The 72,089-nt window shown below is 35.7% G+C and overlaps 1 protein-coding gene across 4 annotated transcripts; it reads left to right on the forward strand.

The window, feature by feature from the left end:
- Positions 1 to 16,456: 16,456 nt before the first annotated feature.
- LOC140163003 (uncharacterized) lies at positions 16,457 to 37,767 on the forward strand. 4 transcript variants are annotated; one of them, XM_072186338.1, is made up of 12 exons: positions 16,457 to 16,717; positions 20,076 to 21,173; positions 22,556 to 22,813; positions 23,130 to 24,227; positions 25,612 to 25,869; positions 26,185 to 27,282; positions 28,657 to 28,896; positions 30,038 to 30,159; positions 31,193 to 31,377; positions 31,708 to 31,816; positions 32,784 to 32,967; positions 33,205 to 37,767. In XM_072186338.1, the coding sequence occupies exons 1-12, from the start codon at positions 16,654 to 16,656 to the stop codon at positions 33,243 to 33,245; spliced, it is 4,755 nt and encodes a 1,584-aa protein (XP_072042439.1). In that variant the 5' UTR covers positions 16,457 to 16,653; the 3' UTR covers positions 33,246 to 37,767. The 4 variants fall into 4 exon arrangements, with proteins under 4 accessions (XP_072042439.1, XP_072042440.1, XP_072042442.1 ...); XM_072186339.1 differs by having other exon boundaries at positions 30,041 to 30,159; XM_072186341.1 differs by having other exon boundaries at positions 25,612 to 25,851.
- The last annotated feature ends 34,322 nt before the right edge of the window (positions 37,768 to 72,089 follow it).

The raw sequence follows: 72,089 nt of genomic DNA on the forward strand, positions 1-72,089 counted from the left end.
TCGTCGTGGCACGTATATTTATTGGACGTGCAATACTTTTTGACGTCACGAAAAATATTGTACATACAATATTGCACGTACAATAAGGAGTCTGAAGCGCACCTAATTGTTTGATATCTCTACACCCCGTATTGATGTATTGATGTGTGACTCAAACTCCAAAAAATCATGCACGAAATGAAACGACGATAAGCTTTGAGTGTCATAAGCCGTAATGTTTTTAATACCTCTGTACATCTGTTGACACCTTTCTAACCAAACATTTAAATTACGTGTATGGTGATAAAGCTATAGTTATGAATACCACTCTTTGCTCCAACGGTTGTTAACTAACTGGCCATACACTTCTAGTGCCCGTTTCTATTCATCGTTATGTATTCTTCTCCCGTGCATTATTTTTGCGAACTACCCTTCATAGTCCAAATTATATAAACCTGAACGCTAAACAATGCATTATCTAAAACCCGCACGCTAAACAATATATTCTAGATAATACGTGCACGCTCAAATACTAGAAATACTACTTTCACATAATTATATAGTAGAGTTAGGTGGCGCTTTCGACACAGAGGTCACTGTATAATTGTCTGTTTGATATATATATATATATATATATATATATATACCATCAAAAAAGTACGAATATACATTCTGTGGTGTTAAAATGGTATAGTTACAAACGGTGTTTTGCAAATATCATTGTCAAACATCAAATGAGAATAATCGAGCTTCTATTAATTAAAAAGTGCCAAAAACAGGTGGATCATAATTATACAAGATGACACCATTGCAAAATATTCAGCATTTTACAAATGAAATACATGTAGGCCTATATCTAAAATTCACTCGACTCTCGAGCTAAATGCAATAACTCCACGGCGCGTGCGATTATCTTGACGAATGCATTGCACTCACTTCATTATCCTTATCGTAAAGCTAAGTTGTTTTATCCTCAGATTCCAAAAGTAAAATAAAAAAGAAACAAATCAACATAATCGATTAATCTCATAATAGACACTACCTCATTTTTGAATAAACTATATGAATACCTTGGCGAAATAAATTTACAGGTGGTTTTGAAGTTATTGGATAAAGACATTTGGCCCCTCGATTATTTTGACATTTGAGCTCGGTTAATGAGTTAGAGTGTCACTTCCGGTTAAAGGTCAACTGAGGTCATATTTTAAAACAGCCTTCGAATTCAAACACGGTGTCAAATTGCTCGTCTTTGCATGGTTAAATGTTTTCAATATCTGCATTCAGTTTTGAGTTATAAGCTTTTGTTTCAATCCGAGCACAAGAAGACCGTTAAGTCCGAAAATGATAAATCGATCAATATTACAGATATTTCGTGGGGTGTATTTCATAGTGACGTATGTTGATTTTTGTCATTTTTTATGAAAATTGGCCAATGTATTTTAAATACTGAGTAGTATAATATTACCAAGATTTGAAGCACAAGTTTGCATAATTAATTAGTTAATTAATTATGCAAATGACAGATGTTGCTATATTACATTACCCGACGTTTTACATAGTGGCGTATCTAAACATCCGTCACTATGTAAAACGCTGTTTACTCGGAAAAACAACTAAATTGTATGGCGTATCTGTCACATCCGTCACTATGTAAAAACATTATTTTTCAATTTGAACGTACGTAATTCAATTTTGTTCATTGAAACCTACATGATTTCTTGACGGATGTTGATAACTGGGTATAAACCAAAAACTTTTACGTAGAGCAGATATTCAATGGATCATTATTTTAGTAAAATATCACTTTCAATAAATTTTTAATGGTTCGAGTTGATTCGACAATTATTTAGAGACATTATTTCAAAGCTTTACAATATAAAAGGGATGATTAAGTAATAAAAAATGAAAATATGATCCTTTTTAATGAGTAGGTTATTGAAAGATGATCAAAATATGTTCAGAGGCGTTTAGAGGCGGCTCCAAATCTACAGATAATACAGTGTAAATTGGTAAAAACTGAATATAATCATTGGCGTTTTGTAAAAAGAAGTTACAGCTTGTGTGATTAGCTATATCATGAGAGTGAGTACTAGTAAGATCAGGAGTAAATACTCAAATACAATATGCCATGTATGTCGTGGGCACTTGTGACGAGTCGGTTTTATCATGAAAAAAGCGTTTAATAATAAGCGTAACGAACCGACGGATGCTTCGATTATGCGCAAGACATAGTGACGGATGTGTGACGGATGTGTAACTGATGTTAGGGTGCAACGTTTTCACGTTTTTACATACTGACGTATAACTTTGTAATCATTTTACTGATTTAATAGCGTATAATTCTTCATGTGATAGATGTTTCAAGATACTTTAGTTTCAAGATACTATTTTTTTTTTAATACAGCAACTTTTGGAGGATTTTACTTAACAGTGTTCTGCGTTCTGCTATCATAGTGGTTGATCACAAATCGGCGTACTCTTTGATCGCGTCTAACTCAAAAACTTTTTTTTCTGGCGAAGTTTAACATCCGTCACTATGTAATACACCCGACGATTTACTTGATTGATATACAAACATTTTTCTTTCGTATATACTATTTTATTTATTTATAACATTCGGCCGAAGCCAGGCTAATCCCGGGTATGACGGGACTGGGATATGGAAAGAAGTCCGATTTTAGATGCAGGAGGAAAACCGGAGCACGGAAAAAAAAAAAAAACCTGCGAAGACGAGCATGGATCGGCAACCAAACTCACATGTGGCGCCGCAGGGAATTGAACCCCGGCCACAGCGGTGAGAAGCGAGTGAGAAGACCACTACACTAACCCGCCCTTCTATGTACCTGAGAAGTATCAATAGTATGGCTTTTTTGGTTTCCAAATTATCTTATTTTAAAAAGTTGAAACGATCATATCTCAAAATGCCAAATATGGTCTTACCATGCTTACGGTCTTCTTGCACTCAGGTCTTCATATACTCAATCCATGATTATATTCGGACATTCGTTGAAATTAAAGACTCCCCATATCAAAATATAATAGGTAGCGGGATAGTCTCTGATACTAATACCGGAATAGTACCCGCTACTATAGTGGGATATTACTAGTATCGGTATAGTATCCGGATATGTTTCACATGCAAATTTTTTGTCCATATATGGACATATAGTATCGGGATAGTATCCGATACTGTTACTGGGAGACACTGATAAATAGTATCGGAATAGTGCCCGATACTAGTATCGGGATAGTACCTGATACTAGTATCGGGATAGTGTCTGATACTATTTGTTGCGCATGTAAATTGTTTTGCCCAAATATGGTCATAGAGATATGTCCAGAGATTTACATGGTATATGGACAAGGTCACTGGAAAATTTCAAATGATTATAGTTGTACATACATTAAATGTGAAATGTGTAGCAATTGATTATTGTACATACATGTAGCATTGAAATTTGTGGCAAAAAGCAATTGAAAATGTACATTATGAATGCTCAATTGCATGCTAAAACATATAATATACACATTCACATTTATTGCATGCATTGAGCACCATTTTGTCTTGGGTGCAGAATTCAACATACTATGTTTGATACAGCCTACATTGTATGATGTTCTTAAGCTTATACTAAATTTAGATAAAATATAAAGTTCTGTTCAAAAACTGTTACCCAATACAACCATACCTGTAATGTGAAGCCCAGAAATAGAACACACTGTACAATTCCTTGTACAACAGTATATATTATCCTTTGAATCAGAGGAACTCATTCCTTGCCTGTGATAGCAATTTGGCTCCAACCGATATGGCAGTTATTCTAATTAGTCATGTGACATGGATTGGCGCCAGCTGAAAGCGGATACTATTCCGATACTATATAGTATCAGATACTAGTATCGGAATAGTATCGGAATAGTACCACTATACCGATACTAGTATCCAACTAGTATCTGCTAGCAGATACTTTCGGATAGCTCCAGAATACCTACCGGATACTATCCCGTATAGTAGCCGCAACTATACCGATACCTTTTCTTTTTGCTATGGGTCATTTTGTCACTGTTGTGGCTTTTATTGCTTTTTGATTTTCAAAGCGACCATTTGTTTGATTTATGAGATTCGATTAAGTTAAATTTCATTCTAAAATTGAATGATTGATTTGGACATACAAATACTTGACGTGTTTGATATGGTTTGTTTGATACATTATGTATAGTTTATATTTTGTTATAGCCTCTCTTTATTTGTTGGCATTACCTTATTCCGTAATTGTATCTGCAATTAATTGGAAAACATATATATTTAGACAACTTTTAGTGACAGTAATGACATTGACATTTTTCAGACAACACTTAACACCGAATTAATGTGGAATGACTTATTAATGGTATTATTTCATGCCCACAGAAACACGTGCACACGGTATTTCTGTAACAGTCCGTGCGTTGTGGAGTGGACACCTACATTTGCACAACTCTATTGAAATATAAATTGGTCTGTATTTGAAGAGTTTGTTTCCAAAAGGCATTAATTCCAAAAGCTGCCTTGTATCACGTTTTCTGGTATATTTTAACATTTTAAAGTTTAAATGACATTTAACGATTGAAATGGATATGTTTGTAACTCTACCTAATTTGTTAAAACTATTTTCAATATCATTTTTCCCCTAACATTCTCCAAAGGTTTTAAAATGGCTGCTATTGGATTGAATGCCCTTTGCAACAACAACATTATATTTTTTTTTTCTTCTTCGCATGTGGGAGGTTAAAGATATTTGCATTTTTTTAAGAAGACCAAAGCATTGTTATAACCTCTCTAATTGGTCCAATGTTATTAGATTGGCATGGTTACTGCTACTCTTAGGAATATCCTCAAATAAAAAAAATCCAGAAAGCAGCCGTTGGACTTAATGCCTTTTGAAACCAAACTCTTCATTTGAAACTTTAAATCTCTATATCAAACACACACCCCACGCTTACAAAAGCGAAAACACTGTGATAATTGATGGACATAATATAGTTATAAGAAACACACAACTTTATTTTGCAACTTCTCCAAATATTTGTCATAATAGCCTATCTGTTAAAGTTGGATTAATCTCGTGGAGTTGTGGATGACGTTCGCAAATTAATTAATTAATTAATTAGTTAATTTTAGTTTAAAAAAACACACAACTTTATTTTGCAACTTCTCCAAATATTTGTCATAATAGTTAAGTGAAAAAGTTCAATTTGGTGAACACCCCAGATAGGGCGGAAATGACACACTTATGCTTCTGCTCTCATACAAAAATCACTGCCACATTTACGCTCTACCAAATAGGGGCCATCTTGGATTTCTGGGCAAAAATTATGTTATAACGTCAAATTAATGTCAGATTCGGATTCCTTGGGGTCGACTTACCAGAAAAAGTGTCTTTGTACACGATTTTAGGTAATCTGGTTCAAAATTTATTTTTTTCAAGATGGCGCCGGCGGCCACCATCTTGGATTTCTGGGTAAATATGAGTTCGTAATGTCAAAGTAATGTCAAATTGGAAATCCTTGTGGTCGACTTATCCAAAAAAGTGTCTTTGTACATGATTTTTTCAAGATGGTGCCGGCCACCATCTTGGATTTCTGGGTGAAAATGATGCCGTAATGTCAAACTAATGTCAGAATCGGAATCCTTGTCCTCGACATATCCGAAAAAGTGTCTTTGTGCATGATTATAGGTGCTCTGGTTCAAAACTTAAATTTTCAAAATGGTGGCCAGGGTCATGGTGGCTATTTTTTTTCTAAATGGTCCATAGAAGTTGAATCAATCGTCAAACATTACTAACCAGAGAGTGGTCACCAAATTGAACTTTATCACCTAACTATAATAGCCTATCTGTTAAAGTTGGATTAGTCTCGAGGAGTTGTGGATCACGTTCGCAAATTAATTAATCAATTAATTAGTTAATTTTAGTATATATCCGGAATCGTACAATTTAGTGAGTTAGTATTACATAAACTACATTGAGTGATTTCGAATACATCGAGTATTCCATAAGAATGAATGTATTTTTGTGTTATTCAATGTCAGTTTGCATTTAAGAAATACTCTCATCGCTAAAACCCAAATCCACGAGATTACAAACAGTTGTCAATATTAGTCCTATTAGTCCTCCTTGACTTTTCAAAAAATGAAAGTGTCAAACAACAGTAATATTCCACTTTGTATAAGCTCTCTTTGCACTTAGAATATTAACGATGCCAACAATAATAATTCATATTGCATTATGCATTTTGTGTTTTAGTATCAAAGTGTTAGAAAGACTGAACTATTCTGAATATTACGCTTCTACCATTCTAACATATTTTTTAACATAATTTTCTATGATCGATGTTTTTTTGTCATATGCAGTAAAGATATATCAGGCTGTATATGTAGAAGTCTTTTAAGGGAAAATTTATATATATCTTCAATACGTAAAAGAAAAATGTTCAAACGATGGACGGCTTTTACATACATTAAGTGCATTATCATTAGATTTATTAGACTGTTTGAACATTTAAAAATGTGAAAAACATAATTTTTTTTTACCATTTACCATAATTTTTTTATTATATCACGAATTTCAAAAAAAAAAAAAATATATAATAAATAAATAGATAAATAAATAAATAAATAAATAAATAAATAAATAAATAAATAAATAAATAAATAAATAAATAAATAAATAAATAAATAAATAAATATATGAATAAACAAATAAACAAATAAACAAATAAAAAATATAAATAAATAAAGGAAAAAAATAAAAAATAATAAAAAAATAAAAAATAAATAAATAAATTAATTAATAAATTAATAAATTAATAAATTAATAAATTAATAAATTAATAAATTAATAAATTAATAAATTAATAAATAAATAAATAAATAAATAAATAAATAAATAAATAAATAAATAAATAAATAAATAAATAAATAAATGGTCAATTCCAGCCAAAGGGACAAAATTTCTCTGGGGCCATTTTGAAAATGTTTTCCTTTTCAATTCTAGACTTATCAAATGAGACGATCATATCTAGTGAATCATCAGGTGGAAGTGCCATCGGATTGAAAAATGACTTTTCTTGCTAGACCAAATAAAGTGTTAAATGCGCATATGCATGTTACCCACGAATTCAAGCCTTTTTCACCTGTTGTACGCCATAAAATTTCACTTTCTTTAATATCTTTCAATATTTTATGTGTGACTCATATACACTAGAAATCGGTGAAGACTTTGAACGTAAAATAGAATTTTATTACATATATCTACAAAGAAATATTTTGGTTATAACAAATTTTAAGAAAGAACCAGGTGTACAGTTAAGATTGTGTCAATTCTTCGAACTCTTTCCAAAGTGGCTGTCATTTAACATTACTGTATTATTTCGAAAGATTAGAATAAATGCTTCATATAAATATAAAGTTAGATTTTGTATCTCGTCGCAGGATGAGGATCTTGGATGGATTCGTGGGTAACAGCGTCTGGAAAATAGCAATTCCTATTAATTTTTTAAATAAAATAAAAAATACCTTTCCGTATGTCAATAATTCAGGCTGCAATGGCACTAAAATGAATTTTAATCAAAATACAAACTACATGGAATATTTAGAATGGATCATTATGGCATTTTGGGTATAAAAATGTTGAGAATAATGAAGTTGTCAAATTCAAATAGACAGAGCAAACAGTTTTATATTATTATTTTAGTAAAATCATTCCATATTTTCATGCAGCAATATTCTATTAAATCGTGTTTGACGGTTCCTATGTACTAAAACACTATCAATACATTGTTAACTATATTTTAAGTAGGGATTCGTGGGTAACCAAAATGTTCGTGGGTAACACATATTTGAAGGTATGTATTGGTATTCGGCACAATAGAAAATATTACAGAAGGTTGGAAACCATCATGCGGTTATTCCTCCATTGTGTTTCAATGATTCCCGTTTCTCTAACCAATTGCATTTACCCAAAAAATGGTAATTTAGGATAATCAATCAAAACTTCATGATACAGCTTCAGTATACCATCAAGAGGACGCTATTAAACAGGACTGTTTTGGAACCTATTTCGCATGTTTTCGAAATGTTAAGATGCATAAGAAACATATAATTTACGAGTAAATCCTTGGATTCGTGGGTAACGCCGAATTCGTGGGTAAAGCTATAAGTACTATAGTACCGTTTGGGGTTTGCGTTTCTTAGGTGCATAAACTGTAAGTACTGTAAAAATTATAGCATACCCATGGCTTGAATATGTGCTGATTTAAACTTAAAATAAACAATCTCCTTGTTTTTCAAGGTTAACATCTATTCGGGATTCGTGGGTAACAAAAGTTTAAACCGTCGTAGATTCTTTTTTAAAGCGGTGAACGTATTTTTACGATTTACAATTTTAAGCGCTTGTCAAACTAAATTCAGTGTCCAAAGTCATTAAATGTTAATTTAAGTTATGGCAATTATATTTGCTGGACTCGTGGGTAACAGTTGATACGTGGGTAACGTCAAATTTGATTTTATGGAATTTTATGGGTAAAACGTGTTTGCATAAAATAATCACTTGGACCTCAGAATTATAGAACGAAACTTCATTTCATGATATAGTCATTTATTGCATATTCACTTAACATTTTTCAGAACGATCATTTTATTTTTGATACGCGGGTAACAAAATTATTAGTCAAATTGACTTAATGGCCTCTAGAGTCCACAAACTTTGGTGGAATTCAATCGTTTTACATATGATGAGAGATCATGCAAACGTCTTTCTAACGGTAATAATTTCATTTTGATTGAAGGACATTCAATGACATATATGGTGCTTTATCTTTGGATTCGTGGGTAACGCCAATTCATTTAAGCCATCATAACTTGTCCCCTGGTATGACTTGCTAGTAAAGGCCTATATGCACAAAGAGAGCACATTGGACGTGACATGATATGCTCCATCAATAACGTGATTTCCTTTATTAATGACATTTTAAAGTGGAAAGTTAACATAGAGAGAATTTGTCCCGGTTTCGCTGGAATTGACCAAATACATACATAAATAAATGAACATTATTTCATACTAGAGGGACACTCTTCGTATTCAGAATTAAATTTGATGTGTCTGATGTGTTCCCATGTCCCACATATCCCACTTTACGAAATCAGCACTAATACCAACAACCAAAAGGATCATTTTAAAAAACGCCAAAAGTTATTATGATGTAAGGAAAATGCTGTCAATTAACACATTGATTACATCTAGATCTGACAAGGGAAAAGAAGTTTGACGAACGTATCTGTGTCGCAGGTATGTTATTGAGTTCGACAAAACAACTAAATGTAACACAATAGGGCTTAGTTTGCATTCCTATCTTTTCATTCCTGTGACAGCTTTTCATTAGTTTGTTACCTACTTTCTTAGTTCTATTCTTGGCCTAGTTCTCATAACCTTTATCTAATTACCTTTTATGTTCTTTTTTGCAAGCTTAAGTACCTTTGGCATGTCGTCTGCAAGGATATTGCGTCTCATTTAGAGAGACATTGTAAGGCTCGCTTGCTTCATTTTTAAGATGAATTATTCATAAACCTTCTCGTCCTAGAGTTGGATGAACAGGTGTTATCACAATACACTTTATACTGGTATTGCTTTTCGAGTTTTTCAAAATCCGTAAATGATTTTCTCACACTAATGATCAAATTGTTGAACATAATATACGACTTCATTGTTAAGCTTTTAAACAATGTTAGTAATTAACACATGGCAAAATAAACATTTATTACATAATATCAAATAATACTGTCATATATGAGAGATATATCACTGCTTTTTATTTAACACGGTAGGCACATGAGAGAGCAATGTGACTAAAGCATCATTATTTAGATTGCATAACCTTTTCTGGTTTTCCTTCGACATTTGCGAAAATCTTTCATTATTGCAGACTATTTTGACTCAAACTGAAGGTCCGTTTTGATATTTGAAAGGGGTAATCCGCGCGATGCGCGCAAAAGTTTGCAAGCTTGCAATATGTTGGCCCAAAACACTGTTTTTTTTCTGGCTAAATAGGAAGATGCATCAGACATTATTGCTTTATTATAGCTCTGCCTCATATCTAGCATGGACCTTTTGTCAGTCTTTTTTTCTTTTGGGGAGCCTAAAATTCTGACTTCTGAACATTTGTTGTTTAAAGTTATATCATGCTGTTATGATAATAATGCTTTATGTCATTGTAGTTTTAAGCTTTTATTTTGTGTACAATTATCTCTTTGTAGTTTTTGCTTATAATTATTTTGAATATAATGTAATTCGGCCTCCAGCCCCCGAATTTGTGCGAATAATATCATGATATCATATATCTCGTATATTTTTCATTCTAATCTTGTCATATCTATGACAACATTTCATTAGTTTGTTAGCCTACTTCTCTTGTTCTATTCATGGCTGAGTTCTCGTAACCTTTATCCAATTAGCTTTTATGTTCTCTTCTTACAAGCTCAAGGCAATGATCTACATGTGTCTCGAAGTACCGTAGGCATTTTAGAGAAACATCATGAGGTTCGCTGGCCTAATTTCTTTTATGATTTATTTACTAACTGTTTACTTTATATGGCATATTAAGACGCATCGTAGCAGGAATAGAAGAGTGTCGTTAAAAGAGCTGTACATGCCTCTAATAAAATCATATTATCTAACCCTTTGCAAATTATTAATGGCCCGTAACCCGATAGACAGCCTCATCCCCCAATGTTTCTCATCCAGCAATTTGACGCTCCAAATCGATGTACAGGTTGTATGAAAATGATTGGTACCCATCAGTTTCCAGTGAATATGGACAGGACAGGAAAATGCAACATAGAAACTACCTTATTTATAGATGAATGTTATGAAAGGTCAAAAAACTATACATCCTGGCCATATCGATAGGATCTAATGTTGCACATTGAAGAAGCGGGCTTTGCAACCAGCCCCAAAGGTGATGGGTACCGAACATTTTGATACAACCTGTATTTCCGAAGAAAACGTGAAAATAGATCAGCATAAACATGGCGTTCTAATGTTATGCACTTAAAACATAAATAAAGAAAATAGGGCGAAAATTATATAAAAAGCATGATATAGCTTGTCAAGCAGAAACATGTAAAAGATATAAGTGAGCACGTGCCCCATTTCTTCAATACGAAAGGTCAAACGTTTTTAAATTATTTATATACACTTTAAGTAAATAACGTTTAATTCGAGGACTTCATATTTTTTTTTAATTCAACTTTTAATAATTTGTCATAATTTTTTTATAATATTGGGGATTTGCGAATTTCAAAAAAATCTAAATTATTTGATATAAAAAGGACATTCATCATGTTAAGAATGCAATTTAGGGTGTCAGATTTTGTTCTGATTGTTCTTGTTTCATTTATAATTTTTCACATGTGCCTCACATCTCAATTATGCGGTTGGTCCAATTTTTTAAATTTTCCGTGAATATCATTCTTTATTCTGAGAAAGGAAGACAATACATGTACACATGCTTCTAATTAACCACTTGCGAACATAAACTGAACATGCAGGAGTTGTGGGATGATCAGTGTATTGTTTTTGTGCATTTATATAGAAAAGGAATATCTGTTTTATTGTTAAAGCAACAGAACGGACAGACATAGCGAAGAGAAGTAACCAGAGCAGTGTAATCAAAGAATATCGGCGAATGTTTATAGTGAAGCCGGAGAGTATTAGATCAAGATGGAAGGAGTATAAGAGTTTATAGCAAGTAGTGTAAACCAACATAATAATATTGCAATAATAAAGCGCAGTTGATGATGACAAATACTTAAGTAACATAACTAGATAACAGTTAACATATAAATCATGCCTATCTAGTTATCTAGTCCTAAAAAGTTAAACAATCAACTCTGTTTAGCTTTAAACCAACCATGATGCAGTCATGTCTACAGTAGAATTCATCTCGACCTTTGCAGGACTTAACCCCATTAAAAGCTATTAAACCAAGATAACACTCATTGAAACAGCTCAACTGATTAAATCGGATCTTCTCTGGTTGTGCACAAGTGACTGTTTTCATGTGCGATATCGCAATAAAGCTGGTATTCATAGCTTCAGTTGGGTAACCGATTATAAAGGAAACGAAAGGAAACAATGTTATGTGTGGCTTTGTTCACGAAATCAGACAATGGCGTGCTTTTTGTAAACCAGCATTCTTGAAAATGAGCAACATAATGATTTTTGACTTAACACGGTTTGGAAATAATTTCATCATATTTTTGGTGTTATCTGTCGTTTACATGTCCTTCCTAAAACACAAAAGTACGACCCTCTCCAAACACCTAAATTAGCTAAAAATGTAGGACATGTTACAAAACTATATTGTCTAGAATTTTAGAAGAGTACTTTTAATATTGGCCGGTTATTTTTCACACAGCGACGTTAACTAGGCAATGTACTATTACCTATAACATTAACTAAAACACCAAAGTACGAATATTTCCAAACATCTAAATTAGCTAAAATTTAGGACATGTTAAAAACTATATTTTCTAGAACTTTAGAAGAGTACTTTTAATATTGGCCGGTTATTTTTCACACAGCGACGTTAACTAGTCATATCCCCATACTGTTAACGTAGGGCTATTTGTAAAGGTCACGCGTCAATGGGAAAGAGCACTGTGTATTGTGTATAGGAAAACGGACAGTAACTGCAGTATGCCACATCTGTCTGACAGGAAAACAATTAAGGTAATAAAATTACCCACACACGCCCACTAAATATAAACGGGTACACCGGCGCCACGCACACATACCATTCTCCATCACATCATCACATAATGCAATGGCATGGCCTAACTAAAACTATTGATTAACTGATTACACTCGCGATCATGCATGACTCAATTACAAATCTCTACATGTCTTCTTCTTGTCTATTGATATTTTGAATAGTGTTTATCTTTCCCTAATAGATAGCGCCCTGATCGATTCTTCCTGCATATCAATATGCTTCATTTACATTACATTACAGAGATCGGACACTAATCCCTACCATAACAAACCATGATCTATTTGCAAGTATTATATTGATTGAGCAGGTAAGATGTGATACTATTTTTTTGTATAGTAGTCTAGTTGCCGGCGTCAGGTATACATAGATTTTTTTTTAATGATGATGACATGTATGATGCAAACTCATATGTGTTGTGCGTTTGACAATTTGGGAGGGTGGGGGTTCAAAATGACCCCATAGGATTATAAAATCAAAATTTCGATTGCTCAAATACCTCTTTCAAATATATCAAATTATTTACATAAATAAACAAAAATAAATCAATCAATCAATAAATAAATAAATAAATGAATAAATAAATAAATAAATAAATAAATAAATAAATAAATAAATAAATAAATAAATAAATAAATAAATAAATAAATAAATAAATAAACGAAAAAAATTGAACAAATTGTAGCGTAGCATTAAAATCATAAATATAACCATTGCTGGCAGGAGGACTCGAACCAACGATATTGACATTAGCAGTCTGATGCTCTACCATTGAGCTATGACAGCATCTAATGATGAGGGTCCAGTTTTTAGCTTATACAGTGTTTGTCTGTGATAATGCCGCCTCGTGAAAGAAAGAAATATAAAATCTCAATTTTTTTATTTAAATTTATTTGATAATTTTCTAACCTATATTTTCTTTAGAACAGGGACAAATATTCCCCTTTTATCCAATTTGGCCGCTAAATAAGAATTTATATACTTCTTTCATTACTAATTTAATTCCGCGATTTGTTCCATTAAGCAATATCAAAGATTAATGTCAAGCATCTCACAACATATATGTAGTTGGCTTAGTTGTCTTGCACAGTGTTTTTTAACCGGGAGGTACCGAGATCGATTCCCACCTCTGCCTGCAATTTTTTTTTTAAAGACTGGGAAATAATAACCTGACATTCGCCGCTGACATTCGTACTGCAGAAGCGGAGTTTTTAACTTTGCTCCTTCCGTAAAAGGGTACATTATTTTGGCACTACATTATTTCTTTTTCCACATTGCTGGTATTAAATATCAAATGGTCATAATTGGCGGTCACTTCAAATCATCTCCAACTGAACGAGGTTCAGGAATGTCCTATCATTGTTAATTGTTGGTTAACCCACCAAATGAACAGGATTTAGACAAAGCAATCAAAGACTTAAGCTTTACACTAATGCTAAGCTTTATACTAATGCTAAGCTTATTATCCTCTTCAACAATAGGATTAAAGATTGGTGCTTGACTGGAATTACGTGCTAGTGTCATTGGTTATTGTTAAAAGGCAATAAAGTGTGTAATTGCAACATACATTTCCTCTGAATAGGAAAGACTCTCTACATCGAACCATGGATGCTGATGGTTCGCAATACTGTTATTAGCAGTTATTTAGGGGAAGGTATCTTCCAACCCCAATTTCAAATGGGTCGCGGATGGGTTCATCTCTTGGGGTTAATAATTTAGATTGACATTCGGTTATTTCAAATATTGAGTTTTAGTTTTGGTTTCAGTTTTGGTCACGTGGTTTCCTATTATTCTGGCTAAGCTCTTGGCTGACATCAGTATTGATATCTTTGTTTCCACCCTTTGTTGGAATTTGTAGAAAGCATTTTCGGTTTTCTTTTCAGTTTGTTACATAATCGAAAAACACGTCACTCGATAGTATCGACCATACGGCATATTCTAGCCAAATATTGGTCATAATGCCCATATTTGGCATTTGGCAAATACACAAACCTTAAACAAAGAAATATATACGGTAGAAATTCACATAAACAGACAAATCACTGTGGGTTTACTTCGAGTAGCGAGTTTACTTCGAGTACTGGTTACATCAGTTTTCCCATATCATGTATGTGGGTGCGAAACCTGAACGCTGAATGGAAAAACGAACGAACGGTTTTGAAATGAACTACGTGAGCAGCCTAATCCATGTCCATTCACACTTCTCGCACTTCCAACATGCATATATTATAGAGAACTGATGTTTAGCTATATCTGCAGGAAGACACATTCAACCATGGAGCTATTATAGATGGAGACGAAATAGATTACGCATTGAAACCTTGTGCCGATTTGAAATCTGACAAGCTATTCATCGAAAGGTACCTTTTGTTTGGGACAAAGGGCTTCCGCCATTAAATCGGTAAGCTGACCCGACAGTGTATTAACGCTTTACCTAGCAGGCTACTGTCAATAAGTGATCAAACGAAAGGTGCGTGAAAGCGACGTCTGGAACGAAAAGTACATTTTGTTACCATAACACACAAGGATGTGATTGAGTAGCCGTAAGCACAAAAGCACACATTAGCCGCTGAGTACAGTTCGTGATCACCCCACTGACTTCAGGTGCTTCATTTAGATAAATTGAATGCGCTTGCTGAATGATTACACATCAAGGCTGCCATGTCTATATGTCTATAGTACTGTATAATGGTAATAGCTATACGTATACATGTAACAAATAATAAGTATATCGGTATCCGTATAGGCCTATATAAAAGTTGTTTCACAAATTGACATTTTATTTTATTTTAAGAAGGAGAATGTCATAAACAGTGGCGTACTGAAGGGGGCAGCTCTTCTGTGAGAGGTCTTGGGAAGGGATGAGGGAGGAAGAGGTGAAAGAGGGGATATGAAGAATGAGAGGAGGATTGGAGGAAGAGAGAAAGAGAGACACTTCAAGGAAAGAATATGTACAGAGAAAAGAAAAAGGAATGACAAAATGTAGGCCTTATAATAATTATTATAGAAACTAAACACAGCCCCCACATAGGCCTAACGCTAACAGCACTATAGGCAGCCATTCGACGATGTCAATTTCTTTATGCGTTACATATTTAAAACGCCCAGTCAGATGTATTTTACACCTGCCAAGCACACGTCACCCAATTTCGAAAATTGGACTTTGAATGTACACTCTCATGAATATTGATTGGCAACATTTTACAATATGTCAGCGCTCAAATCGGACACAATAGAACAATAGACCATTCAGTGCGTTGCATTCAACTATAGAATAAGAGGAAGACCTGTATAAAAGACGTCGGTGAAAATGGAAGGCTGGCCATGACTTTTATCGGCTCATCAGAACTTTTGAAGACAAAGAGCTTTGGGGATCTTGTTTTAAAGTGATAATATATAGTATGTAGGTCCCACGGCCTTCAAGCTATGGGACATAGATAGCCTAGTTAGATAGATAGATAATGGTGTACAATACAAAGTTTACACAGCTCATGCTGCAATAAGGAGCGGCCATATTGGTATTTTCCTAATGTTTATCATGTTTTCTGTTTTGTTTTGTTATGTGTGACGTTTTAGCATTAAAAAAAAACCAAATTCTAATAAAATATCACTTTAAAGTTAATTGCAAAACCATGATATTAAATGCCGCAAATGTCATGTTTCCTTTCAGTAATCGTTTCAACGGATACACTTCAAGTGTCAGAGGTTTACCATTGGTAGCGTAACATCCTGAGTGATGGTAGGTTATGGTTTATATACACGCAATGTTCTATCACGTATGCATTCGTGTAGGCGTTGAAAAAAGACAGACAAGATCATTTTTTGGACGGTAGCTGACAGTGCTGTTCATTTCAAACGAATTCCATCATGGCATCCGTTGCTGAGTTGGGGTTAGTCGTTTTAGCTCTACTTCTCTGCAGCCTTGAACAAGGTAGGCCTATTTGTAATTTGATTTTATGTCCGCGGATTTATGTATGAAGTGCATTTCGTAGTTTTCGTTTAAAAGGGCATTTCGTGATCCACAGCCTCATCCCCCCACTTTTCTCAAAAAAAGTTGAGATTTTTATATCACTGGAATACCTCTGGCTACATAATGTTTATGTACACAATATTTCTTGCAGATTAATTCGTTTAGCAAAGATATCGTGAAATTTGAATTTCGTTCTGGTGCACCAGAACGAAATTACAACGTATTGTCTATGGAGCAGTGTAATACACATAATCATGCATAACTCGCAAACGCAAAATCGGAATCAACTGACATTTTGGGAATATGCTTTTTTCGTGGATATGTACTGAAAAATGTCATAAAAAGAGGATGCTAGGATCACGAAATAATCCTTTAAGTTCCACATTGTAAGTTAGTTGGTTAGTTAAATGGCTAAGTAATGGCAATTTAATTCAGTTCTCAAGTGCTCTCGTTATATTTTATTTTTGTTCGGTACAGCCGTAAGATCATCACAATTCAGATTTTGACACCCCTGTCATTGTCATAGGTGTGCTAACATAGGCTGCTAGTGGTTCAGCCGAAAGCCATGCATTAAAGACAAAATAGGGCATTGACATAAATCTATAATTTATATACTGACAGTATATGACAGGCAATACTACCGTTTTCTTTCGCTTAGTGCCAATCTTTTCATTTGAAAAATACCACTTGGCAATTAGAATGATTTTAAAGCAATTTATAAACATTTATTTTACACTTTCGCTGGGATCACTGAATGAGACTTTAATGGCAGTGGTGCACAATGTATTAAATTGTTATTGGAGATTATATCGTTTAAATGATTACACTAGTGACTATTTTTCTGGAGGATAAAAGGCCGACATTTTGGTCCGTTGTATGCGCTAGAGGAAAGCAGTCAGTCCTGTTATTTCCAGCGACAGAGGGTCTTGCGATCTAATAATTTAGTATGTTTTCAAGCCAGATATTACTCGTTTACTGGCGTTAATGTATATCGGTAGAGTTTAATATTTTTGAACTTGCCAAAAGCCAAAAGTGGGAGGGTGTAAGGTTGGTGAGAGATCATAAGGGCAATGTATGTCCAGGCAAGAGTTCAGTGGCTGCGGAAGCAGTAAAATGTCGGGGGACGAGCATAATTTGTTCGGGTTTCACTTTTTTGTCTACGCAATTTCATACTTTAAAGGCAAATGTACAGGGCAAGTATTACTTTATTGTTTTTTCTGTTATGATTTTTATGGGGGACATCACTCGTTGCAAACCCCCCGCCGCCGGACTCATTATGAGGTAGAAAACAGCATGCATTTATACAGTTAGACCCCGACCTTTTTGTTACGGTTTGTCCACTTTGTCCAAGTACGAAGTAAGTGCCCAGCAAATTACGCACTTTCTGCGCGCAGTAGTGTCAAAATGAATTAACGCTGCTATGCGCACAGAAATTCATGAGCGTCTTAATACGCGCCGCACGATATGCTTACACAAAATGTGCGTACCGTACTTTGTACTTCAATGCGCAAATAAAGCGGACACACTCTAGAACTACGAAGGGGGTTGTACCACCCCAAGATTATCCGTCATAAAAAAATGTGTACCCCACAATCTTACCGGACCAGCTGTCAAAGATTACCATAGATGGGGCTGGGGCATTCGGTGAAAATAACAGTTTGTAGAATTTATAGCCAAAAATCAATTGTGCCTATACTTTTGTACATTATTTACATGGGCTCCCTCACATTATGACGTCATAGCAGCATGTGGGGAATGTTTGTACTTTATCACTAGATAGAGGAGACCCATAGCTATACATAAGTACCAAATAATAACAGTATATGACGTTTATAATCGAAAATTAGGGGGTAACGGGTTGCATCCCCCTTCGTAGTCAGTGTTACGAAATATGGCTCGATCAGTAGTTAGGGATAAAGCAGATCCCAGTACTCGATAAAAGGGTGTCATTTCCTACCATGGGCTTGATATTTCCCGTGAGGGGAAGAGTCCAAAACGTTTGTTTTGATACGTTATTGGCATTACATCAAAAACCGCAAGACCCATGGGAATATAAATGCAATTATTGGCTTCCTTAATGCATTTCCTACAAGAGGTCAATGCATTAAAAATATAAAGAAGTACATGAACTCTGGCATTTTCATGAATCGGTATGCAATCATGCATTATGAAAAGAAAAAAGGCTAGACAGTTGAATAGGAGAAGTAGAGTATAAAACATAAATCTTAACATGTTATGTTTACATAAAAATAACACATTTTGTAGAGATTTAATGGTCATCATCAAACAAATAATATAGACAATAATACGATGATGACCTTGGAGGACAGAGCATCTCTGTGTCGTAACGTTTTGTGGATGAAAAATACACGAATCCATTTCAAAAATATATGACCACATTCTTTGGAGTGTCTGAAACATATATCAAACGGTCTTGACTATAAAAAGAGCATGGAAGGGTTTTTGAACCGTTTTGATATACTTTAAATTATAAATTGATTATACTTAAACGTAATCGGTGGGAATTATTAGGCTTTCATCACTACGCCAAAAAGTAGGCACACGTTAGGAGCATAGGTTTTTACTTTAGTAAAACTAGATACCCAGCTGAAATCCAGAAATGACGTCATTTGTTCTGGTGCTCTCACTTCCGGGTTTCGAGGAGAAATAACATGCCTTTTGCAAAAAAAAAGTGGCGGACAAGACTCGGCCCCTTTCCAGCGAAAGCACAACTTATTTAACCGATGTGAACATGGGGTCATCGGCACAAATGCTTTCCTATCATACGGCATTAACACGTCAGGTATATGGTATTCCACAATATAACAGTAATGGAAAGAAAAGTTCAACGAATCAGTATACGATTCTGGTATCCAATTCTATTCAAATGAGTTGAAGGTGGTTACGAGAACATGTTCAGTACTTTCTCTCTAGCTTATAAAGGAACTCTGTGGTTAAGAGTGATATAGTTGACCTGCCTGGTCTATATTTGGCGTGGTAAAGAAAGTAGACAAAGTACAGGACTTCAATTAATAATTTGTAATACTTCTACCGAAATGTCACAAGACAATTTTCCAAATGAAATATATTGATATTAATCCGTGGTTTTATAAGGCCCGCCAATTACGAGCTGAGCATTATGACGCTTATAATTGAAAATTAGGTGGTTGCAAAAACCCCCCCCCCCCCCGCCTTCGTAGTGCGTATCCTTAGCGGGCTAAAACTGGAAAAATATGACCTCTGACATCCTATATGTACTCACCTTAGCATCCAACATGAACTGTACATTATGTTGTTGTTTTTATTTCAATTTATCCAGGTCATGCTGGCTCAGTTGATACAGTTGGCCGCGAATTCGTGTTTGCTATTCCTACACCATACTACCCAACTTCTCCCTACACTTCTTATATACCAAAGATTTACCTAGTCTTAACCAATCCAACAAACGTAACAGCATCAGTTGATATCACTATAACGTCGAGTACTTCAACAACTTCAATTTCAGAACGAGTAGACAATCGCCCTGCAAACGTCACTATCTCGTTTACAGATTACTTCGGTAGAACGTATTATACTGGTGCCGATGATCCTAAAACCATCCGTCTAAGTTCCACGGGTGATATCTCTGTGGTTGCACATTACTCCTATAATCAAAGATACTCATCATGGTATTCTACTGGCATGATAATCTTACCCGTATCTGCACTTGGCACTGATCACTTTATAGTGTCATACAGGCCTTACGTTGGTTTCAAATCTGAATTTACCATTTCGGCAACTGGGGTGGTTACAAATGTATATATCCGTGGTGCTGATGGTTACCGCAACCAGATTATCTTGGAACCGTATGAAACATTCCAATATAGAAGTAGTCATGATCTTACCGGATCGCGAATCACATCAGATAAGCCGATTTCAGTCGTATCTGGAGTATCGTCAACCCGAATACCCGATGGAGTAAAATACAGCGCTTATGTTGCAGTTCAAATACCACGAGTAGATGGAATCGGAAAGGATTACATTCTTAGCCCTTTCAAAGACCGTTCGTCTGGTTACATCTTTCGCGTTGTTGGGACAGAAAATAACACACTGATAACTATAGTAGGTCTAGCAGAAAAACCTGTTGAGCTTCACGCAGGAGAATTTTACGAACGTGTTACCACTGCAGACAATGTAATAATGATTACTTCCAGCAAACCCGTATATGTATGCCAATACATGAAAGGCTACGCCTCTGAAAGCCCCTATGGGAACGCAGCCATGGTATTGGTACCAGCATTGGAGATGTTTCCGTCTTCTAGCTTGAGCTTCGCAGCCTCATCTTTACCATCAAAATCTACTAGAAACAGGTACTCTGTTAGTATTACTGTTCAATGCGATAATAAGGAAGGGTTACACATGGATGGTATTTCTTTAGGTAAGATCTACTGTTCTTAGAATCATATATAGTTTAGACAGCGTGTTCTGATGTTAACATCAATGCTCCTTCAAATCTGTAGAAGAACATTTCATGAAAGTACGATATTTATATCCTGATGTCCGAGACCAAGGCCAAAGCCTTGTTGTCCGAGGCCATACCAAGGACATGGTGTCCGAGGCCAAGGACAGACCATCCGAGGCCAAGGATCTTTATCTCCCAGATCCAGGCCAAGGACCAAGGACTTTCATAATAATGAACCGCTCATACGTTCGTACTCTAAGGTGATCATGTTTGCTTTGTTTTGGTATTTATCTCAATTTTTTACAATCATCGAACTTAAGAACACTAAATAAGAAAAGAATAATCAAAACTTGCTTGTTCTTGAGTTAGAGGCTACGTTAATTGTGCATTGTGAAAAATAAGAACAATGATCAGTATACAAATACCTCTCCTCAAACCTTGTTAACACAAGCACTCTTAACACAAACAACTGATAACACAGAGTGATTCACAGGTCGATGGCATTCTATTAGCTGTTAAATGTTCTAAATATAAACTTACGTGCTCCCCTATGCACAAAATGTTACATGACGCAAATTACATTTTAAAAGAAATTAGTACACTTACAACCCGACGATAAAATAATGCAGTTTTGATGATTTTGCTTGTCCTTGTCGGGTCCTTTATAAAGGACCAAGGACTTTGAGTTCCATGTCCAAGGTCAAGGACTACACGTCCGAGGACAAGGTCCGAAGACAAAGAAGTTCAAAAACTATGGTAAACTTTGTAACACTGGCAAAACGTGGGTTATCCTTCGTGTGAGAGATTAAGTGCACATAACTTGATGATCAGCTTTATTTTATGATCTTTTGTTAATCGTCTAATACTAAGGATGCATTCAAGACCTAAATACTTTCTGGTTGGAATTGATCTAAAATTAAAAACGTTAGTTATTGCCCATCGTTGTGCTAGCGCTGAGAATAGACTTTCAAAAAAAATGTTATCATCTCTGAACTGGACATTGTGCTACATGACCCGGCTACATTATTGTATATGATGTCCATATGCCAAGATATTTCATATACAAGATTTGTAAGCAGAACAAGTTAGTTACGCAATTAATTGAGTTACGTAATTAAGGCCGAAAATTTGTTTGATTGGCGTAACCCGACCGAACCTAAAAGTAGGCCAAACCCTAGACTTCGAAGTTCGAAGGCCTTTATCATGCGCATTATTTACAACATAAAATGTGTGTAAAAAATTGTTGACCGACATACCCTATATGTTTGTGTGTGTTACCCCAATCAAACAAATATTTTTATACCTAATTGAGTTAATCTAAAAAAAGGTTACTTTGAGTGTTTAATATTTTGCTTCAGCACATGTGTGGGACGAACTTTCTAGCCCAAACAACAGATTCTGCATTTTAAGAAAAGCAATTACCGTTGAGGATATCCATAAAATATCTCACACATCGCCATATGAGCCTTTCTCTGTTATGGTGTACGCTTCGGGATATAAAGTGGGCTACGCTTTCATGGCCGGGTATAATGTCAGGAATAGTACGCCACCTCGTGTGGAGAGTTCTAAGCTGGAATTGATGTCCGATTCTCAAAAAGGCAAGTATCAATCCAAAAGTAAGTTTTTAACTTTTAAAAAACGTTCGGCTTTTAAAGCAAGTTTTAACTTTTTAAAGCAAGTTTTAACTTTTAAAGCAAGTTTTAATTTCTTAAAACATATAAATAAACGCATATCTATACATCGGGACCAAATATAACAGTATTATGACGCTTATAATTGAAAATTAGGTGGTTGCAAAAACACCCCCCGCCTTCGTAGTGCGTATCCTTAGCGGGCTAAAACTGGAAAAATATGACCTCTGACATCCTATATGTACTCACCTTAGCCTCCAACATGAACTGTACGTTATGGTGTTTTTTTAAATTTATCCAGGTCATGCTGGTTCAGTTGATACAGTTGGCCGCGAATTCGTGTTTGCTATTCCTACACCATACTACCCAACTTCTCGCTACACTTCTTATATACCAAAGATTTACCTAGTCTTAACCAATCCAACAAACGTAACAGCATCAGTTGATATCACTATAACGTCGAGTACTTCAACAACTTCAATTTCAGAACGAGTAGACAATCGCCCTGCAAACGTCACCATCTCGTTTACAGATTACTTCGGTAGAACGTATTATACTGGTGCCGATGATCCTAAAACCATCCGTCTAAGTTCCACGGGTGATATCTCTGTGGTTGCACATTACTCCTATAATCAAAGATACTCATCATGGTATTCTACTGGCATGATAATCTTACCCGTATCTGCACTTGGCACTGATCACTTTATAGTGTCATACAGGCCTTACGTTGGTTTCAAATCTGAATTTACCATTTCGGCAACTGGGGTGGTTACAAATGTATATATCCGTGGTGCTGATGGTTACCGCAACCAGATTATCTTGGAACCGTATGAAACATTCCAATATAGAAGTAGTCATGATCTTACCGGATCGCGAATCACATCAGATAAGCCGATTTCAGTCGTATCTGGAGTATCGTCAACCCGAATACCCGATGGAGTAAAATACAGCGCTTATTTTGCAGTTCAAATACCACGAGTAGATGGAATCGGAAAGGATTACATTCTTAGCCCTTTCAAAGACCGTTCGTCTGGTTACATCTTTCGCGTTGTTGGGACAGAAAATAACACACTGATAACTATAGTAGGTCTAGCAGAAAAACCTGTTGAGCTTCACGCAGGAGAATTTTACGAACGTGTTACCACTGCAGACAATGTAATAATGATTACTTCCAGCAAACCCGTATATGTATGCCAATACATGAAAGGCTACGCCTCTGAAAGCCCCTATGGGAACGCAGCCATGGTATTGGTACCAGCATTGGAGATGTTTCCGTCTTCTAGCTTGAGCTTCGCAGCCTCATCTTTACCATCAAAATCTACTAGAAACAGGTACTCTGTTAGTATTACTGTTCAATGCGATAATAAGGAAGGGTTACACATGGATGGTATTTCTTTAGGTAAGATCTACTGTTCTTAGAATCATATATAGTTTAGACAGCGTGTTCTGATGTTAACATCAATGCTCCTTCAAATCTGTAGAAGAACATTTCATGAAAGTACGATATTTATATCCTGATGTCCGAGACCAAGGCCAAAGCCTTGTTGTCCGAGGCCATACCCAAGGACATGGTGTCCGAGGCCAAGGACAGACCATCCGAGGCCAAGGATCTTTATCTCCCAGATCCAGGCCAAGGACCAAGGACTTTCATAATAATGAACCGCTCATACGTTCGTACTCTAAGGTGATCATGTTTGCTTTGTTTTGGTATTTATCTCAATTTTTTACAATCATCGAACTTAAGAACACTAAATAAGAAAAGAATAATCAAAACTTGCTTGTTCTTGAGTTAGAGGCTACTTTAATTGTGCATTGTGAAAAATAAGAACAATGATCAGTATACAAATACCTCTCCTCAAACCTTGTTAACACAAACACTCTTAACACAAACAACTGATAACACAGAGTGATTCACAGGTCGATGGCATTCTATTAGCTGTTAAATGTTCTAAATATAAACTTACGTGCTCCCCTATGCACAAAATGTTACATGACGCAAATTACATTTTAAAAGAAATTAGTACACTTACAACCCGACGATAAAATAATGCAGTTTTGATGATTTTGCTTGTCCTTGTCGGGTCCTTATTATAAAGGACCAAGGACTTTGAGTTCCATGTCCAAGGTCAAGGACTACACGTCCGAGGACAAGGTCCGAAGGCAAAGAAGTTCAAAAACTATGGTAAACTTTGTAACACTGGCAAAACGTGGGTTATCCTTCGTGTGAGAGATTAAGTGCACATAACTTGATGATCAGCTTTATTTTATGATCTTTTGTTAATCGTCTAATACTAAGGATGCATTCAAGACCTAAATACTTTCTGGTTGGAATTGATCTAAAATTAAAAACGTTAGTTATTGCCCATCGTTGTGCTAGCGCTGAGAATAGACTTTCAAAAAAAATGTTATCATCTCTGAACTGGACATTGTGCTACATGACCCGGCTACATTATTGTATATGATGTCCATATGCCAAGATATTTCATATACAAGATTTGTAAGCAGAACAAGTTAGTTACGCAATTAATTGAGTTACGTAATTAAGGCCGAAAATTTGTTTGATTGGCGTAACCCGACCGAACCTAAAAGTAGGCCAAACCCTAGACTTCGAAGTTCGAAGGCCTTTATCATGCGCATTATTTACAACATAAAATGTGTGTAAAAATTGTTGACCGACATACCCTATATGTTTGTGTGTGTTACCCCAATCAAACAAATATTTTTATACCTAATTGAGTTAATCTAAAAAAAGGTTACTTTGAGTGTTTAATATTTTGCTTCAGCACATGTGTGGGACGAACTTTCTAGCCCAAACAACAGATTCTGCATTTTAAGAAAAGCAATTACCGTTGAGGATATCCATAAAATATCTCACACATCGCCATATGAGCCTTTCTCTGTTATGGTGTACGCTTCGGGATATAAAGTGGGCTACGCTTTCATGGCCGGGTATAATGTCAGGAATAGTACGCCACCTCGTGTGGAGAGTTCTAACCTGGAATTGATGTCCGATTCTCAAAAAGGCAAGTATCAATCCAAAAGTAAGTTTTAACTTTTAAAAAACGTTCGGCTTTTAAAGCAAGTTTTAACTTTTTAAAGCAAGTTTTAACTTTTAAAGCAAGTTTTAATTTCTTAAAACATATAAATAAACGCATATCTATACATCGGGACCAAATATAACAGTATTATGACGCTTATAATTGAAAATTAGGTGGTTGCAAAAAACCCCCCCGCCTTCGTAGTGCGTATCCTTAGCGGGCTAAAACTGGAAAAATATGACCTCTGACATCCTATATGTACTCACCTTAGCCTCCAACATGAACTGTACGTTATGGTGTTTTTTTAAATTTATCCAGGTCATGCTGGTTCAGTTGATACAGTTGGCCGCGAATTCGTGTTTGCTATTCCTACACCATACTACCCAACTTCTCGCTACACTTCTTATATACCAAAGCTTTACCTAGTCTTAACCAATCCAACAAACGTAACAGCATCAGTTGATATCACTATAACGTCGAGTACTTCAACAACTTCCATTTCAAAACGAGTAGACAATCGCCCTGCAAACGTCACCATCTCGTTTACAGATTACTTCGGTAGAACGTATTATACAAGTGCCGATGATCCTAAAACCATCCGTCTAAGTTCCACGGGTGATATCTCTGTGGTTGCACATTACTCCTATAATCAAAGATACTCGTCATGGTATTCTACTGGCATGATAATCTTACCCGTATCTGCACTTGGCACTGATCACTTTATAGTGTCATACAGGCCTTACGTTGGTTTCAAATCTGAATTTACCATTTCGGCAACTGGGGTGGTTACAAATGTATATATCCGTGGTGCTGATGGTTACCGCAACCAGATTATCTTGGAACCGTATGAAACATTCCAATATAGAAGTAGTCATGATCTTACCGGATCGCGAATCACATCAGATAAGCCGATTTCAGTCGTATCTGGAGTATCGTCAACCCGAATACCCGATGGAGTAAAATACAGCGCTTATTTTGCAGTTCAAATACCACGAGTCGATGGAATCGGAAAGGATTACATTCTTAGCCCTTTCAAAGACCGTTCGTCTGGTTACATCTTTCGCGTTGTTGGGACAGACAATAACACACTAATAACTATAGTAGGTCTAGCAGAAAAACCTGTTGAGCTTCACGCAGGAGAATTTTACGAACGTGTTACCACTGCAGACAATGTAATAATGATTACTTCCAGCAAACCCGTATATGTATGCCAATACATGAAAGGCTACGCCTCTGAAAGCCCCTATGGGAACGCAGCCATGGTATTGGTACCAGGATTGGAGATGTTTCCGTCTTCTAGCTTGAGCTTCGCAGCCTCATCTTTACCATCAAAATCTACTAGAAACAGGTACTCTGTTAGTATTACTGTTCAATGCGATAATAAGGAAGGGTTACACATGGATGGTATTTCTTTAGGTAAGATCTGCTGTTCTTATAATCATATATAGTTTAGACAGCGTGTTCTGATGTTAACATCAATGCTCCTTCAAATATGTTGAAGAACATTTCATGAAAGTACGATATTTATATCCTGATGTCCGAGACCAAGGCTAAGGCCTTGTTGTCCGAGGCCATACCCAAGGACATGGTGTCCGAGGCCAAGGACAGACCAACCGAGGCCAATGATCTTTATCTCCCAGATCTAGGCCAAGGACCAAGGACTTTCATAATAATGAACCGCTCATACGTTCGTACTCTAGGGTGACCATGTTTGCTTTGTTTTGGTATTTATCTCATTTTTTTACAATCATCGAACTTAAGAACACTAAATAAGAAAAGAATAATCAAAACTTGCTTGTTCTTGAGTTAGAGGCTACGTTAATTGTGCATTGTGAAAAATAAGAACAATGATCAGTATACAAATACCTCTCCTCAAACCTTGTTAACACAAGCACTCTTAACACAAACAACTGATAGCACAGAGTGATTTACAGGTTGATGGCATTCTATTAGCTGTTAAATGTTCTAAATATAAACTTACGTGCTCCCCTATGCACAAAATGTTACATGACGCAAAATACATTTTAAAAGAAATTAGTACACTTACAACCCGACGGTAAAATAATGCAGTTTTGATGATTTTGTTTGTCCTTGTCGGGTCCTTACTATAGAGGACCAAGGACTTTGAGTTCCATGTCCAAGGTCAAGGACTACACGTCCGAGGACAAGGTCCGAAGACAAAGAAGTTCAAAACTATGGTAAACTTTGTAACACTGGCAAAACGTGGGTTATCCTTCAGATTAAGTGCACATAACTTGATGATCAGCTTTATTTTATGATCTTTTCTTAATCGTCTAATTCTAAGGATGCATTCAAGACGTAAATACTTTCTGGCTGGAATTGATCTAAAATTAAAAACGTTAGTTATTGCCCATCGTTGTGCTAGCGCTGAGAATAGACTTTCCAAAAAAATTGTATCATCTCTGAACTGGACATTGTGCTACATGACCGGCTACATTATTGTATATGATGTCCATATGCCAAGATATTTCATATACAAGATTTGTAAGCAGAACAAGTTAGTTACGCAATTAATTGAGTTACGTAATTAAGGCCGAAAATTTGTTTGATTGGCGTAACCCGACCGAACCTAAAAGTAGGCCAGACCCTAGACTTCGAAGTTCGAAGGCCTTTATCATACGCAATTTACATCTTAAAATGTGTGTAAAAAATTGTTGACCGACATACCCTATATGTTTGTGTGTGTTACCCCAATCAAACAAATATTTTTATACCTAATTGAGTTAATCTAAAAAAAGGTTACTTTGAATGTTTAATATTTTGCTTCAGCACATGTGTGGGAAGAACTTTCTAGCCCAAACAACAGATTCTGCATTTTAAGAAAAGCAATTACCGTTGAGGATATCCATAAAATATCTCACACATCGCCAGAGGAGCCTTTCTCTGTTATGGTGTACGCTTCGGGATATAAAGTGGGCTACGCCTTCATGGCCGGGTATAATGTCAGGAATAGTACGCCACATCTTGTGGAGGATTCTAAGCTGGAATTGATACCCGAATCTAAAAAAGGCAAGTACCAATCCAAAAGCAAGTTAAAACGTTCGGCTTGACATTTTGCACAGTTCACACGTTTCAGAAAGGAAGTGGGTTAGCCTTTCCTAACCAAAGCCTCTTCGTTTATAGGACGTTATTGATCCTTTGTATTGTTGTTCTGTGTTTTGATGCCTGTAAGTGCTCCGTACCATGCAGCACCCTACAAATATTGTAAACAGCTCAACATAAGTACATATTATCAGATTTATCAAGTTTACTTAGAGTACTCTTAAATATCAAATTTTTGTTTAATAATTTGCCATAAAATGTGTATTACATTGCGAATTTCAAAAAATCATTCTTCGTATTCAGTATGCGCTCTAATGTGCTCTAATGTCCCACAATAAATACTGTCCAAAGGTTCATACCCCACCCCTTAATATCATTTTAACTACTTACCAACTGAAACAATCATAACCGAATGGGATTAGGTTAAGACAATTATTGTTTTTAGTAATATGCATAGGATTACATGTAGGGAGGCCACGGTTCAACTATACAGAATAGTATATTTTTGTGATTGCGAATCCAAAAAGACACACTTAAAACTTAAGTGCAATAATGTCCTTTACCTGTCAATACTTCCACATTCAAGTGCCCTCCAAGCCCCACCCTTCAAACCAATCACGATTGCAACTCAGGAATATCACTTGTACGTGAGGATAACGAGATGACTATCTATGTTAACAAATCATTCGTCGATGGCCTCCCTTCTGATGTTCATCTCAGCGATTCATATTGTTTTGGGACATTGGTAAGGACAGCAACTTCATAGCAATGAATTCGTTCGCTTGCGGCACTGGTATTGAGTTAAAGCCACATTGTAATAATTTTTCTGTAGAAATAGATAAATATTTATTTAACATAAAGTGTTAGCTTTTACTGTCAAATATGTCCCTTTTTAATTTTGAGCCGAACGACTGGGGTAAATCAAAGAAAACTAGAATTTACTACTAGCGCCATGCATGTTACTCCCGCGGTTGTAATACGGTACGATCATTTGATGTGTATAATATGTGTATGAGTCACGCATTTTGAGGGCAAATGTTATAATATGGCTTTAAGTCAAGATGAAAATGGAAACCATACTGCTTTAACGTTTTTGATCACATTTCAGCAGTGGTTGACTCGATTTTCTTTGAAGACCACGCTTTAGCTAGTATGCAGGTGAGACCAGAGTTGAGTGTCGTCGATGGTTCTGGGTTTGGACATTTGGTCAATGTCACATTTACTCTAAAGGTACGTGTTTAAAATTGGTGACTTCGATTCTTTATTATTATATTGACATCTTGATGTATTACCATCATGCAAATAATGACGACCTGAGCGCAAGAAGACTGCAAGTCCACTTTTAATGAAATTGAGTTACAGGTAGTTTTGAATTTATTGGATGAAGTCAAACATTTGGACACTTTTGACATTTGGCCCCTCCCCACAGGGGTCGCGTGTGGGATCATGAGGGGTCAAAATTAAAAATTGTCCAATGTCGTCAAGAGACATGTCATAATACTCGTATCATCACAACGATTACGAAAATATATAATTTATCATAAATTTTGAGCTCGGTTAATGAGATAGAGGGTCACTTCCGGTTAAAGGTAACTGAGGTCAAATTTTAAAACAACCTTCAAATTCAACAAACAAGGTGTCAAATTGCTCGTCTTTGCACACACTTTACCAATATGGTTAAATTTGCTTGCAGTGTCAATCCGAGCGCAAGAAGACCGTAAGTCCAAAAATGATAAATCGATCAATATCGATCAATATTACAGATATCGAATAGGTTTATATACAAAATCATTCTTCTTGCCTATACCCATGTACCTGAGAAGTATCAATATTATGGATTTTTTTGGGTTTCCAAATTATCTTATTTTAAGAAGTTTAAACGATCATATCTCAACTTACGGTCTTCTTGCGCTCATGTCTTATCGAAAAACGATTTTACAATGATAATAATAAGACAGTGATTGTGCTTCACATATCGTGCCATTTATCTCATGAAGTGGTTCTAAATGCCAAAACAGCTAAAGTAACTAGTAGTAAACGACACTAAAACATTAATCGACCGATTATAATGATACAATGGGAATAGAACATCTCATCTTGACACTGCCTGCCTACTTCGGCACGTTTGTGATATCCTGTTTTCTTCTTGACACCAAATATTGCGACCGCAGACAAAGCTTTAACAGACTAAACATATTAACTTCCTGGGAAGAGTCTCAGATAATGATATCAGTAATGTAATTCAGTCACTTTTTTAAAACAGATGTATCATACTATGAATTATGACATGGCGTACCAACGGGCAGATTTTCCGGTCACAGTTCCCGTGGGTAAACCAATCTATTTAGAGGCGAAGGCTTCCGGAGGCCAACTGCTGGTGGATAGTTGCCTTGCAACGAATTCCAGTAACCCGAGGTCTACACCCAATATCATGTTAATTGACGACGGGTAGGTACTCATGTGTTTCGCGGGAAAGTAATAAGTACATAATACAAACAAGCAAACACACAACATTAATCAATGAATGAAAACGAATAGACTCATAGAAAACGTCTGCAAAAAAGGTGCATATGTTCATTACATAGATGCCTTCATGTAATCGCGGACAAGGTGAATGCATTTGATCCAGAAAAACCTCCGCACTTTATGGCTCTGCTTGCTCTCGTGGAACTTGGGTCCTGCTTACTCAAGAAAGTCTCTCAAGTCAAACTTTAAAGCTTACATAATTATGCTGATCTGTATTGTTGAAAAGAGAGAAACATTATTTCACAATTACAGATGTCCTACTGATGAGACAGTGGTATACTATTCCGATGCTGAATCGTCAACATGGCGCTTCTCAACCATTGCAGTTACACTATCGGATGGTGACAATCCAACATCCGTTGTAAGTACTCATCACGATTCTAAGCAGATCAATCGCGGTTGTTTCAACCTGTAACTACTTTGTTGGGTAGGCATACATACGCATGGAGCTAGTCAGTCGATACCTTTGTTAAACAAGACCCAATCAGACAATTAGTTAGGCACTGGAAACGATCGAAATCGGTGTTGAAATTATCAACATTTTTAGTTACAGCTTTTCATTTCATAATTTATATTCTCAATCAAATGAAAAGCAATAATTTGTATTTCTTTGGTAAATGTCAGAAAAATCTAAAATGCTTTGTACTGTTTTTTTTTGTTTTTTTTGGCAAACTTTGGTATTAAACTTAGGTTTAAAACTTAGGTTTCTAGTGTAACATTTTCGATTTTCACATGCCTCAACTTGCCCCGTGAACTTTTTGGGGGTCAACGATATTGCTTTCTAAAGTAACATAATTCGCTAATGAACGATATTTCTAACTTTCTAACTAATTTTATAACGTTCTAAAGCACATCATATCAGTCTATTTGTCATAGTTTTGTCAGAATTTTGGTTTTGATTGCACCATTTTTCAATTCCGACTACCAATTTGTCAACTCGCAAAATGCGATTTTGCAACCCACAATAGAAATATCGATTACTTTACTTCTGCTGGTTATATTAGACATGGAATACTGGAAAACGGATATTTTGACAAAACTATAATATATAGACCCACACGATGTGCCTTACAGAGGTGGGAAATATCTTTCTTTAGCAAATTATATTAGTTTGAAACGCTAAAACATGAATTCCGCAAAAATCAAAAATCTTACAGTAAAAGACACAATTTCATGTCTAATTTTAACACCAGGATTTTGTTTAAATGTATATCCAAGCACTATGTTTTTAACTGATATTACTGAAGGAAATGTGTATTTCTAAATTTTGCTGATTGTAACATGTAACACTGCAAATTGTTGATAGTTTTGATTACTTTTACATTCAGGCATACATCCATTGCTGGTTTATAGCATGCAATTCCAGTGACTCGTCAACTGGCTGCCAACGAGATTGTAGTTCACGACGAAAGCGAAAATCGGCCACGACAAATGAACAATCTTTTGAACATTACGTCGTCAGCTTGGGACCACTCAATATATTATCTGAATCGAACGGACAAAACGAAGAAGGTACATATTTTAATAAATGACATTTTTGACTCTCATCTATGTCATCATGGCGTAGCGTTGGTCATCACTGGGGTGGGGGGGGGGGGGTGCACCTGGTCTGATGGGGGCACAAGCCGTTTACGGTAATTTTCATATGGGATTTTCTAAAATTTCACTGACACTATGACGCCGCACCACTGCGCACCCTCATCCTCATTTATGTAAACGTTAAAAACAATTATTCACTCTTCTTTTCAGATGTAACACTGCCAACACCACGTTTCAGTTCAGACCCTTAATAGTTGGAGTTTCTTCGGCATTGGATTCGTAGCCGCTGCAATTGGTGTAAATACGTATTACGTAACAAACGAAATTCACATCGCTCATCAAAATCGTGGTATTATTCCCGTAAAGACAAATACAATTTGCTTATGATAGAAGACTTTAATGAATTACGAATTATACAGGGTGTAACAATAAAATTTATACAATTGCATTTTGACTTCTCAGGAAAAAACTAAATAAGTTATGGCACAAATGTTATATGCAATACAAGCAGTAAGACCTTGGCTAAAAGAAGACGTTTAGTTGGTTTCTTTACTAGCTTGGGTTCAAAAGTTATGTCAGATTAATTAAATCGTCCAGAAAACGTGTTGGGCCACTTTTGCCATGTTTGCGCATATCAAGTTTGAACCGCGTAGATATGCATATCGTGCATTAAACATCAAAGAACTGACACAAAAGAATTATAAGTGGCGTTTCTTCATATAATTAACATGAACTTAATAATGATAGGCTATTTCTTTAAAATCTATAAATGATGTCGTGACATTTCTTTCAAATAATCTTATAAATAAAGTAATTTCTCATATCCCTGAGATATCATCGGTGAGAACAGTTTTTGCATCCATAAGTACAAAACAATACAATTTTGAAATTTAGTTCATCTGGGCTTCTAGCTGTTCTGGGGCGACCACTATTGCCAGCATTCTGTTAACAAATTCCAGATACTTCTCATAGTTATATGTAGTTGTATGCCTTGATGGAAGACGTGAGTTAGGCAAATGAGCTAAAAACGATCGTATGGTTTCTGCTTGGCTCCGTGTGCTACCGAATGTCACAAACAAGTACGCTCTTCCAACGAGAATTGGGGTTGAAGTTGTTGAGCTGCAGCCACGATTTCTAGCAAATGAGATTGTTATGTCAGTGCTTAGTTGTGACTTCCAAAAACTCAAGGAGATATCTATTATGTAATCATTTCTACCACTTCGAATACCCCATTGTTTAAAACTACCTATCATAAGAGCACCGTCCAACTGGTCCGTGGTTCAACTCTATTCAGGCACTTTTGTAACACAAAAGTGGCCCAAGCGGTTTTAAGACTAGGTTACATAATTGGCCATATCTTCACTTGTATACCATAGATTTTATTCAAATAAAGCTTATCTGGTGGCTAAAGAAATTATCCTGATAGACATATAAATATTAAACCAAAAAATACGCGGCATACTTGTGTCATTCTATTTTCAAAATTGTACAAATTTTATTGTTACACCCTGTATTATAATAAAGGAAATAAATGAGGAAATTCCAGTTGAAGGCGTAACTGACCAACTATTACTAGTATCTTGATTACCGTACAAAACTCGATAGTTTTGTTCCTTTAAGGAAATAAAAAAAAACATTTATCACATTTCTTACGGTGCTAAGTCCATGAGTTATAAGGTTGAATAAGTCAAATGTCAAAACTTTCATACACAACGGTCAACATTTGAAAATGGTCCTATTTCATCGAAACTGATCTCAAATTTCCCCCTTCAACATAAGAAATCTCCAACATATAGACAATTTCGGCACGGGGATTATGAATATCGAGTGTTAAGAGCTGGCTATTTTTATTAGTTTTTACGGTCAATATGAGTTTGTTTTAAATAAAACTGTGTAACTCGTGCTTGGCAATTGAATACATGAATAAAAAACCACCCAAGCCCATGGGAAGTGATTTTGAGAGGAAAACCTGGGTTTCATTTTAATCCCTTAAGTTAGATTTACCTGGTCAATATGGTAAGTTTTACGTGCAAATGAGTGGATTAAACTGTATAAAGTATGACGGTTAGCATTTCAGGGACTTTGTAGGGTTAATTTTAAATTTTGGACTTGGGTGGTTTTTTGAATCATATACAAAGACAACACCGTTGGAATGAGATTACCACTAGTAAGATAATACAAAATAAAGCACACAGGTATGTATAATGTTGATAAGCATTCTGCCATGTAATATAAACCACACACGTTCCTTTATTCAATTGATTATATGAATACAAACCCCACCCAAGTCCATACTTTGGCCAAATTGAGTTAAGCATGGGAAATTGTTGCTATACATAGGCCTGTCATATGTTTGAAAGAACAACTCAAATTCATCCTATGTGTCTATTGAGCATGTGAAAAATAGCATGTATGACAGAATCACCCAATTCCATGATTTGAGTCTTGTAACACATTGATTGAAATCCAGTATGTATAAAAGTCCACTTGTAACACATTCATTAATGGGAGCAAGGAGTTTATATAGGAAGGAGAGGAAATAGATTATGTAACGCTTATTGTTCCTTTGTGCCAGTTGGAGTTCCCGACACGCTATTCATCGAGAGGTACCTTTTGTTCGAGACAAAGGGCTTCCGCCATTAAATCGGTAACTGACCTGACCAGCGTATTAACGCTATAATAGGCAGGCTACTGTCAATAAGTGATGAAACGAAAGTCACGTAAAAGCGCCTATACGACCGAGAGGTACCTTTTGTACTAGTCCATCCCAAGGGTGTGCGTGAGTTGTCGCATGCACACAAAACAGAGGTTCACCTACAATACAAACCTATTGCAGTGCCCAAATTGGTTTGGGCGCTCATTCGATTATACTCAGTGAACACGCTTTGCTCTACCCTTTCGCTACGGACAGTTCAGCAGCATAGGCAAAGTGTGCGCTCTGTGTGGCGGATATAAGACTCTACACAAGTAAGATGTCTACATTGTTTGCCAATAGGTCTACATATAAGGATTTGAAGTAATTATGATATCACTCCTACTGTAGTATTTTTAAGGACATTAGCCGCGATCCACATCGTGTTTTATTATGTATAGGCCTGCCATAGTATTTTACATGAGCATCGCGTATATAGGAGCCTACCCTGGACCTCAAATGTGATATATTTGCTGATAATTCGAGAAGAATATAGCCATACTATTTCTGAATCAATCAATAAAGCAAAGCAAATCATACTTGTAGGCCTATAATACTATATTAAATATAATTGCGGACCAACCGATACAGCTCGATACGCCCAATGTATGAATAAAAGCACCTAACAATAAAGTCGCCCAATTAAACAGTTGTAGGTGTCGATCGCACTATTTCATTAATATTGATTGGCAACATTTTCCAATATGTCAGCGCTCAAATCGGACACAATAGAACAATAGACTCTTCAGTGCGTTGGCTGGGAGAGTGACTTTTGAAACAAACATGGGTTTAATCAAGGAAAGTGTGTGGTTTATATTACACGGCAACATGATTATCAACATTATACTTACCTCTGTGCTTTATTTTGTATTATCTTACTAGTGGTGATCTCGTTCCAACATTGTTGTCTTTGTATATGTTTAAAAAAACCACCCAAGTCCAGGATTTATAATGAACCCCACGAAGTCTTTGTAATGCTAATCGCCATACCTAATACAGTTTAACCCACTCATTTGCAAGTAAAACTTACCATGTGGACAAGGTAAATCTAACTGAAGGAATTAAAATGATACACGGGTTTTTTTTTCTAAAAATTACTTCCCATGGACTTGGGTGGGTTTTGTATTCATGTATTCAATTATAAGGTTTAATGTTGTGATTGCCGGAGTCAGCCTTTAAATTTGAATTTGGACAGTTCGATGATACCAATAAAAACACTGTCGATATGAGGTATATTTAAGATTTTATGTAATCTACAGAAGGTGGGAATTATCTTTTATACACACATCACTTTTGTTCTGAAATCGACCAAGTAATAATGACACACACACAATTTTTAGATAGCATCTTTTGCACAGATTTCCATGGATTTATTATTAAAGTAAAGTATCGGTTGAAACTCTGGTGATAACACTTTTACAATGCATAATGGGAAGTACTGAAATCATCCTCTGTTTAGGATTGCTGACCGTTCCGTGGTTTTGAATAAATATGTGGTCCACTGAAAATCTCTGACACTCCATTTGATGCTGTAACCAACTGTACATGGAGGAAGGAAGTAGCCAATGTTTGTAAATAGTATACCTTTATTTTTTTTGGAATACATATTAACATTGATTTATGAAGATGTAGGAAAGATACAGGATGAAGGTGTAGCACTGCCAAGGGCACTGAAGTTAATGATAGAAAAGCAGTGCCCCGGACGCGTATTTTCATTCAGCCACCATATCGGGCCGCAATACACCTAACCGTTAGGGTATGGGTTTAGGGTTAGCGTATCGCGGCCCGTTATTAGAACTAGAAAAGTCCCGTTATGGTCGCAAAAAAAGCGTCCCGTGCAGCGGTCGCAACAGCACCAACCAACAGCATTGTCTGCGTATGATGGCGTTGTTGTTATTGCTCACTCCTAGATGCTATCTTAATCACTGCCTCCAGCTATCTTAATTACTGCCTCCAGCTTGTAAAAATACAAATGGTAATTAAAGGTTATGAGAACTAGGCCATTATTAGAACTAGAAAAGTAGGTTAACAAACTAATGAAAAGTTGTCACAGAAATAAATATATACGAATGAAAACTAAACCGCTACATCTAGTTCCTTTGTCGAACTTAATACCATACCTGCGATGCAGATACGTTCGTCAAACTTCTTTTTCCTTGTCAGATTTAGCTGTGATGAATGTGTCAATAATTAACAGTAGTTGCCTTACAAGAAATTGTCAGGGCCTGTTTGTGAGTGCGACTATGGTGGTATAACCTAATTTAGTTGCAGATACAGGCCAACCAGACTAAATGAGATTCAGAGAAGAATGGTAAGATCCCATGTTCGCCATGCTCGTTATCATCATGAATAATAATGTTTTGATTATTTCTTGTGTTATGTATAAAAGGTTTTGCGTGTATACGTGTTATATTGACAAACTAAAAATATTGTCACGTGTTCCTATGTAATAGCATGGTAATATTCGTATTGCGCGGACTTGGATGTCGACCTTTTCCCATGATACATCACGATTACATCGCAAACCGCTGGCGGCGCCCGTATTGTGAATAGCGAGAATTAACCAGTTGCGAAGATAAATCGAAAAGGCAGGGGGAAATTGTGGTACGATTAGTTCTATATAGAAAATTAAGATCTGTTTTATTGTTCGCTAAAGTAACATAACTGGCAGACGAAACGAAGAAAATGTACCAGATCAATGTAATCAAAGTATATCGGAGAAAGTTGATAGTTGAGCCGGAGAGTATTAATCAGGCGGCATAGGAAGCGCAGCACGTGACGTACGAGGCTGGCGAAGATAGAGGGCTGGCAGCCCCATCAAAACACACGGTTAGCAATTACAATTGGAAAATTAACATACTTGCAGTGGGGTGCTTTGTCGAACCCCGACGGTTTTGGAGTAAGATAATTTCGCTTTGACACCACATAACAAATTTAGAATTGTTTGTGAAGATTTCATGATTATGTGTTAGTCCAATGGCGACCTCAAAATTGGCGATATCGCTTCCATCACCGCCTGAGTATTAATGAAAGATTGAAGGAGTATAAGAGTTATACTGTATGACAGGTGTATAACCCTAGAACTACCAACCCCTAAAAATTTTAGCCGTCATAAACAAATACGCACGTCTTTACGCCCAAACGATTAAAGATAATCGTAGATCCATCATTTGCGCTCACTTTAGTGATATAAACTGGCCTCAAAAAGAAACTTATAATTTGTCACAAGGTCATACTTTAAAATTCTGTTCATAAAAATGAACAAAAATTTCACACAAGATTACTTCAATACTCTACTCTAAACACATGTCAGTAGCAAAACAGTTGTCCTACTGACCCAACAGCAAAATGCACTGACATGGAACATCTTCCTGGACCACATTAACAGGCAAATAGTTGGCACCCAGCAAAAGAAATCTGTGAGAATGCGTACAAGATCCTTACAGTTACAGAGGTGAGTATTTCCAAAGAGGAAAATCGGTGAAAATTGCATGTTCGTAAATTTTTAGCCAAAATCAGTTTGCCTATACGTTTGAACATAGCCAGAGTTTCCCAAATTTACATGGGCGCGCTCACATTATAAGGGGCTATCATTTTCTTCGGATATATACTGGGGATCATAAAATTTTGGAACAAAAATAGTGGGTGGGTCATACAATTTTTGATGATCAAAATGTAGGGAGTCACAAGATGACCACAGAGACTGATTTCAATACTACAGTAAGCCAAAGAATTATGGTACGAGTTATGTACACTCCATGTATATCCTAAACAAAGACATAATTGGAACCAGCAGCCAATAGCTGTATCTTTTAGCTCGAATTTAGCTGAAATTATTTAAGAAATAAAGACGCAAAGATCCAAAAACCCATCTGTGATGCCAATTGAAAAGTTGCAGTTTGCTCCATACTTGCCATATTGATTTGTACACAACGCGTTCTCGAACAAGAGAACTTGCGCCGTGCTTCCATTGATTAGCACGTTAAAACAGGCGTCGTGCTTTCATTGATTAGAACACAAAAGTGCAATGGGGCTTTACCTGATAGCATTCGATCTCGAATGAGCTTGGAATATCAAAAATATGTCAAATAATTCGAAATCGTTATTGACAATTGTCTTACCTATCAAGACCAAATCCGACATTCTCAATGTTTACATTATGCTGCAATAGTACATGCTCAACATGCTCATTTTTTTATTCATTTGTTTTTGTTTGTTTACTCTACTTAATTTGACTCCTTTTCATAACAACAATTTAAAGTCCAGAGTCAAAATGGTATATAAGGGTATCGGGAAATGACGTTAAATGACATTAAGCGCAAGCATCATACAAGTGTTTGTCCTTAATTTAGAAGTTAAAGTAATAATTGTAAATTTGTTCTTGTTAATTCACTATTACCCCAGTTTGGTCGGTGAAGTGAATACGGATTGCATGCTACCCCTTTAACACTAACACATGACCGGGGATATTCACCAATAATTCATTATTTCTTAGACGTACCTCTCTAATATAGTCGGTGGAAGCGAAAGACAGGGAATCACGCCCCTTACTTTTTCCATGAGAGACGTCCTTCACAAAAGATCGTAATAGAACATAAAAAACAATAGTATCCTGTGAATTTTCATTTTTAGCCCGACAAACCCTGTGTTGTGGGCAAGTTATGGTAAGGTGGCAAACTAGACAATCAAAATACCAACATTTACCTTTATTTTGGGCTAAAATAGCTTGAAATTTTAAAATGTTTCGCAAGTGTCACAAACCATAATAAAATATGCCCCTCCCCTATTTGTATTGCTTCCTGTTTTTAATTGTTATTATACCTGTGTTATATAACATTATTTTTTGTGATATTTATTGACAATGTTTAAAACTTTCAAAGTCATATGTAGCATCAAACAATGTTAACCAATTTGAACATTTGCATGAGAAAATCTTTTACTCTGAAAACTACTCTAAACGAAATATACATATGTATTTCGAAAACACCGATCCAGCTAACTCTAAAAAGGAGGCAGAAGATTTACATGTAAGAGTAATTCATCATGAAAATAAAGCAAGGGAACCCTTTAATATCTCTCCATTTGAAAAAAAAGCCTTGCAGGCGACGTGCCTACAGTATTAAGTACTGTAGGCATGTCGTCTGCAAGGCTATTGTGTTTTAAAAGACACATGCAGATCACGGCTTCCGGCTTGTAAGAAGAGAACATAAAAGGTAATTGGCTATAAGGTTATGAGAACTAGGCCATGAATAGAACTAGGAGAGGCCCTGAACAGACTAACGAAGAACTGTCACAGAAATGAAAAGATTGAATGAAAACTAATCTCTATTGTGCTATAATCTAGTTGTCTTCAAGAATGTAATAACATTCCTGTGACACAGATACGTTCGTCAAGCTTCTTTTCTTTTGTCAGATTTTGTTGTGAAGGAATGTATTTTTGACAGCATTTTCCTTACATCATAATCCACTTTTTTATGAGTAATTTGTGCTTGGGAGTAGTCGAATTTTAGGCGAGATATTCTCGTTTAATCCTAGAATAGCTACATGGGTCTCTTCTATCCAGTAAAGCAAGTACAACTATTCCCCACATAATGTCACTATGACGCCATATTGTTAGCTCACCCATGCAAATTTGGGAAATTCTAGCTGTGCACAAAAGTATAGGCAAAATTAATTGTCAGCTAAAAATTCAACAAAGTAACAAGTAAAGAGTCAGTAGCTCTTGGAATTTGAGCGAAATAAAAATCATGTATGTTACCGTAGAATCATTGGTCGACATCACCAGCACCCATCCCCCCCCCCACCTATGGTCATTTTTGATGGCTGGTCCTACCCCCGGGTAAGGTGCTTGGGTAAACATTTTATCACTAAAATGAGCGCAAAGGATTGATTTGCAATTAGCGTAGGTCGTTCGCGTATATTTATGACGGATAACATATCGGGGGTGGGATGGTACCCCATTCGTAGTTTAAGGGTTAAACTAAGTACGCAACAAGATATGGTCAGGGCTTGTTTGCAACTGCGAATTATAACAAGATAAAGACGGAAATTGGTAGTTAGATTCTATGCTCGCGATTATCGTTATAATCGTGAATTTCTATGCGGACGTTTGAGTACAATGTTCCCGTACCGCACACCGATATAGCCTGGTTAATAATTACATTGTTTAGCAGAGAGACTAAAATCAATACCCGGGATCGATACACGTGAATGTGCTATGCACGATCTGATATTCAGACAATAAATCTTTGGATACCGGGATAGAAACTGATGAATATCTCCCTTATTTTGTATTCTAAATAAGCCATATTTTTTGCTTGCATTTGAATATATGTGTTGAAAGGATATGATAGTCGTTAGCTTGCGTATTGAGAAAGAACCGTGCGTATTGGGCTCAAAAACTGACAAAAAATCTGATGTTATATGTGCCGAACTATAGTGCAGCGTAGGCCACTCGTGGAGGCAGTCTAAAAGCTGATGACCTCATGGCGTATACCATGCTCACTCACACACACAGAGGTTAGTCACCAGGCTATTGTGAATAGCCTTAGTCGGATGTCCCTCGGCCCATTATGAGTCTCAAAACTATTAAACAGGTCGGAAAAACATGGCCATGCGTGGCTGTGGATTCAACCTACCATGTCGATTCCTGCTATGAAGATATCGGGGTGATGACAATTGGAAAGAAGAACAAAATAAAGGACGCTAATTAACCATTTGCGAAGAAAAATTAAAAAGACATGGGAATGTTGTAGTGTATTGGTACATCGATATTCGCTTAAGTTATTCGCTTGTTCGGTTAAGTAACAGAACTGGCAGACGAAGCAAAGAGAAGTAACCAGAGCAGTGTAATCAAAGACCGTCGTAGTCCCTGTTACAAAATATGGCTCAGTAGTTCTATAGGGTTAAACAATCAAAGATAATATTGCAATAAGAAAGCACAGTTGATAATGGCGAATACTTAATGAACATAATTGGAAGTAATAACAGTTAGCATATATCCATTTATACGAAAAAATATATTTATACATGTAGTATCACAAGATATCATGAATGGTCTGTAACTCTACACCTGGTAGTAAGTTACACTCTGTTTAGCTTTAAACCAACGACACCCGTCTTAAGCAAAGGAAACTGACCACATGCGCACACTAAGCATATAAATGCGTACCCCGGCACCACGCACACATCACATTCTCCATATTATCATCACGCCCTGCAAAGGCATGGGCTAACTAAAATTTATGGTTAACTGATTACATTCGATCGCGGATGGGCTCAGTTCTTGGGGTTAACAATTTGGATTCAGATTGATGCGAGAAAGCTTGGAATATCAAATACGTACGATAATTAGAAGTAATTATTTACCACTCTCTCAACGATCAAGGCCAAATCCGACATTCTTAATGTTTATATTATGCCTCAATATTACACACTCAAATCGTTTATTGTTTTTTGTTTTCCAGATTGTTTTTATATACAAAATAAAATAAACAAATCTGGACATTTTGAAAAATCTGTGTTTGGTTACAGATTTTTCATAGATTTTTCAACCGATCACGGATTTTTGTCTCCCAATATTGCACGCACATACTCAATAATACGCCTTTCGTTATATGCCGCTTCTCATTTTGTTATGCTTCTCGCTCGATACCAGACAATCCGATTCGTTCAGTACAGCCTGAAGACCTATGTGTCTATGAAATAATTGATTATTTTCTGCAAAATTCTTTACGTAATTGTGGTTATATATATATTTTTTTATAATGTCGATGTTTTTCTTTTGCTGCATTGTCCATTAAGTATTGACGTTCCGTATGTACATACAATACTCTCGTTGAAGACGAAGCTCTCTGGTAGTCACTCATACATACACTTAATCAATTTGACCTGTTGAAAACATAACTTTATTATTGCGCATCGCAGGTCGCAGCAAAATATTCCCTTTATAAGTCTGTGATCAATCGACGCTTCCCTTCTAGCGAAACAAACTGGTGTGTTAGAATGGTTATGATAGGTTTTTAAAATGGGCCTACTTAAATTAATATGGGCGAATCCCATTGCACGCATTCCTACACCTCAATGGCCGCCATAATTGGGTCCGCGAAGTGTACGCATCAGATCACTAGAGAAAGTTTTGGATGAGAAAACGGTACGGTAAAAACAGAAAAACAATTAGGGATTATATGAAAGTGTTCTTAAACAAATCCAAATAAAGGTGATGTTAACATACCTCAAAGACACATTAAGGAATCATTCTGGATAAGAAAGAGGGGGCAGGCTTAATACACTCAACAGGTATTACGGCAACTACTTCATTCCGCATATCTATGATCAGTTATTGACAGCGCCATATACGTCAGCTACCAATAGGAAGCAGCCGGTCATTTAATTTTGAGAAAGTCACAGCACGAAACGTCATTGACGTATGTTCACATCGCCTTTATTTGGATTTGTTTAAGAACAATTTCAACGGACAATCCTGATGAATCTATTTGCGAACCATTAGGGACGTTTGTGGCGAGCTACATTTTTCATTGTAGTATGTATCAAGCATTGCTTTTCACCTGCTTATCTGAAATATGCTCATATCACTGAGAAAAAAAACACGTCGGTCATCACCGACGGATCAAAAATACCTTGGGAAAGAACAAGATAATAAATTTACGCTACATATTACTACTTGTAATTTTAAGACCAGAAATGGTTTCAATTTGTTGCAATCAACTATGACGAGGGATTTGATCGAATTCCAATTCTTATGTGCGTTTGTTTGGGGAGCCATAACACGGATGGTAATTGGTTTGTATTTAGTGCATGATTTTTCATAAAAGTTAATAATCTACTCAATCATCTAAGTAATATCATACAAGCATCAACTCATTTAAAGGATCATTTATAGCAGCGTTTGCAGAGTATTTTGTGTGGGATATGAGAGCACACTATACACACAAAATTGCATTCTGAATACGACTAAAGTTCGGATTAAAAAACAAAGTTTTTAAAAACTATTAAAAATTGATGTTGCTATTCGATACTTTAAGACCTGGAATTGGGCCTGAAATTTTCACCAAAATCGGTATAGAAGTTTTAGAATGTGTTATTTTGTAAATTAAATCTAATACTGGAACTTAGAAAACTTCGGACTTCGTCAGGAATCTGATTGATGATGTTATGATGACGTCATCAATCAGATGCCTGACGAAGTCCGAAGTACGCAAAGTGAGTTACAAATTGTAGTTCCAGTATTAGATTTAATTTACAAAATAATGTTTTGAACTACTGGATGAATAATCTGCACCAAGATGTTTTAGAATGTGTATTGTGACAGTTTTGGGAAATTAATACGCAGACAAATAATTTGACAAAAGTGCACTTATGAGATCTAAATTTATGAGCCCAATATTTACATAGCAGATTTGTCATTTGGCCCTTAGAATGATATCATTTGAAATGCGATATAATTTGAAACGTCTGTACGTAAGGGATTACGCGAGATCTCTGTACTCTTGCACACGATAATTACGCATTCGATGCAAGAGTACTTTACTATGGTTTTTCGGTCGGACAGCGGTGCAATTTCTTACACCGGAGGTTATTTATTCTGTTAATTTTGAAATTTGGATGAAAGTTATTTCGATGAGTCAACTGTATCTTTTGAGCAAGATTTACGTATTTTGGACAGTCTACAATTTTTCTGAAGTGTAATTTTAGCAACATTTTTGATGCAATGGCCTGTCGGCTGTGTTTACTTCTGAACTTCCATTGCTTTACACTGTGTCATGCTTCAGCGAATCCGACTAGATTTTGAATGCAACGGTCTCTAGCCTAGAATGTAAAGCTATCGGTGAGTCTTGGCTACAGTTCTCAAGCAAGTAAGGGGATATTTATTGGACTTGGACTTGTCGTATGGACGTGAAACTAGCACTCTAGTATCAGTCCTGATGAATGTGTTCAAGAATCGCACGGGTTTTGATTACGACTCCTGCTGTACGTTGTACAGTTGCTGATGATTTAAACTGAATGTTTTATACATAATGGGTATTAGATTAGTCTTTAGATTTGTGTTCTAGATTATATGGGTATTAGACGAAATAGCAGTAGATTATTAAGTGGTAACTAATCGCTTAAGCTGATGACGACATAATTCGTAATAATTTACGTGCGTAGTGTATGACATGTATTTTGCATTACGTTCAGTGTTTGAGGGTAGTTTGGCGAAGAAACAGATTGAAAGTAACAGCTGGCATTATAAGATAGACAAACAAACACGTTTTTCTTGTAACGAATTTATTCGTGCACGAAATAACACCTGTAGCTTTAAATGTCAAACAACCAATAACATAAGAAATAAGGAAATATTAGTGGTTAATATCGAGACAGTAAGTCGATTTCAAGAAAGAAGCAAAGGTCCAACAGTATTCCCTGATGATGTTAATATTTCCAGAGCTCAAAAGCAATATGTACGTTACAATCTATTTTGCGACCTACAAAATCGTCAATATATATCGGATAGGTCACGATAAGCCTGTCTCGTATTTGCTATAAAACACGGTTGTTTGATGTGATCATTTATCAATGTTTCTAACATTTTTTTTTATTATATAAAATCTACATTTGTGTGCTAATTGAGGGCTCTATATACATATATTTTACATTTGAATTAGCCAAATAATATGAGTTATACCTTACATTTCAAAGTTATTTTTGAAACTTCTCTTGTCATTTCTTAGTCTTTTTGCTGATGTTCTAATACCAAGAAATAAAAGGGTCTACCCCTTGGAAAAATGCAAACAAGATTTAAGATAAAGAGCGCCATCATTCTAAATTAGAGTATCACCTTAAATGACAAAGCTGAACGTGTCGTACAGGATTGCATGATGCTTGTAGAACATTCTTAAGCAGCGGCAATTAAGTACGAGTACTCAGCTCCAGTGATCAGTGTTCTCTCCAACTACACAGTTTGAAGTCAATTCCAAGCACGGACTGCACATGAACGGAAGATCTGCCTGAGTAATCATAATTCCAGATCATCAATGAAGACAGATAACAGTAGCGGGCCAAGGATTGAGCCTTGTGGTACAGAGGCATTAATTCGCGTATTATATTTATTTGAGGATTGTCCAAATATAACCACTTTGGTAGAAAATTAGCTCTCAGTCCAGGTCAGAATCTTGCCAGAAACTTTTTTGCCTTGTAAAATGCTCCGTTGATGTCCAGGGCAAATAGACGCACTTCGTGACCTCTGTCTAGAGCATTTAAACATTTCGTAGAGAGGATCTTTTCTAATCGAATCTTATACCACAACTGATTAAGGGTATTTTCAAACTTTCCATCTCTCTTGGGTCTGTCCCGTCCTGTCCTGTTTTGTATTGTTCAGTCTGTCCATACCCCATTAATTTATTTGGCACAATATATTTGATTCCGATCTTGTCCAAATTATCTTTATGTGAAGGAATCATACGCTTCTCCTTTCATTCAGCTTTGTGTCAAAATATGTGATTTATTATATACTTTTTCATTATTGTATTTTTGATTATCTGATTTAATGATTGCGTTCAATTAAATTTCATTTATTCTTATTTCGGCCACATGATATCATCATTGTAGTACATATTAATATTGTAGCGTAAGTTAAATTTTCATCTTGTTCAGAGTGGGTGCCACAAGCTTCACGCTCTGCGTCTTTGCGGCATCCACATCTCTTCACTTCTCATGTTCTTATATTGTATTTCTATAAGTAATTGAATATATGAATACAAAAGCCACCTTAGTCCATACTTTGGCCAAATTGAGTTAAGCATGGGAAATTGTTGCTATACATAGGCCTGTCATATGCATGAAAGAACAACTCAAATTCATTCTCTGTGTCTATTGGGCATGTGAAAAATAGCATGTATGAAAGAATCACCCAATTCCATGATTTGAGTCTTGTAACACATTGATTGAAATCCAGTATGTATAAAAGTTCACTTGTAACACGTTCATTGCTAGAGAATGACTTTTGAACAAAAAATGGGTTTAATAAAGGAAAGTGTGTGGTTTATATTACATGGCAGAATGCTTATCAACATTATACATACCTGTGTGCTTTATTTTGTATTATCTTACTAGTGGTAATCTCATTCTAACATTGTTGTCTTTGTATATGATTCAAAAAACCACCTAAGTCCAAAATTTAAAATGAACCCCACGAAGTCCCTGAAATGCTAATCGTCATACCTAATACAGGTTAATCCACTCATTTGCACGTAAAACTTACCATATTGACCAGGTATATCTAACTGAAGGAATTAAATACATGATTTAAATACATGATTATGATACACGGGTTTTTCTCTCAAAATAACTTCGCATGGACTTAGGTGGCTTTTGTATTCATGTATTCAATTATCATTAAGTATTTCTTATCTTACATTTCCATTATTTTGTATAACTTTTTGTGAATTGAGATGAAAACAAATAAAACTTGAACTTGAACTTGAGGATGGTTATGATGTCAGCTGTGCTTTGATGAGGTCTAAAGCCAAACTGTCTGTCTATTATGAGTTTGCAGCTACGCCACTGTGTCAGCGCCTTTCTATTTCTTTGCGGTATGTTGATGATGTGTGGATGATGTTTGCCTGTAAGAGGTACTTCCGAAGCTACTTCTGTACCACTGCCTCCATGACCTTGCTGATATTGTTAATAGACTTTACATTTTTACATGGATGGATTAGACTTTGAATTCCTCTTATGGACTGGGGACGACTGAAGCACATTTCCATCGGGTAGAGGACACTCCTTTTACAAAGCACAGCTCAAATTAACGGCTGAGACGTCTCGCTAATTCAGCGCTGCTCTCTTTCAGGATTCTAGTGGAGATCTCATCTGGTACATTAGTTGTATTAGGTTCTAACAAGAGCCCCTGATCTCCTTGGCTTGTCGTGTCCTTGGAATTTGGTGTTATCCCATTTACTTCTGGATCAGGTCCTTCTTTTCAAACGGCATTTCTATGCAAAAGACAGTTCGAGTAGCTCAGCCTTCTCCTTTGCCGGGGGTAGACCTGATTTTGATCTTTTATATATTACAGGTATGTGTGCTCTGGCTTTTCTTCCAGCTTGTTGTTAACCTCCTTCTGGCTTGTTTCTTGACCTGACTGTATTCCTTTCTGGCTTCTGCAAACTTATCTTTGTTTTACTTAGTGTTGTGTTTCTTTAACTTCTTGAACATGATAACGTGTCCTAACGTTTCATCTCTCGTATCATATAACACGTCCGACGTCATTATTTTTCGCGTCAATCAACTCGGCTTTGCTTCGTTGTTTTAATTTAAATAATGCGGTCGCCCGTGTTATATGAGATGATTGATGTACGAAAGCATCTAAAAACAATACCTTTATTCTTTAAATGTAAACCTCTTGCATGAGCCAGGTATATTCCTCCAACACAATTTCCAAATACTAGTAGTGAAATTGTAATTAAAGGAGTTGTACCGATCTGCGCATGTTTTTTCCGTCATAAAAAATACACGAGTTTACGCCCAAACGACCAAAGCTAATCGTAGATCCACCCTTTTTTTGCGCATTTTAGTGATATACAGACCTGACATTTAATATGGAATACTTTTCGCAAAATTCCAAGACTGGTATGGTAGAGGTCTGCATATACCACATGGGCTAAATATTAATTGGGGTGTGTCGGGAGATGGTGTAAAATAATTGTTTAACAGAAAATGTGCTTTCCATTAGTTAACAGTGCAGTAAATTAGCCTAAAATGGCGGATTTAAGGAGACTGAATTCGAATTTTGTGGGGGTAACATTTCTGAATTTGAGCAACATTATTTTGATATTATCAAATTTATTGAGGTTTGAGTCAATTGTATTGAACCTAAATACCAATAAGTGTTCGTCAGAACTGAAATGCACCTGTGATCTACCAGTTTTGAAAGTGGGAGGAGCTTTAAAGATATGGCTCTATAAAGTGGTATGCACTCAGAAAATTTGAATGGTCCCCTGGGGCCAAATGTTATAAACTTACTGTACACAAAGAAACAGTGTGAGTTCATTGGACAAACAGGAGTCCGCACAGTTGTTTTTGTACCGTAAGTTTATAACATTTGACCCCAGGGGGCCATTCAAACTTTCTGAGTACGTACCGCTTTTAAGAGCCTTATTTGTAAGCTCCTCCCCTATTCAAAAACTTGGTACGTTGTAAGTGTATCTCAGCTGTGATGAATGCCAGTTGCTGACGCAGTTTAAGAAATATCACCTCAAACCCATATACATTTGATAATAACAGAACCACATTGCATAAAGTCCGAAATTGTGTCCATAAAGCTCAAATTTAGCCTCCCTAAATAATCCGCCATTTTAGGCAAATTCACTATATTATGACCACCATAATGTAAACATATCGAAAGCACATTTTCTATCAACAAATTATTTTACGCCATCTCCCGACACATCCCAATTAATATTTAGCCCGTGCAGTCTATGCAGACTCCGTCCATACCAGTCTTGGAACTTTGCGAACAATATTCCATATTAAATGTCAAGTCTGTACTTACATCACCCAGCGCCTTACCCGGTAGGATCCACCATCAAAAATAATCCAGGACCTAATAACCTTTTACTTGTTAGTTATGTTAAAATATTAATTTTTAATGTTTATGAAACAAATCGCTGAAAATCGCATGTTCGTAGAATTTTTAACCGAAACACAATTTTGACTGTACTTTTGTACATAGCCAGCATTTCAAAAATATGCATAGGCGCTGACATCATAACGTAATAGCGACATTATGTGGGAACTGTTTGTACTTATATTGGTATCACAAGATAGAGGAGACCCATTTATAGCTATACAGTGGTACCAAATAATATAGGTAAACATTTCAAAAAAAGTAACTGACCCCCTTGAATAATGGCCAGTATTCAAAAACAGGCTATTGTATTATAAATCTGTACAACGCGTCCCCCTTTCGCAGTCCGTGTTACAAAATAAGTTCAGTTTATTGTCGTAACCTATAATATGACATTTATATTATATGGATAAGCACTTATATAAACATCTCTCTGTTGTCAATCTAATAAATATGTTTTTTTCAGCGCTTATTGAATGCTTATTTCAGTGCTCAGCGTACGGGGGCTGACAACTTTCGTATCAGATTTGAAACTGCTAGATAATCTACATTATGTCGTTAAACATGTTTAGGATTAATTATCATTTATTATTTATTATTAGTGTTATGAGCTTTTGATACTCTAGCGTGTGTCAACTTCAGAACAACTAATGCGTTAAAATGACAAAGTGGTCCAAATGGAAATTCTTGGACGCTTGGTTGTTAAATTTATTCCAGCCAACTTCATTACGGTAAAAAGAGTGTTAATCTAGGAGAGTGCAAACATGCGCTATTTTAAATGTGAAAGGCCGTACGTGTGTTAATTCATAATACGTCTTATATTCAATTCACTGCTTACATTATTTACAGAGATATCTCTGTGATTATTTGAGCATGTATACCGCACTTATAAATGTACGTTGCTGCTCCATATTTTCTTGAAATGTTTGGTTTGAATGCCCCTAAAGTGACTCATTTCACCATATAATATGTTTTTCATTGGACTTTAGCGGCCATTTTGAAAAAAGCGCCGTCACGTCAAGGTCAATGGTGTTCTCTCAGTTTATTGTCGTAACCTATAATAGGACACTTATTTTATATGGTGATTGATGGTAAATACTTGGACTTGTTCCTAGAACTATCATGGTATTATTATTCATATAAACATCTCTCTGTTGTCACTCTATAAATATGTTTTTTTTCAGCGCTTATTGAGTACTTATTTGAGTGCTCAGCGTACGGGGGCTGACAACTTTCGTATCAGATTTGAATCTGCTAGATACTCTACATTAGGTCGTTAAACATGTGTAGGATTAATTATCATTTATTTAGAGAATAAAGGTATTGTTTTTAACCGCTGGAGTGCATCCATTGTCTCATATAACACGGGCGACATTATTATTTTAAGTAAAACAACGAGGCGAATTAAGACTTGGGGTCTGTTACCGTCAAGCAAAATTTTAAATATGTGGACAAACACAAACATAGAAATCCTTGATTCTTTTAGCATGGAAAGGGTTTAGGGGTGACATTTTAAAAATGACATTTAAAAAGTTGCATTTGACCTGTTGGCATGGTAACGGACAAATCAAATTTTAGTCGAAAATTACCAAAAAATACAATTTTCATTTTTGAAAAAAGGCAAAGTTTGGTCGAATGCCACAAATAAATAAGATGTGATATTATTTTTAATTTTTTTTCTTCAGATAGGGACAAGAAAGAGCTTGTCACTCTTTTAAAAATAGTAAGTGCCATTTTACCCCAACATTGAAGGGGTGTAAATGTAAAGAAGAGATTGATATTTTATAAGTGTATGGTGTCATAGCTAGAGTGAACCCTTGTTGACAGATATATAGTTTCAACAAATTGGGATCTCAACTTCTAAAGAAATTATGGCTTTTTAAAAGTACCAAGTTTTTGAAAAAATAAGTAACTATTTTTAAGGGGAAATTATGGCAAAAAAGGTCATATTTCGATTAAAAGTATTGTTTTTAAATAACCGTAATGAAATAATTATTGAATATATTTCTACTGATGAAAAGATTAAGTGACTTCTTAAATTTGAGTCTCAGTTTTAAATGGTGCAAACAAGCTATATTTATACATACAGGCCTTTTAAGCATGTTAAGCAGATTAGACAGATCGCAGTGCTATTCAAATACAGATAGAGGGCAGCGCTTGGAAGACGGATTGCTTTTAGCATCAGACAGCTAGCTACCCGGTACAAACAACAGAGTTCACCAACTCTACGAGAACACCAATCATGGGCTGTGCAATAAAATAAGCCCTGCAGGAAGGCTAAATATGGGGGGAGCGGTGTCCAAAAATTTTGGCAAGCGAAAAAAAAAGGGGGGGGGGGGCAATTTTGGCAGGTCATATACCATGGTTCCTAGCCGTCGCAGAGGAGCTCATAGGGTAGTGTCAATATTTGCCCGTTTTTTTGTATGTTTGCCACTGCAAGCTAGGTGGTGGCAATGGACATTGGAGCACATTTACTGGGCAGACTATACTATAGACACGCTCTAATAAGGGCTTTATAGAAAAACAGTGCAGAAATGTTCAAATATGCAAAATTCCTTGCTCACTACGCTTGTACATCTAGACCATTATTATAAGATTTGCAAATTGGGAACTCAAACATTTGGCATGTGCGGGGAGGGGGTGGGCAAAGATTGGTTGGCAGGCCGAAAGGGGCAAGCAATTCTTTTTGGCACGCCGTTTTAAGCAACATCAGGAAGCATGTAAAGTTTCATTTCCCGCAGATCGGAACTTCTGGGAATTCAACATCAGAAAATGTTAATCAAGAAACACTTGAAAATCATCAACATCATGAACTATGTGCTGCTTTTAACATCAGGCAGCTAGCTACCAGGTACAAGCAGGAAGTATGTAAAGCTTTATTTTCAGTAGATGAATCTACTATGGTGGATTGAAAACGCTATTCAGTTGCCCAAGGAAACATGCACAACGACATACACAAAGTGTTGACGCTATAGTAGCTCACATTCAGTCAGGAAAATATGACAAAATTACAAACACCAAAATTTAAAAAGCCTTCTAGCCAAGATAAGAGGAATTACAAGCGGACAGCAATGCATTCTTTCTGAATCAGAGATATGATTAGGTCATGAATTGGCCCTAAAGTCAGCAACAAGAGGGCATTTAGTAGGCCTACGCCTGAGACGAGTATCTGACCCCACAACAAATAAGTAGTTTTTTTTCGAGAGATCAATGATGAACTTGCAGATCCTGCAGATACAATGGTACGGTATATCAAGAGCCTAAAGCAACCAGTGCAAAAGCCAGAGCTTTATCATCCCATTACTCCTATTACTTTGGGGACAAATATTATTATTTAGAGTACAAGATGAAAAACAGAACTCTCATATACATCTGTTAGCCACTGTTCATGATCTCATTAGAAAATCCCACACATGAGCGACCCCGTTTATAATTCTAACATTCTACACAAAGTAAAGACTTAGGAGCATCACTTTATGATGGGTTGGCAATGGCTTCACCATGTCCACATTTAACTTTTAAAAAACCACCAAAAAACACCATGACGGTGCATTTTAAAAACAATAATTCAAGTGCATTGTCCAGTCCTCCATGTTTTATAAACATTTTTATATTGTTTTGTACAATGTTTGATTTTTCTTACATTTGAGATTTGTTTTCAGTATTATGCAGTCTTAGAACTAAATTTATAGATAACATTGTATAAAACAGAGAAAAATGTTACTTGGTACTGTCAGTTGCAGTTGGTTGCTATATATAAACTCCAGATAAGGTGGTAAAAAAGACAAAAATTCACACAATTTATGTTTAGATCATATTTATATAGATTGTGAGGTATTTCAGATAAAGTCAACCAATGAGTCCAGTAGTGAAATATAGGCCTAAATAAGAAGTAGAAATGATTATTATATACACGTACATGGAAACCCCCTAGCCTATATACTCCAGAGTAGTGGTGTAGGTTTTAATGACCAATTGACCAACTGAAATATAATGTGTTTTATTTGGTTTCAATAGTTATAATCGATTTATCCATTGTTTAGGAATAGTAGAGATTGTAAATGACAGATAACCACCACCAAAAAAAGTAATGTCCATGGTAACCATTTTGCGGCCTAACTTTGCGCATTTTTCATGATCATGCATATTAACCATATGGCTGGGGGAGGGGTCACTGGCCGTTTACTTAGTGAAAATGTTTATACTTAAATAAATGATAACCCATGGTTATGATGGGTCAATGAACTATTCTGGGCATGTTGTTTGCAAATCACAAAAAAATTAAGGATTTTTATATTTTTAATACTGTGAAAGTGCTATGTAATTAGCTCATTTTTATCGAAAATAGCGAACTTTCTTTAAAGTAAAACTTCGTTATGGGGTAAAGAGCCCAATTTTTTTATTGGTTGGTTGATCAACCACATTCATGGTTACTCTCATCCAACCCCTGACTTTAATCAGCAAACCTCTTCTTTAGAGTTATTGAATTTTAAAGTTATACAACTTTTACTAATGAAAAAAATTGCAAAAAGAGGGATTTTGCATTGCATATTACACAATATTCTAGGTGGGTGAGAAAACTGGCAATACTATTTTTGTAACGTCTAATACATAGACATTTATCAGCAGCAATTTAAATTGTTCCATACTTCTAGCAATTTTGTTAGTGTTAGCTAGAAAAATGTGTCTTTTTCGTATTGAAAAATTGAAAAAATGTACTTTCCCTGTGGCAATCTTTAAAGAACCGTTACCATGGCAACAAGGGATTTTCGAATTTTGATCAAGTTACAAAGTCATTAGACCCAAATACCTTTCCTATCACAAGATTTTGGCAAATTTCATGAAACTTTATTTTTGGCTTTGTCCACCCATTGCTGAATCGATACAGACCCCCAGTCTTAAGTTGTTTTATGCCAAAAATAATGATATAAATGATTTCATTTGAACAAAACCAAAATGTAACTCACGATTGACGGTTTACCAACAAACCTGATGAATCTATTTAGTGAAAAATAATGAAGTCGCCCGTGTTATATGAGACGATAGATGCACGACAGCGACTAAAAACAATACCTTTATTCTCATTCTTTTAACACTTCAATTCAAATAAAACATATCCTAAGTATTACATATTTTAATCAAATTAAATCCTACATTTTACAAGGAATTACCTAGGGCTTAAAATCGACCAGTCCTGTTGTTGCTATGCGCATCCGCTTGGTTCAATAGCGAGTACGTGCACACGCGATGTGATATCGTGTCATATTACACGGGTAAGAACCAATACGATTGCAGGAACGTTCTCAAGTGTTTAAGAATATTTATTATTAGTGTTATGAGCTTTTGATACTCTAGCGTGCGTCAACTTCAGAACAACTAGTGTGTTAAAATGACAAAGTGGTCCAAATAGAAATTCTTGGACGCTTGGTTTTTAAATTCATGCCAGACAACATTACGGTAATAACATGCGCTATTTTAAATGTAAAATGATTACGTGTGTTAATTCATAATATGTCTTGTAGTCAATTCACTGCTTACATAGATATCTATGCGATTATTTGAGAATGTATACTGCACTTATAAATGTACGTTGCTGCTCTATCTCATTTGGGAAATACTTTCTTGAAATGTTTGGTTTGAATGTAACCGTATACAGAAAAGGTTTCGATAAGCCCGCACCCACAAGCTTATCTACAGCAAGGAAACCACGTGACCCAAATTCAAAAGCAAAACTAGAACCAGTCACTTCAATAGGCCCATTGTCGTTTACGTTACAAATTGCAGCTTCCTCACTAAATCCCACCTGTTGAGTCTGAATAATGTTTGTGTCCGTAACCTTAAACTGGTGAATGGAATTTTAAAGATAATAGGATAGGGCAATGTAGTAATCTAGTACAAGTTTACAAGTTCATTGGTAAACCCTAACATTCTAAACTCATTTAAAATTAAACGGTCACCACCTGCCATCATTCAATAATTGAACGCATTAATTTTAAATTATATTGAACATTTGCGAATGGTTAGATAATACTAATTTAATTAAAGTCGTTTACAGCTCATGAGTCTTTCTGTTCTCTGGTAAGATGCATTTAAATCTGTTATATAAACTAAATATAATATTAGATTTATAAATAAATTTTCACAAAAATGAGGCCAGCGAACTTCATAACATTTTTTCAAAATGCCTACGGTCCTTAGGCATGTGTAGATCACTGCTTCTAGCTTATGAGAAGACGAACATTAAATGTAATTGGATAAAGGTTATGAGAATTAGACCGTGAATGGAACTAGTAAAATAGGGTAACAAACTAATAAAACGATGTCACAGACATGGTTAGATTGGAAAAAACTATACCGTATTATGTTACTCCCAGTTGGTTCGTCGAACATTCCAGATATACATAATACACGTTCGTCAAAAGTAAGTTCGTCAAAAAACTACTAAAAGTAATGAAACACTGTCACAGACATGATTAAATTGGAAAAACTATACCGTATTATGTTACTCCCAGTTGGTTTGCCGAACATTCCTGACACACATAATACACGTTCGTCAAAAGTCTTCTCTTTTTACTGATTCAGCTGGGAAGAATGTGTAATTGTCATGAATGTTATCATCTTTAGTTCCATTAAAATCATTGACAATCACTACAGTGAAGCATTACCCTTAAAATGACGTATATGGTTTCACTTGAATCTTTTGTCACATTTATATTCATAGTTGAATACCATTAAAATATGTCGTGGATAACATGTTGAATTCATATTGTTATGGCACACCTTATTGAATTATTGCTGTACAGAGAGATAATACCTCTCTCGGGATTTATTCTTTCCCAAGAGATGCATTATCAGTGTTATGAGCTTTTGATACTTTAGCGTGTGTCATCGTCAGAACAACTCAAATGTGTCAAAATCTCAATGTGGTCTAAATGGAAATTCATGGACGCTTGGTTTTTAAATTTATTCCCGACAACTTCATTGCGGTTACGAGACTGTTAATCTAGGTGATTGCAGACAAACATGCGCTATTTCAAAATGTGTGGCCATTCATTATCTCTTACGTCTTCTTTTTATCAGTCAATTTACTGCTTACATTATTCACAGAGATATCCCTGGGATTTACACATGTACCTTAGATAAATGTACGTTTCTGCTCCAGCTACAACCAAAAACAGTTTCGTCAAATGTTTGGTTTGAAGGGAACAAAGTATACAGAAAAGCTATCGATAGCTTATCCAGAACAATGGGAAAACCACGTGACCAAATATCAAAAGCAAAACTAGAATCAGTCACTTGAATAGGTCCATTGTCTTTTACGTTACATAATGCAGTTTTTCACAAAATCGCACCTGTTTGATGCTGAACAATGTTTGTGTCCGTGACCTTAAAATGGTGAATGTAATATTAAAGAGAATGGGAGAGAGTAAGGTTGTAATCTATCATTCTACAAGTTCAGTGGTAAAACCTAACATTATAAACTCATTCTAAATAAACCGGTCACCACCTGCCATGATTCAATAATTGAACGCACTAATTTTAATTATCATGATTATATTAAACATTTGCGAATGGTTAGATAATAATGAGTTAATTGATAGAGTCGTTTAGAACATTTTTGACAGCAGTCTTTTTTTCTGGTAAGATGCATTTAAATCTGTTATATACACTATTATATAATATTAGATTTATAAATAAATCATCACATAAATGAGGCAGTGAACTTCATAATGTTTCTTCAAAATGCCTACGGTCCTTAGAGGTACATGTAGATCACTGCTTCAAGCTTGTAATGAGACGAACATAAAATATAATTGGATAAATGTTATGAGAATTAGACCATGAATTGAACTAGTAAAGTAGGCTAACAAACTAAAGAAACGCTGTCACAGACATGGTTAGATTGGAAATCACTATACCGTATTATGTTACTCTCAGTTGCTTTGCCGAACATTTCAGATACGCATAATACGTATATGGTTTCACATGAATCTTTTGTCACATTTGTGATGCGATCAAGCAAAAACAGTCGGAACTCGGAAATATTGATTTTGAGATATAGCCATACCAAGGAAATGTTTCCTTTTGTTTCCCTTTGTTTTGGAAATTCTTTAATTGCTCATATCTTTGGAACTGGTTGTTTAATTTCATCGGGGCTTTCTGTAAAACGCAGCTTTGTAAATGATTTTTACTAACCTATAAGAAACTGAACATTTAATATTTCCGAGTTCCGACTGATTTTGCTTGATCGCATTACATTTATCTGCATATATCTTTGCGCAAACTTTAAAATATGTCATGGAAAACCCTGTTGAACTCATATTCTATGGCTATACCTTTGAATTAATGCGATATTTTTGGCGCAACGATACAAATTCGGTCAGTAAAGTGAATACCTGGGATTGGATTCCATGCTACCCCTTATACAGTAGTAGCTGGGATGCAGGAGACCTCGCATAGTTAAGAATTAGGATTTTTGTATGGACCTGGAAGACACCCAAACAACCATCACCATATACATTTTACCGGGGAAAGTTGACCAATAATTCAGAACTTCTTATATGCGCCTTCTCATGTTTCATGAATTTTAAATGTCAAGGATCAAGCCACAAAAAACGTCTGGGGTTTTCTTTTGAATATACCTCTCTAGGATAGTCAGTGAAAACGGAAGACACGCTCCGATGGGGGCATCCTCCTCATTGTCCTGCGCATCTTCCTTTCTAGCCTGACAAACGCCGTGTGTTTGGCCAACATAGAATAGCATTGCAAACTTTTTTCGCGCTTCGCGCAGACTAGCCAATCAAATTCCACCTTTATTTGGAGCTAAAATAGCTTGAAATTTAAATTGGATGTTCCACGAAAATCAGAAGAAAAAAACACAAACAATAATGTTCCTCCTCTTAAAGTTTGATGCTTAGGGAGCCTCTCTCAGGTGTCCTGCATGTATACATGTATAACAATGTTTAGAAACTTATCAATCACACCGTTGTATCAAAATATAATTTGCAATTTGAAAAATTCGCGTGCGAAAAAAAAATACGCTTTTTGAAAACGTCTTTGGAAAGAAACTTTTTGTGAAAACACCTGTTCAACACAAGCTGGGGAGCAAAAGAAATTTGAATAATTCATCATAAAAAAGGAAGCGCACCTTATGAAGACGTAATATCCTTGCAGACGCCATGCCTACGGTACTTAAGACCCATGCAGATCACTGCTTCCAGCTTGTAAGAAGAGAACATGAAAAGGTAACAGGATAAAAGTTATGAGAACTAGGCCGTGAATAGAACCAGAAAAGTAGGTTAACAGACTAATAAAACGCTCTCACAGAAATGACAATATGGGGATAAAAACTAAACCATGTTGTCTTATATTCAGTTGTTTTGCGAAATCAACAACATTCATGCGACATAGATTCGTCAAACATATTTTATATTGCCAGCTTTAGCTGCGAAGGATGTATTAGTTGACAGCATTTTCCTTATCATAATCACTTTTTGAGTTTTTATTCGAATGGTGTTTTTTAAGTGCGATATTCTTGTTCAAACCATGTTTGCAACACGAAATGTCTCGTGTTTGTTAGTGAGTACGAATGTGAAAATGCTTGGAAAGACAGACTAAATGAGATTTTGAGAAATATGTAAGATACCGTGTTCGAGATGATTGTTATTATCGTGAATGATATTGTTCTGATAATTCGAGTTTCTTTTATAAGTTCTCAGGCATAAATTAGGCATAAGGCACAATGTTGGTCCTGTGGAGCTATCGACCGGTGCCCCGATATGTACCAAAGGTTCTTTCTATCTTACCCTGAACATTTGCATAGTAATCTAATATGATATGATATGATATGATATGATATGATATGATATGATATGATATGATATGATATGATATGATATGATATGATATGATATGATATGATATGATATGATACGATACGATACGATACGATATGATATTATATCATATGATGTTATTCGCACAACATCTCTACCCGGAAGCCAAATTCCACTGTACTCAAAATATAAGATAAGCAAAAAGCAGCAATGAGAAGAAAAGCGTCATATAAACAACATATTGAATTAATATAAACAACAAAGAAAATGAGAACCCAAGGCAGCCGAAAAGAAACGGGATCCACAGCAAGGGCATGATGAACCATTCTGATGAGCACTGCTTAGTAACCCAACAAAGTAAGGACATGGTCTCCTAGCAAACATATCTGTACGTTCACGGAGCTTGGTAAGATTGGAATTGTTTCTTACTATTCCTGGGAGGAAGCAACTTGATGGTCCGATCAGCCTTGAAAAATTTAGTTTTTTCATTAAAGTAAATCACATCTCACATATTTGACTATAATGTGTTTTTTCCAACATTTCCAAGCGGGTGTTTAAGGGAATGTTCCCCTACCGTAAATAGCATTATCAATTCTGAGAAAGTAAGAACAAGTTTACATGATGTTTATTAATGTTAATTGGAGAAACCAAGGTCAGAGAAGGTTGTGGGACGGTCAGTGTAGTGACTTCAAGATCTGGTTGATTGTTCGCTACAGTAACAGAACTGACAGGCGGAGCGAAGAGTATTAAGCAGAGTGGTGTAAAAATAGACCATCAGTGAGAGTTGTTTGTCGAGCGGTGCCAGGGAAATAGAATATATAAGAGTTATGTGACATAATGTAAACAACTAGATATAGTGTTGCAATGAGAAAGCACATTTGTGACGCGATCAAGCAAAATCAGTCGGAACTCGGAAATATTGATTTTGAGATATAGCCAGACAAAGGCAATATTTCCTTTTGTTTCCTGTTCTTTTGGAAACTCATTAATTGCTCATATCTTTGGAACTGGTTGTTCAATTTCAATGGGGTTTTCTGCAAAATTCAGCTTTGTAAATGCTTTTTACTATCCTATAAGAAACTGAAAATGTAATATATCCGAATTCCGACTGATTTTGCTTGATCGCACCACATTTGATGATAACCATATGTAGTTTAACACATAAATGTCTTTGATAATTAAGTACATTAACATAATTAATTTCAGGGGCACATGAATATGACAAAAAGTCAAAAGATATATCACGAAGTGTCCGTATTAAACTGTGTGCCTGATATTCCGTTACATATTGTTTAGCATTAAGGGGTGGGGTATGAACGTTTGGACAGTATTTATTGTGGGACATTAGAGCACATCAGACATATCGAATTGCATTCTGAATACGAAGAATGTCCTTCTGATATCAAATAATTTTGATTTTTTGAAATTCGCAATGTAATACACATTTTATGGCAAATCATTAAAATTGATATTTTGATATTTAACAGTACTCGAAGTAAACTTTATAAATCTTATGATTTCTACCTAAGGTGTATGCAGGTGGGATGAAAAGCCGACTATAAATTGCAAATTTTGACCTTTCGTATTGAAGATCTGGATTTTTTTCCCAAAACTAAAAAAAAAAGGTCTTTTTTCCATATCTTCAATATGAAAGGTCAACATTTTCAATTGATCGTCGGCTTTTCCTCCAAGCTACATACACTTTAAGACTATATCATTAAATTGATAAAATTTACTTCGAGGACTGTTATATCTCCAAAATGTGAAAAATATCAAATTTTAATAATTTGTCGTAAAATTAGTATTATATCGTAAATTTCATAAAATGAAAATTATTTGATATCAGAAGACATTCTTCGTATTCAGAATGCAATTCGATAGGTCTGATGTGCTCTCATGTCCCACAAAAAATGCTGTCGAAACGCTCAAAGTGCTCATTCCAGTTTCCCTAATCCCACGATATTTACCTAACAGAGAAAACTAACCACACCCGTTCTCTCACACAAAATCGTACCCTGAGTCCGCGCACAAAGATTATTCTCCATTAGCATGATTACTTCATAACGTGATGCAAAGGGATCTAACACAACACATGGTCTAAGGAATACTATTGATTAGCTGATTACATTAGATCATGTTTGGGTAAGCTCATGGGATAATTGATTTGGATTCACATTGATGCAAAGAACGGTATGCGTTGTAATTAATATTAATATTTACCATTATCTCAACAATCAAGGCCAAATCCGATCTTCTGTATGTTTACATTACTCCTTAATATAGCATCCTCGGGTCTTCTTTGTTTGATTTTCCGGGAATGCTTTTTAACATTATACGTTATATACTTGCTCAATCATACGCCATTGGTAATGCCGCTCCTTATATTTGGAATGTTTCCAGCTCAATTCCAGACAATACGATCCGTTCAATGTTAGCCTTAAGACGTATAAGTTTCACTCGATAATTTTTCTCAAAATTCTGTATGTAATTCCGGTTATAATTTTCTAACAATGTCGAACTTCTATTTACCGCATTGTTTGTATTGTATGTGTGCACATATAACATTCTTGTAGAAGACAAAGCTCTGTGGCAGTCATTCATCCACGTTATCTAGTTAATAAAGTTTGGCCGTTGAAAACAATATTTTGGTCTATTCTCGCGATAGTCATAACAAAATATTTCCTTAACAGGTCTGTGAACTAGTGTGCTAAAAAGGTTGTGGAATGTTTTGTTAATGTACGTTTAAGTAAACTACATAATGTTAAGAAGGTAATGGGGCTGCGCTTCCTGCACATGAACACAATGGAGAAACAATAATAATTATATTAAGGAAGTAGAACAGTTTCGCAGAGTCCGCAGGGACCCCCGAACTTGCAGAAAATCTGAAAGTAGGGGGTTCGTAGTAGAGTTTGTTGAGTCAGAGTTGTACAAATGCAACACAAATATTATGTATGTGGTAGCGCTAGATTGAAAAGCTGGGGGTCTGCAGGAACCCCCGAACTCGCAGTAAATTTAAAAATAGGGGTCCAAACTGTATTTTGGTGAGTCCGGACCCCCAAAATGCAGCCTGGCGCTACCCCTGGTTAACATACGCACCCGCTAGACATTAAACATTAATGCTAAAACGTACGTGTTGGACACTAACTCGTATTTTCTTTATTAGAGTTATCTGCTCGAGGATAACCTAACTAGCACTCATTCCATACCGATAATCTTCAAAACATATTTGTCTTTTTATCGCTCAATGCCCTGTAAACATATTTTTATACTCAGATTCTCAGAAGATATTTATAAAAAAAGAAACAAAAGAATCTTCTCATACTGAAATTAAAGAAAAATCATATTTTCTCAATGTTGTGGTTTTTGTTGTTGTTGATATTGTTTGTTTTTTTGTTTTTGTTTTTTTAGTTTTTTTTAAGCACCCATTCAATTTATTTGGAATGACACAAACGTGACTGGTTTGATATGAGTTGTTTATATTACGTATAGTATAATTTCCTGGGCTCTCTTCTTAGTTATTGTTTTTATATCGTAATTGTATCTACTATTTTTTAACAAGCAAACGCGCAATAGGCAATTCTTAGTGACGGCAAAGAATGGTCTTGTTTCACGCCCACTTAATTTCCCACGTATTCACGGGTATGAATATCAACTAAACGAAAGTAATAAGGCAACATTTCTCACACACATGAATCCTTGGTTGGTAAAACATAAGACATTTAAAATAAATTAAGTGTCTGTAAGAATGATATATTACATAGAGTGTGCTAATTCTTGTGGGCGCAGGGTAACCTGCCTAGATGGCGAGATTAAATGATACCGACAAAATGCATCACAGTACAGGGTGATTTAAAATGAACTGTACCCAACTTCAAAAATTAAAATAAAATACTTACCGACATTTATATAATTTGCGTTTGTAAGCTGTAACAGGATTGTATGTTTTCTATTATTGGTGAAAAAATCATGTCTTTACCTCTAATGGTTTTGAAGAAAAGTACAATCTTAGGAAACACACCAATAACGATGTTGCACACGGATGAATATTTTATTCAAACTATCTGTTCTACAGCATTTTGCTCACTCAACTGCCTTCAGACACTTTCAGCTCAACATAAATTGCGCATGTTTATTTAAGAATGAAAATAAGGTAAGATAAATCCATACAATTAGAATTAAATACTTACCGACATTTATATAATTTTATATTGCAAGCTGCTGTAATAGGGTAGTAGGCTATGTTTCCTATTATTGGTGAAAATATCAGGTCTCAAATACGAGTGTATGGATATTGCACCAGCCCCATTTCTATTTGAATTCAAATTTCCCTCTACAATTTCAAGTTAACGGGTCCTTTGTTCTACATGTATTATTTAACATTGTAATCTTTGCAAACCTGACATTGTAATTGAATATCAATATTATTGATTTAATAATGCGAAATAAAATTTGCCTTGGTTTTGCTGTAAATGTACGTAGTCATGGTAGTTGCATTTTGTTACTGCGGTAGAGAACACGAATAAACTTAGTTCCGTGTGTTGGTCTAAAAATGGGATGATAACTTGAAAATGAGATATCTTCTGACTAAAACGACTTATTATCTAAATTCAAAATTTCTACTACAGCACACTTATCACTGATTTCTATGATAGTTTTTTGATATGTAAAATCTCCGAAAATATGTTTTAAAAAATTGGGTGAAAATGGGTACAGTTCATTTCAAATCACCCTGTATATGCGGGAAAGTGGTGAATCAAACACCGCAACTTACTATACCCGGGAGATAATTATTGTCGGGCCGATATCGATATTATGCTATTGAAACTGGAGGGTCATTCTATTCAACTGGGTTATAATTGACAGTTACATGAAACTACCAGGTGGTGGCCGCATTGCATTCTCTAAATTCAGTAAATTTTCATCGTCAACCGTGTAATTAAATGGGATTATTTTGAAATTTTAAAACGCTTGAATTATCACAGACAAATAGGCCTATGTTGATAAATAATATAAATACAAGCTAAAACCGTTGGGGTTCGATAACGAACCCCACAAAACTAACCGAGTATATTGAAAAATGCCATACGGCCGGGCGGTTTCACAAGTTGCCGGCTCGATCATGTCATCCGCCGCCTGGAAACTACTTAATTTTCAATTATATTGTACAATATTATCCATGATTGTCTCCACTGAAATAAAACCATATTGAATTTGTCTTCAATGTTGTAGGTTTTCTTTTGTCGTTGTTGTTTTTCAAAGCAACCATTCATTTTGCTTATCAGATTCGCTTAAGCCAAATTCCATTCTAAAGTTACAAATAATTAGCGAATTTGATATGGTTTGTTTACATTGCTTACAGTATAGACTTGGTTGTAGGCTTTCTTTCTTCACATGCACAGATTGCTGCTATTTTCTTCAGTAAATGTATCTATATACAATTGATTGGGAAATGAACATATTAAGACAAATTTAGTGACAGAAATGAAATTGACACTTCTACGGACAAAATAGTACAACTCTAAACCATCAACTGTGTGAAATGTACCTGATAATAAACAAAATTAAAAGGATATATTTCAGGGTCGAATTAAAATAAAAAGAATGAGATATTTTTTTCACAATAATGATGGGCGTAGTGGTATTGCGAAGCACTCGACTGGATGCCGGACCATAATGCAATACACGCGTACTAACGTATTGGCTTGATAATTGTGCTGATTATTTACATTAAGGGGGATAAATACCCTGATTTTCATCAGTACCCCTCTTCTTTTTTTCTTGCAAATTTATAAAGTACATAAATATGTTCATCACCTCATGTCATATCTACATACAAAGTGTTTTAAAACCATTTTAGTAAGTCATTTTAGCCCTATATATTTTTTGTTTACTGTATCCTAGTAACTGAGATGTGTGTTTCATAACAAACCATAATTTATTCTATTGAACATGTCCAAGTAGAATGCATGAATAGAATACATTAAATCCTTTGTTATACTATCTATAGAAATGTACTCACTGATTATAACACTGAATAAATTAAATACGCCTAATCTCTTCCACATAGACAATTTAATACTACCCCATGTATGTATCTTCTATAATGTGTTGTTAGGAAAAGAGATTAAAAAAGGCTATAAGGTCATCAAAGGTCAGTTTATAGGTCAATTGGTTCAGGTCAAATTCAGGCATCAATTTTGAATACATGTGATAGTCTGTGACATCATACATGTCATAATGAAGCATCAATTTTGATATTTTGTCTGTTACTGGATATATAATGGAAATGTGTGAGGTGGATATACTAAAATACCTTGGGATGTAAATGGTGAGTACAATTTAGATTGCCTAGTTGAGATGGATTGGGCAAATAAATATAAAATAGTTACCAAAATCACAAAAATGAAGCTTACGAAAAACTACCTAATATGGTGGTATAGGTGACAAAAAATACAATCTTTTTCAACATTGCTGTAGTGTGGTTGTGGTAACCTGTTACCTATGGCTTAATTAAGTTTCAGTGAAATAGTGTCGCAAGTTCAAAATACAAAATATAGCTCAACATTGAAAATAGAAGCATTTTAACCGGTTCGTTTTTTGATAGTTGTGGAGCACCAAATTCATGAAGTCATAAAAGAAATCAGGGACCACTTATTCCCATTTTACATATCAACATTATTTCCCTATTGTGTTAGCAACACATATCCAAAATCCGAAATCCGTTGATAGTAAGCTTTCCAAAATGAAGTGAATTTAAAACATTAGTGATGTACCACTTTTTGGCTTATACCATTAGAAGTATGTACGCGTCATTGATACTGATACCACCAATTGAATGAGAAGATTTGCCCCTTCATTTTGCATACCACTTTGTCCAATTTCTTTTTCTTATTTCTTCACAAAATGCAAAAAATGCAAAAAAAAAAATGCAATGGGTGTAGTACCCCCTTAACGCTGAACATGTTCTCGTTTTGGGATGAGTACCCAATATACCCTTTACTAAACGTTTGCATTAAATTTATCATTGATATGCAATGTTATAACCTTTTGTTTTTAACTGGACAAACAGGGCGGGCGGACTTGCACCAATGTGGTAGTAGTTAGCATACAACTTTAAAGTGTAAAAACGATAGCTATCTAACAATCTAACATGAGAATTGTCCTCTCTAAGCGAGATTGAAAAAAATAGGGCGAACTCACCCGGTCTCCCCTAAATTTTAGTCAAAATATCATTCACCTGCGACATAGTACTGCATGATAACATCATTGAAGTATTCAAACATTTTATTAACAAAATGTTAATCAAATTATTCCAAGCGATATCAAATTATCGTGTATAAAAGTGTCTGTAGAAAGACGGTTCGAAATGTAATAAACTGACCCAGGTGTTGCATGACAAAGCTAATTCTTATCACCAGACAGATGACCTATTCATTTACGATTTCCTCGTATATCAATGTGTATGCTATATATAGCAAAATATACACAGTTTTGAGTGAGTTAATATCCACACTTTAGGGTTTGTCTTACTAATATCCGCAAATAAGTTCATCAGGATTGTCAATAAAACAGATAATTGAAAGATTCTTGTAAACAAATCCAATATTTTGGGTTGATGTTACGTACCTCAATGACAGTTTCGTGGAGCTCGAGCTGACTGATTTATCGAACTGTTACTATTTTGATTTGCTACAACGAGAGATATGTAATGGCTGTATTGAGCCAATCAGAAACATGGTAAGAATAGTCAGTAGCTATGAACTGGATTAAGCTGATCATTACTGAGACAATAAAGCTGACTTTTAATCGGTTTTCAGATAAGAAAAGTATGCATTTAGCCAATCCGAAGCACTATAAAAAGGTCGTTAGTTTCCACGCGGTATTATACAGTACACTCTTTAAAATGTCTTGGCGAAATTGGCTATATTTCTAGTAACATCCTCTCACTAAAAATCGTACCAAATTTGACCTTTTTTGGCATATTTAACTGATAATTTATTGATATGTTGTGTTACTAGGAGCATATTCAAATTCAACTAGTATAAATGAAATCATTATTATGTACAAATTAAAGTGGTACTTAGCGACATATGCCTCATAAGAAGCAAATTACATTACAAATTAACAAAATTTACATTTAAAATGGTATTGGCTACTTGGTATTTTATAGACATAAATGCAATTTACCGTTAACAGGGGAAGTAAGGGAAGGCAGTTAGTGTCTACTTGGTTAATAGTATATAGTGGTGATGTAGATCAACAGAGCAGGCAAAAGTAAAAAAAAAAAGATACATTTTTCACATACATGAATCCTTGGTTGGTGACACTACAAAGACATTCAAAGTAAATTAGGTGTCTGTAAGAGTGATTACATGTAGTGTGTTAAATCTTGTGGGCGCAGGTGTATAACCTGCCTAGATTGCTAAATTAAGTGATACCGACATATTGAATCATAGTATAATGCAAGAAGAGTGTTGAATCAAACACTGCAACTTCCTATACCGCGAGGATATTCCAGGCCACACCAGGAGGCTGCACTCTAGCGGGCGACTCCGCTTCGCTTAGAACTTGCATCTGCCCTGGGATTTGAACAAATGAGGAATTAAATTTGAGTTAAAAAATGGTTCTAATTCTGACATATTTGTATTTATTAAGTATATATATGCATGGGTAAAAATGACTGATACTTTAATTATTTCGTCAGTGGCTTCATAGGGGCGCGGGGCATATCCCCTCCAATCAATCTGAAAATTTAGAAAATGGCCGAAAAATGGCTTGTGTCACCCCCATCAGACCCGGTGTCCCCTCCCATCATGGCCGGCGCCCCCACACCACCCCCCCCACATATGATGACCCACGCTATCCCACTGTATTTCGCTGTGTGTATGGTGAGAATTATAGTCAGTAGTGCTGAAGGTGATTAAGGTTAACATTGTTGATATAAAATTCTAAAAGCTCTTTTCTGATTTATAACTCAGGTGAAAATTTAATGTATTTAACTAATACAAGGCACTATACGAAATGCACTTAGTGTTCACGGACATAAAAGTACACTCTTAAAAAGTATAGTAGAATTTTACCAGATTCCTAGTAAAATTAGATATCAGTCAATTTCTAGTCAAATTTGACCAGAAGTCGTGTTAAATCGGACTCAATCCGTTTTATATTGACACTCTTTATGTTATATTTAACTAGAAATCTAGTGTGAATTCAACTAGATGTTTTATAGAGTCTAAATGCACAAATGTCAAAAATGGGCCCCATAAAAGTCATAAGTGAAGACCTGAGCGCATGTATACACTGAAGTCACGTATAGTTTCTTAGGGTTTTATAATGTTTATTACTATACCTCATAAATATTTATTAGGTAATCCAAACATCTTATTGGTTAATAACGCCAGCGTCCGAGTACGGTATTTTGACTGCTTCCCCGCGCCTGTGCAATTACTCGCACGCGGGGAAGTAGTATAAACTTCCGCACCCTACTACCACACGGTGTATCGACCCCGCGCGTCACCGTTCCTTTTAACGTAGCATTATGCTACACAACGGCGATTCTGCAGATGCGTTTATCGTGAAAATGCTGCAATTATTTTGCCGAGATTACCGATGGATAATAACACACGAATTTGACGTTTTATGAAACAAAATGTTATTAATATAGAGTGTTAAAAATAAAATATGAATAATATAGGCCTAACTGTAAACTGATTGATCAGAAATCCTCCAATAAAATCAGGTAAGCAAAATATTAAGCTTACCATGCTGGCAGGCACGCTGACTGGTAGGCCTACCGGTGTGTTTTGACTTTTGTTTACGATTTTACCGTGATAGTTCCATTTCGGGGAAGTATTCAAAACCCGAGGGACCAGTAGTTTTGACTACTTCCCCTCAAAACATGTTGTATTTGTATAATACATGTTCCAGGGTGAAAACATCATGAAAGGTTGTGAAAGATTAGTTTTGGCCCCTGAACATGTATAAAACATTACGAAACTATACGCAACTTTAGTGTGTACATGTTGAGGGGCCAAGTGGACTTACGGTCTTCTTGCGCTCAGGTCTTCAAGTAACATTTTAGTCAGTTTGCCTATACCCAAAAAACACGCAGTTGGTTTTTGGTCATTTATAGATGCTTGTGCCGTTAAAAGTTAAATGGGAAATAAATGAAATGGTTAATATCAGATAGATGAAGATCAACTAAACCAAAGTAAAAAAAGAAACATTTCCAACAGACATGATTCCTTGACTAGTGAAACTTAACACATTAAAAAAATTAGTATCTGTAAGAATGATCTATTACATGGTTTTTGTAGTGTTTTAAACCCTGTGGGCGTAGGTTAACATACGTAGATGGCAAGATATAATGCATCATATTGTATGCAGGAAGAGTGGTGAATTACAATTTCACCACAACTGACTATGCCGAGAGGTATCAACGGTCCGATCAGAATTGATAGTATTAATACAAGTGATGATGTAGACCAGTAGACTAGCTAAACCAAAAAGTGAAAAACATATATGAATTAGTGAAACATAAGACATTCAAAATAAATTAGGTGTTGATAAGAATTATCTATTACATTTGTTTGTTAATTCTTGTGGGCGCAGGTTTATCTGCGAAGAGGGCGAGATTGATGGACACTGACATAGTGATCTCGTACAGGGATCGATACGAAGGGATAAGCATCCTAGGTTACATAACCAACCGGAAGATGTAGCCTAGGTCTAGACAATAAGCGGATTAGCGGCCATGTTGTCTTCTACATGATTTTATTTACGTGTCCTTATACTTTAGTACACAAATATATAAGTTAAACAGGTTTACAATTTTAACATTATATTTTGAGTACAGCCTGTCTCAAAAAAAATTGTGCAAGTGAAAAGCGCCCTCTTTGGCGATTAGAAAATACCGTTGTGACATGATGCTTACATCAACGTCAAGGACACAGTCTTAGCTCTCAAATACCGTTTATTCTGTTCAATTTGCTCTTTTTAATCTCGAGATATGTTTAGTTAAGAACGAAAGGGTAAAATCACAATTGTGCCACTTTTATTAGGGAATAGGGCTGTACATGTAAATCAATGATAGCTGATGGTCTGCTGATGTTGATGCGTCTAATGCACTTCCCCCTTCGGGACTCGTGCATTAGACGCATCATCACCAGCGCGCGTGCATTATTTTGTCTAATTTGATTAATTTGTCAAATTTCATGAACTTGTCAAAGTTCATTAACTCATAAGTGTGTAATATTTGTTTGCCTTTTAACATGTCTTGAATGACAAAAAGAACAGTATCTACCATGGTAAAATCATTGACATGCACATGTATTAAATTTTACATCAGAATGTGAAATATTTATTTATCGTTTAATTTGTCGTAAGAGAAAAAAGAGAATCATTATACCTTTATCATGATAAAACATTACAAATTGTTTTGTATTGTTGTGTAATTGATGCATTCTTTTGATTTCACGAAGGAACTCTTGATAAACTTGATGCTATCATTGATTTACATGTACAGCCCTCTTCCTTAGTAAAAGTGGCACAATTGTGATTTTACCCTTTCGTTGTTAAGTGAGCATATCTCGAGATTAAAACAAGCAAATTGAACAGACTAAACGGCATTTGAGAGCTAAGACTATGCTCTTGACCTCGATGTAAGCATTATGTCACAACGGTATTTTCTAATTGCCACAGAGGGCGCTTTTCACTTGCACAGTAAATCGATCAAATGACGGTGATTGTTCAGGTATTATATGCTTGATAGAATTAAATTGTCTGACCAGCTAGTATTCTCCTCCGCCGTTAGTGTGATTCCAGTCACTCCGCGTACTGTGTTGCGAAGGTGGAGGAGACTAAAGCTGTATTGACGAACACGCATGCGTTAAAAATGATGTAGCCTTAATCAAACAATAGCGTGACGTAGTTCCCGGCATTGTTC

This window comes from Amphiura filiformis, chromosome 10 (genome assembly GCF_039555335.1).
Source record: "Amphiura filiformis chromosome 10, Afil_fr2py, whole genome shotgun sequence".
Lineage (NCBI taxonomy): Eukaryota > Metazoa > Echinodermata > Ophiuroidea > Amphilepidida > Amphiuridae > Amphiura > Amphiura filiformis.

Bases quoted from the DNA above. Each gene is read 5' to 3' on its own strand.
- LOC140163003 (XM_072186338.1), top strand. From the start codon at position 16,654: ATGGCATCCGTTGCTGAGTTGGGGTTAGTCGTTTTAGCTCTACTTCTC. The intron at 24,228-25,611 runs GTAAGATCTACT...ATTTTGCTTCAG, and splicing joins CATGGATGGTATTTCTTTAG to CACATGTGTGGGACGAACTT. The intron at 27,283-28,656 runs GTAAGATCTGCT...ATTTTGCTTCAG, and splicing joins CATGGATGGTATTTCTTTAG to CACATGTGTGGGAAGAACTT.